At 44.0% G+C, this 72,089-nt stretch overlaps 1 protein-coding gene across 1 annotated transcript; it reads right to left on the bottom strand.

The window, feature by feature from the left end:
- Positions 1 to 37,974: 37,974 nt before the first annotated feature.
- On the bottom strand, positions 37,975 to 45,089 carry LOC146799168 (large ribosomal subunit protein uL1-like). Its single transcript, XM_085626590.1, has 6 exons — positions 44,519 to 45,089; positions 42,765 to 42,839; positions 42,045 to 42,125; positions 41,533 to 41,681; positions 39,001 to 39,173; positions 37,975 to 38,183 (listed from the first exon to the last, which is right to left on the bottom strand). Exons 1-6 carry the CDS (start codon positions 44,521 to 44,523, stop codon positions 38,013 to 38,015), a joined length of 654 nt encoding a protein of 217 aa, XP_085482716.1. The 5' UTR covers positions 44,524 to 45,089; the 3' UTR covers positions 37,975 to 38,012.
- Positions 45,090 to 72,089: the final 27,000 nt, after the last annotated feature.

The following is a 72,089-nucleotide window of genomic DNA, read 5'->3' as shown; positions in this document are numbered from 1 at the left end:
GGAGGAAGAGAATGATGGGGAAACAGTGACAATGGGAATACGCAGGAATGCAAAAGAACCGGCAAAATGGAGTTAAAAGACCAAGGCGTGTTTGAAGGAGAATGAGGTGGAATCAAGACTAGGTAGCATTAATATTCAGCAGCACTGGTGGCAGGCTACAAAAAAAAGTGTCAGGCACCAACACTCGGACCAGATTTATGAGATTGTCTCGCAGTGCAGCGCAGCAAGTCACCTTGCTGCACTGCACTGTGTGACAGAAACGGTGCATTCCTGCCTGTTTTCCTGCGCTGGTGCTGTTTTGGCTTCCTTGCACCAATGCAGGCACCGTTGCACTGTGATATAAGGGTGCCTGCGTTGTAAGGTGGATTGTCTTTGTGCAGAATGCAGCACACATCGAAAGAGGATAAAACGAGGAGAAATAAACACATTTCTCCTTGTTATGCCTCACCTGGTGGGGCAAAGGTTTTTGGCGGATTCCCAGGTCTGCCACTTTTGGTCAAACTGGGAATGCATCAAAATCCATGGATGTTGCATGGAAACACCAATGCAACACACATGGAATGTTTCCCTGGTGCAGGGTAAGGCAACGCAGCCATTTGCACAGCTCTACTTTACTCAAGATTTATGAGACCACTCAGGGCCACACAAGGTGCCTTGCGTGGCTTCAAAATCTCTTTTTTAAGTTGCACCATTCCTGCACCATGTTGCGTGGTGCAAGAGCAACACAAAGGGGCTGGTAAATATGCCCCTCATTTTATTACAAATTAACAATGAAAACTGGGAGAATTTCCTAAGACACCAGTGCTTCTAAGGTTATTACTGACTCCATCCTTGCCGTGTCCAGCTTTCAGAACAACAAGGCTATCTATGATTTACCCAAATTCCTCTGTTAACTAGTTTCAAATGTAGGTTGAAGGAATGCAGATATTTTGAAACTAGAGAGTGATTTTGAAAATCAAATTGGTTTATTGTATTTTCCCTATTGACTTTAACTGAATCAGAGGTCATTTAATTGCGGAGACTGCTAAAATAAAGTCCTTATTGGCTTCAACAATTGGGTGTCTTCTGTCTGGATCGGGTCTGTTGGCATGTATGTGGTAAGCCATTGATTGGTCTTGATGAGTAATGGATGACTTGTTAATGGAAAATAAGAATATTGAATATCTTGTTGCAACTGGGCAAACCAATGTAGATACGACATTTGGCGCAAAAAAAGTGCTTAGGGAAGAGGTCTGAACTATGGATGGTAGAGCTAGTGTACATTGCATAAGGGCCTCATTTAGAGGTGGGTTCTACAGGTGTCTCTAGCAAGGGCATTTCCCTGATGGTGTGGCTGGGCTGCTGTTCTGTCAGGAAAACATCCACACCACATACTGAATGAGGAGGGGAATGTGAGAGGTTGGCAGGTGGGAGACCCACAACTTTTTAGCTGACGTCCCTTTATGTTACACCTCTATATGGGGCCATAACACTATTCACCCACTGGAAGATGGACTTGATAGCCTTTTATATGAAACGGTCTAGGAGATACATAATGGGGAAGCTAAGGCCAAGCGAATACAGAGGATTGACCAAGCAATTATAGAGTAGCGTATGCACCTACCAAAATAGATTACTCCTTTGCCTACACTTCCCATAAGGATTTAAAGAGTATCCTCATTAAAGTGTAGAGTAGCCTATGGTTATGTCATAGATAGTGTTTTAAAAGGACACTGTGTACTCACTCACACAATAAGGCACACTTCCCTAATGTGTTCACTCTTCAATAATTGCATCACAAAATTAATCAGATTATCCTGTTTCAGAAATGACCCACACATCCCTGACCTAGTCCTTTCCTGGGTCTTAGGGTATGCATGCTCCACACAAAAGGTGCAGAATTGGGGAATACGACTATCTTGAAATGATACAACATCCTCATTGCATGCTGGGATAACATCTTAATTTGTCAGCCTTTTTTTGTGCCCCCAGCCTCTGCTGCAGACGCGAGGATGTTATGTCAGGTGAACAGTTTTGCAGGTTGAGAAAGAGTTGAGCAGCAAGGGAACACAGAATACACTTAAGAAAATAATATTGGTATTTAGTTGGGCTTTGAAATACGGATTAAACATTAATCATAAAAATGTTTTACAGTCCACTGAAACCATGCACGCTGTTGTCATCAATGATGTCACTTCAGATGTTGCAGTGATGTTATCAATGATTTCATAGAATATGTGAGGTCATAAGCAGAGCATAGCGAGGGCGCGATGTATAGTTACTACAGGGCTCGAATTATAATACTTCATTTAAATACGACTAGTCAACTTCAGTGTTTTTTAAGTTTAAAATGTTATGTTGCAACTGACATTGTCACCTAAACATAACGTCACTCTAACCTTTGTTTTTTTCCAATTATTTTTCTGAGGTTTTTTGAAATTCATAACTATAACTGTCACTTCAACCTTTGTTTTTTTTCAGTGAATTTCTATGTTTTTAATGTAAGTTACTGTTAAAAAGCAGGCCTATTAGTTTTGTGAAGGGATCATTGCATCGTCTATCAATAAATATTTTTAGAAAATCATTTGTAATTAAGACAGCATTAAACAGGGTGTTAGAGTCTTTCTTTTACACTGCTCAAGCCACATACACAGCTATAGAAGCAACCACAAGGAGTACCTGCAATACCAAGCTGAAGAGCGAAAGTCGCAGCTCTGGTATTTCTAGGGGGCTGCTGCATGGGGAGGCCCAATCCCCCGCGGACCCTGCGGGCTCCCCGGCCAGCACACATTCTGGGTGCCGCAGGAGCCAGCTCTTTCACTTTGCTACTGTCCAGAGGGTCAAGTATTTATTTCTGCACCCGTGGGCAGCAGCAACGCTGTTCCCTGCTCAGGAGAGTACGAGCAGGGAATCAGACTTATATTCCCTGCCCACACTCTTCCGGGTAGGGAACAAAACAGTGTCCCAAGGGACGGGGCCCTCAGGATACTGTCTGTATTTGGGCCCCGGAGATGCAGTAGTTCTATGGCTGGGGAAAGGGGACCAAATGCCCCCTCCCTATAAAAACACCAGCCCTGGGTGACGGGGTCCCTGGGACCTTCCAGATGCTCGGGAGGTAGTAACATGCCCTCCTCCCCAAAAACATTACTGGAATGGGAAAAACAAATGTATCCCAATGGATGGAGTTCAGAAGGCACTACAATGACTCATAAGGGGGGGAGGGGCTACACCCCCCTCTCCATAATAAAGAAAGCGGCCCTGGGAAATGGGGTCCCTTGGGCCTTAAACTGGCGCAGGAGGATGCACGCCACCCTCCCAAAAATCATAGTTGGCTGAGGCCCCAAACTCTGGGGACTTATATTTGAAAAGGGTGGATCCATGGTACTGTAAAGAAATATGCTTTTGCCCCCCTTGTACGTCTGGGACTCCTCCCCACCAGTCCTATGGGATCAGGGTATCCTAATGTGTATTTATCTTTTTTCAGGACTGGAGACTGAGTTCCCAAATCCTAAAATGGCTGCTGTAAGATCTTTGTTGATGTTGTGTCAGCCAATCAGATCTTATCATTTGATCTGTTGGGTCCACGGAGTAGCTGTGTTGCTATATATGCATACATTTTAATCCTTAATTTCTCAAAAATTACTGAATGGATTTACATTAAAAAAATCACACTTTCTGGATTAAGATCTAGCTTTCTGCCAAATTTGGTGTCATTCCGTTCTGCCTTTTTTGTGGTATTGCTATACAATTTTGCGATGAGAAATTGCATGTGGAAAAATGTTTTGACCCCCTTGGCCCTTGCTTGATGGATTACTCTGAGACTTTCCAGGAAATGTAAATATCCAGTATTTGTAAAGTGCGAACAATTACGTCGGGAAGATTAAGCGAGCTATTTCCCAGAGTCACATGATGCTGGGCTGATCTGCCGCCAGGGATCAAACCGTGAGTCTTCGGCTTCCAGAATCAGTCGCCCTGGCCGCTGCGCCACACCTCTTCCATGATATGCATGAGACTTTCTTTGGAAAGATTTATGAAGATTTGTAAAATGGTGCCAAAGTTATTGATAAACCAAAAAATCTATTTCCTATGGAAACACGTTCCTAACTATAACTATCCATATATATTTCAAACACAGTAAGTGCAGTAGTAGCACAAAACTTTTTTATACTGGCAATCTTTCAGTCATTCAATAACCTTTCTTAATGTAGTGAAAATAGTTTCTGCTCTTTTGGAGATACTAGGTAAAAATGTATAGCCAGTGCATCTGTCAAAGTATGTTTCATTTTCAAAACTTATTGGAATTGCACCTTGAATTGTGCAGACAATAGGAAACCAGGGTGCATACACAGCACTCTGTGTGTGATGTATTACTGGACATTCACAAGTGCTTTCCTCCAAATGTGTGCAAACATTGGGAAAACATAGGAAACATGCGTTGCAAAGCCAATAGTTCTGGTCTTGGAAAGCTGGTGCAATAAATGTTACTTTGAATTTTATTTAACGCTTAGGACACAAAAAAAAATTCAAACATGGCACCACCTAAATGTCATAGCCATTTGCTTCAATAAGGCTGTAAATTCAAAAAAATAACAATTCTATATAATTTCAATAGAACAGCATCGGTGTTTCCTAGTGGGCAGCTGCATGAAGAACCCTCTTTCATGTTAATGCACATTCCATGGTAATATCATTGGCACAAGCAAGTTGTGCTGTTTGCTTTGAAATACTGTAACCTGATGACATAGTTTCAACATAAGATAGCTAAAAAAAAATAAAAGGATACAGAATAAAAAGAAAAAGCATTGGCAAAGTAAAATATTTGTCCGCAAGCCAAGGCACTGAAGTACACTTCTTTTTATTCATATGTGCTACAGTAGGGTGACCAGGCATCCCGTTTTGTCAGGACGGTCCCAGTTTTTAACCAGCTGTCCCAGCAAATTTCAAGAAATGTAGCTCATGTCCCAGTTTTTAAAGAGGGTCGACTGAAAATGGTGGGAGGTGTTTTTTATGTTTTACAAAGCAGGGATAGTTAGCAGTTGTTTCAAGAAAGCAATTTAATTAACAGGCAAGCTACTGGCTTTAAAAATTGCTTTTTATGTATGTTCTTACTGCCTGTTCTGTAATTCTCTGCTCAGGAGCGCTCTCATTGCTTGAAGTAAAATTGTAGTCCTTCTTCTATTTTTGTGAAATGTCCCGGTTTTTGGCTTTAAAATTCTGGTCACCCTATGCTACAGTGATCACGAAAATGAGATCACACACAGTGCTAGAGATAATGGCTTCAGTGGTCTGGCCCATTGCCCATGCTGCATGCTGTAGTGAGTGGAAGCAAAATGTAATTGAAGTTTTTACAGACCAATCAGGCTGAAGAGAGCTGACCCAAAACCCCTGCAGGTATGTAAATAATGATTAATTTAGTATTATGGTTTCTTTTTTTATTTGCGGGGATAGATGCCAGAGCTAAAAAGGAAATTTAGAAAATATCTATTTTGGAGATCTGATGCTGTATTATTCATAAGTGTTTGGGTAACCTTACCCAATTGTGAATATCTTTCCCTGTCTGTTTCACAAGCCAGGGAAAGTAAAACATAAACTGACTTTTTCCCTAGCCTGGGCCGGGGGCTAATCGCCCAACTGCCCGCCATGTCAAAGGATCGAGTTACATTACTCCCTGCCTGGTCTTGCATATTGGAGAGAATGGCACAATGACATCCAGCCTTGCCAAGCTATGCCCCATCACCCTTTTGCCTTAGCAAAGGGCGAGGGTGCTTTTCATAAATCTCCCTTTGCCTTGCCCAAGGGTGAAAGAAAATAACATCCTCTCCCTCGCATTGCTGATGGGCGAAGGAGGCAACTAGATCACTTCCCACTCATCTTGCGCAAGCGACGAGGTCTGAAAAAATGGACACAAATTTGCTCGCCCTCCTCAAGGGCAGGTGGGAGGAAATGGCTGTCTCCTTCACCTAGGACAAGGGTGAAAGGGAAATGTCTTCAGTGCCCTCTATCACCTTTTCCATGGGTGTTGGGAAAGAAGCCCCTTCCCTCATTCCTTTGCACAAGGATGAGGAAATTCTACAAAAACGAATAATGGTGAACTGGCGATTTGCGTCTTTTTTCTAATTGAAGAAGAAGAACGCAGATCTCAGATGACCACTCCTCCATAACCTGCACAATGGAACGGACCACAGAGGAGGGGGTAATCTGCCACCCACCACTGTAACTTGCTCCCAGTTGACAAACAAGGCACAGGGCCAGGTGCCACCTGCATTATGTTCCTTATTTATTAAGAGGGTACGTTACCAGTGGCAGATGAACCACTTCTCCATAGCCTACAATATTTAGTGGGCCACGAAAGAGGTGGTCACCTGCCACTCAACCCAGTGCCCTATTCCCAGTTAGAAAGCAGAGGTATGGGGGGTTGGGAAGAGATCCATTCCTTGGGTGTCGGGTAATCTGCTCCTCTGTGACCTGCACAAGGTTGTGGACCATAGTGGAGTGGATCAGCTGGCACCCACACCTGCGCCCTGTTTCTCATTTATGAACCTCAGCTCACCTGCTCGCCAATCTTATATCAACATTTTGTGTAGCTGCCCCTCCACCCAGCTTTGAGAAAGGCGAGTTGTGTAGGGAGTAATTCTTCCTACTCACGCTTGAGAAAGGCAAGCAGGGTGGTTATTAAACCCTTCCTCGAAATTGCACAATGTGAGTAGGGAATGGTGACAAACCACACACACCCTTGGACAATGTGGGCACCGGAATTACTAATTCATCTCCTCATCCTTGTGCATGGTGGGCAGCAGTGGCCGGTGTGCTGGACAAGTGGCGGGATGGGCAGGGGGAGCGGTGGTATGGGGTAAAGGGGTCGCGGGTGTTGAAAATAAATACAAATAAAAAAACGTGCTTGCAGCCGCCCGCGTAGCGCCCTTCTGCTCCTCTTCTCCAGGTGACACAAGCTCCCAGAATGCCTGTCAGCCAATCCTGAAGCTACTCTCACGCATGAGAGCAGCTTCAGGATTGGCCAGAGTTCCCTCGATTTGCACTCCAGGACAGACTGGGAGTCTGTGCCTGCTCTATCCAACCCAGCTGCATTGCTGGTTTGGAGAGCGCTTTCACAGTGCATGATGGTTTGGCCGGCCTGAGACAGCTGGGCAAAACGTCATGCGCAGTGAAGGGAGTGCAATACCACCACCCCCAGTGCCTGTCATCCCCAAGGCCCTGCCCCTCAGATGCGACAGGGATGAAAAAAAAAACAAGTGTTTTGTTTATTATTGTTTTATTTTTCCTTTCCTGGCGTTTTTGGGGCGGTGAAGCCCCTCCGCCATAGCAGACGAGCCGCTGCTGATGGTGGGTGGCTGTAAACACCTTTGAAAGCCACACAACTCCTGGTAGGAAAGAACCTACTTCTGAAACAGTTTTATAAATAAAATCTCTTCCATTGTATCTGAACATTAGGAGAGGTTTTATGCATTAAGAAATTGAGCCTGGGATTAGCGTTTTGAAACGGTGTGCAAATAAGGAACATACTGGATGCCAAAAAACTGTTACCAAAAAAAGGTAATTTTATTTTTAGGTTAATTCCAAAACAGTTATCTGGTCATTACTTGTTGTCAATTATCAATAGGTTCATCAAAATTGTCCTTGTACACAGTCTGCAGTTATCGGCAACCCATGAAACAATTCAGTCTCACGGAAAGGTCTGGTCAGGATTGGGGTCCAAGTTTTCCTGTAGAAAAAAATAAGGGTCTGTTCGTCTTCTCATTTCCCAGCATCCATCTCTACATTAATTCATCTCTAGATTTCTCAGCACCAAGAGGAATTGACATTACTGGTTTCAAGCCAAAAAGCTTCATTTGAAGAAGAAGCCAGGCAAGCAGACTTAATTTCCGAGCATCAATCTCGATAAGAGGACATCTTTTCCAGCTTCCATCTCAACAAGAAGTCATATCACTACGTTTCCCAGCATCCATCTGTTCAAGAAGTGACACAACTGGTTTCCCACCAAAATCATCTTCAAAAGAAGAAGCCAGGCAAGTAGTCTTCATTTCCTGCATTTATATCAACAAAAAGACATCTTTGAATTTCCCAACACCCATCTTTACAGAAAGTGACATCACTGCATTTAACAACCCTCCACAGCCTTGAAAGAGTTTCCCCCGTCTGGACGTGTTTAGAACTGAAGAAACTAATCCAGAACCCTTGCTGTTAGAGTAATCCATTAACCATTATGTGTCTGTCTAACACAACTGCACACACCGGGGCTTATTTACAAGCCCCTTGCGCTACTTTTGCGCCACTTTTCCTATGTTAAAAATGACGCAAAAGTGGCGCAAGGGCCTTGTAAATCTGCCCCACCATTTTCACTCTGCAAAGGCTCTGCAAACATACTCACCATACTTACATATGTAAACTAGCAACCTCATCCACATGCCTTTAACTAAAATGCACACACCACTCAAATTACATTATCTTCAACTCATACTCCATCATGCACACTCAGAAGTATAGTCATCTGGTTTCAACAATCTTTAAGGTAAGTGCGTTGTCAGTGTTAACAGTGGGGCATATTATCAAGACAGGCGATAAAATATCGCCACTTTGGCGGCAGAAAACTGCAGTTAAAACGGCGATAATGGGCTTGATAATATGCTCTATGGAATTCCAATTGAAACCCATGTTAGATGTGAAGGACATCTAACCTGAGCTTCAATTCGAATTCCATAGAGCATATTATCAAGCCCATTATCGCCGTTTTAGCGGCAGTTTTCTGCCGCTAAAGCAGCAATAATTTTATCGCCTTTCTTGATAATATGCCCAAGTGTATTTTCAGGGGACAAGGAAAATCATTGAGACTTGCTCATTAGTTGAGCATTGTACATTCCTAATAGTGTATTTGTAGTGGACGTGATAAATTCTTGAAAATTACTCATTAGTTGTTTATAATAGATATGTATGATCCCCTAGGGATATTGTGTTACGCCCGAAGCAACATTCACTATCCTTGACTCTCGCAATAAGCACCAGAGGATTTCATCATTCAGACCAATGACTGATGTTTGTAATTGCTCCACGTGAAAGAGTTGTTCTTTGTTATTGTGACAGTCAGATGGAAAAGGCAGCCAACACCCAGCTACAGAGCACATCAGCAAGAATGACCTACTTCAAGATTATCAATGTGGGCTGAGACCATGCTGCAGTATTGAAACCCAAGCTCCAAGGAATTGACGAAGCCCCCATTCTTTAAAGACAACGACCCTTGTTCTTGGTCCTGCTCAACCTCTTGGCAGCTTTTAACACCGTTGACATTCAAGCATTAGCCCACATGCTGACAACTCGGGTGGGCTTCACTGGTACAGTGGGACAATAGTTTACATCCTACCTCACCAACCAACAGCAACACGTTCAGGTAGGAATTACCAGATCCCAGATTCTACCCATCACATGCAGTGCAACCCAGTGCTCTATCCTGTCACCTGTCATTTTCAGTCTTTATGTGGAACCCTTTGGAGCTATCTTTACAGAAACCAACATTGAGATCCACCAGTATCCTGATGACACCCAACCCCATCTCAAAATCTTTTTAAAAAACGACATGCAAAAAATAAAAGCCGACCTCAAACTCATCCAAACCTGGATTTCAACAAACTACCTAATGCTAAACTCTATGAAGACCAAATCCCTCAAGTTTGTTAACAGCATCAAGCATTCTTTGATTCAGTAATAGCATGCTAACTTACCTCAAGCTCAAAGAACACATTGCTAAGAAGATCAACAGCCTGGTTTCAACACTTTCCCCTGAAAACAGTGAAACCTCTTCTTCCAGGAGAAGTGGTCCCAACTAATCCTCTCCCACTTAGATGGAGACAACTACCTGCTCAAAGGAATGCCAGAGACCACCCTCACTGGCCTGACAGGCATCCCTAATGCAGCAGTTTGTTTTATCAAGGGAAATCTGACCACGCCACTGTCACTGGAAAGGATCTGCACTGGCTCCACTGTCAAGCCCTGATCATCTTCAGGATTAGCTGTATCACTTATAAGGCCCTCTACACCAAGACCCCTGTCTCCCTAGCTACCACACTAACAACATCTGGAGGTCAATGCAATACAAGGAGCTCCAAAATTATTCATACATAAGCACCAGCAAGTACTCACCACTCATGAGGGATCTAAAAAAGTCATTTTCCCACACATTGTCAGGGAGATCGAACATCATTAGTGGATGGTGAGTTGCCTTGGTTGACATGCAGCGGCACATATGATATGCCTTCAGTTCATTCTCCGCCATCTAACTCAATTTTGGGAACCTTACCAAACCCATTCACATACAGCTCATTTGGTGGCTGCTATACCCCTGTCTCCTTCATGAACAAACTCAATAGTCCCCAGTGTAAGGCTTTTGGGTATCATAATCCTGTGTCCTCACAGAGGATTCCTCTTGAGCCACTGCATGTTTATCACAAATGTGTTTTTTTTCCAAAAATGTTTTATTAGTTTTATGCAGAATAAACATCACCCATAACCACCCCCCCCCCCCACCACCCCATGATGCATACAGCATTTATGCAGGAAACAAAAAGCAGATCCGTTGCATTACAGTGTCTTCCTCAAACATCTGGCACAACACCAGTCCCGGCCCGGGGCACCCACTAATGTTCATCCTTTGTACACCACACAAGAAAAAAAAATCAAAACTTTCCCACCCAGGTAGGCACTCCATTCAATCAAGTCCAGAGACCCAGCCACCCCAGATTCTCTCATATTTTTATCACATCCCTGCCATGATAAATTTCCCATTCCATCAACCTACAGTGTAGACCGAACAATAGCCATTTTTAATAATCACCCCCCTTTTTTTGTTTTGTTTGAATGTAAATTGTAATGCATTTGTCTGACCAAATATGCAGTGACATAATATTTAGAACAGTAAATGTTTATAAAGAAAGACTTAGGGGAATGTACAGTGAAATAGTACAAGTTTTTGAAATATAAGAGTACTGACAATGAAATGATTTTCTATTTGCAAAAAAATAAAACAACAAGAAATAAAGAAATGAATAGAAATTAGGTCTTTCTGTGGTCATACATGGTCAATGGGGCTATAAAAAGTTTTTCGTATGTTTGTATATTACCTCACTTTTCTATGAATTGTTTCCTATATATTCATTCATAAAAACATGCCCTCTTGACCATGTCTCCTGAGACAATTGATATCTGCAGCCCTCCCAGACAATGAAGCAGTCAACGTGTGTAGTAGACTCTATGGAAGGTTTTAAATTGGATCAAACAGAGAGTCGCTGGGATGGCCATATCAGCCGGAAACATTAATGCCTCTCGGCAATTGTCCTCATTCAAGTCCCCACAGTCCTGTGACCATCTATCCCACAGACCGCTCAAGGGGGGTTATGTATTTCTTATCAGAGTCCCATGTTAGGGAAATCAACTTTTCCCCCACTGGCTCGTCCAGCGGCCTAATTTCCAGTGGTGAGTCTTCCTATGTCTCCTCATCTGGGGAGACATTGTGAATGAGAGCAGCCTGAAACTAAGGATATTTCAACCACTGTGCAGTGCACATCTGATATTTTGTCTGCAAATGAGCAAATGGGACCACCCAGACTTCTGCTAGGGTCGAAATGCCCTTTTGGTCTCAACTTTCCAACCCTGTCAAGGCTGCCACACGTGGAAACCTAGAGCCTTCCCACAGAGGTGTTCTCAGGTTCAACCTATTTCTCCACGCCATCTCTTTGGTTAGTTTTCTCCAAATCCTAACTACCGTTTCAGTAGCTGGACACCTAGTCTGATACAGTCTGCCACAGTACAACCAGTATAAGTAACTTCTGTCCCACATCATCACAAATGTTGCAGAACTTTTGTAGGTCATCTGTTCCTTTTGATGTTAGTGGTTAGTGTTTCCCCTGGTGAGTATCAAGCAGTAATTTAACTCTAGCCATGTCCTCCTCCAGGTAGGTGGTTGCGGCAACTTGATCTACAATAAGGAGTACCGAGCACTGGAGCACAGGAGCACAGGATGAAGTTGAGGGATTCTTCCGCCCAGTGCTTAATTTAAGCCTGTGGTTTCCTGTGCTCAGCACCAGCACTTATTCATCAACACCAGTTCTTTTCATGAGCACCAGTTAAGGACACATTCATTTATGGTAGGCACTGGGAGATTGAGTGATTTGCCCAGAAGCACAGGATTTTGAGCCAACTCCGAGGCTCGAACCTGTTTCCCTAGCTCCGAAGCTGGCAGCTCTGGACATGACGCCACACTCTCTCCCCCACTTTCATGGTTCTGTTTTAGGCGGTGCTAACAGGAGAAATGGGTTAGTGCAAGCGGTCTACTGATGAGAGCCCTGCCACTTATTTTTTACAAATAAACTACTGCTTCCGCCACTGATGATTTTGATATTGTCAGCTGCAGTAGTTCCCATGACAGTGAGTCAGCTGGGTTGTGCTCTTTACCCGGCTTATGGATAATCTCGTAGTCATACTCTTTCAATCTTAGTCCCCGGCGTTCAATCCAGGGAGACATCTTGGCTTTGGGGTTGCCAAAGATGTTTAGAAGTGCTTGATGGTTTGTTATAATGTAAATAACTTGCATACTGAAATACATGAAAGCGTTCACAGGCCCACACGACTGCCAAGCTTTCTTTTTCAGACTGTGAATATTCACGTTCAGTTTCAGTCAAAGCTTAACTTGCACATGCCACAAAATGTCTTTGTGCATTTGGATGCCAGCTATGCTGGGTAAGAATATCCTCTAGCCCTACTGGGCTTGCATCCACAGTGACTTCTGTCTGCAACTTAGTGTTGAAGTAACCATGATGATTGCCTTTTCAATAGCTATTTTAATCTCCAGGAAACTTTCTTCACAGGCGCTGACCACATAAAGTCTACATTCTTCTTGGTTAGGTCTCGCAGTGGGGCACCGATTATGGCATTGTTGCACATGTACCGGGCATAGTAGCTGGCCATGTCTAGAAAAGACCGTAGCATGCTCACATCAGGAGGAGGACAGGTTTCCACTGACACTTTCATCTTGTCTGAATCTGGTACCATTACCTCCTCCAAGAAGATGTGGCCAAAAACCTTGAGCTTGGATTTATGTAGTTCAAATTTATTGGCATTTAAAATCCAACCAGTATCCGTGAGAAACTTTAAGACTTCTTTATCATGTTCTCATTTGGCGCTCCCAAATATCAATATGTCCTCACTGTAATTGATGGCATTGAGCACGGGTTAAATGACTCGCCTGATGACATCCAGGAAAATTCAGCAGCCGAAGAGATGCCAAAACATAGGCTTTACGTACCTGAACAGACCTATGTGTGTTGAGAATGTAGTGATGTAAGGACACTTCTCTTCTAATTCCAACTGATTCCCTTGTTCAAATCAAGCTTCAGGAATACTTTTGCACTATTAAGTTGCATAATCATGTCAGCAATGTGCAGTCCTGGGTGTCTCTCTCGCTCAATCGCTTTATTTGGTTGGCGCATGTCAATTCAAATGCACACTTCTCTTTTTCTGTTCTTTTTTGATACTACAACTATCATGGAGACCCAGGGAGTGGGCCCATTGACTTTTCAATCATGGCAAGCTTCAGTAAGTTTGCTATTTCCTATTCAACAGCACTCTGCAGATGAAAATCAACTATCATGTTCCTTTGAGTCATTAGGCGAGTGTCTTCATTGATGTGCAGCTGCACTTTAATACCCGTTAACTTTCCTAAGCCGTGAAATAGTGATGGAAATTTGTGAGCAATCTCAAGTTCCATGTGTATATGATAATTGACTGAAATCAGCCCCATTTCAGCAGCCGTTGCAAAACTGAGAAGACATGCACTGGTCACACTTCCTGGCAACACAGGAATTGTTGATCGTAGGGACTTTGCCTTTTGTTGTACCGTTACCTTGGAAGACCCCTGGCTACGCATTGGCTTGAAAGCTTGAAAGCTGCCCACATGTACACTCTTGTGGCCAATGGCATCAGTGTGAGAGTAGGGTGTAGTTCATTGAATTTGTCCAATGGCATTATGTTGATAGAGGTACTGGTTCCGATGATTAAGGGCACCCGATGACCATTTAGCTGCAGTTGAACCGGGGAACATTTTCTCTCAGCTTTGGAGTGCTTCATCTCTCTTCCCTGGAACAGAGTGACTGGCATCCATCATCAGTATGTAACCTTCCTCTTCAATCTCACTTGACATGGTTACTGAGGACTCATTGTTCAAAGATGAAGAAGAGGAATGTGAATTGTGAGACAAGCCAACTTGCCATTTCATGGGGTTGTCAGTGCAAATTTTTCCGGTTAATGTTGGATCATTTCTTGTCTTTCTTTTATGCTCCACCTTCTTTTTCACCTTCTTTTTCTTACCACAGCCATTTCATGTTTTCAGGGCACTTGCCTTCATGCGGAAATGACAATCTGCATCAATATCATGATTTTATCACTTTAGTCGACCTTGACTTGCGTCTCTCTTACCTGGGTTTCGGCGACTCCTTACTGCTAGTGTTTACTCACTGTGGCTGGAGCCTGCTTCCATTGCTGCTGCCCGCCAGTCTGCTCTTTCATCCGCTTTCGCAGCCAGGAGCATCCGGACTAGACTGAGAGTTTCCCTCAGCATTCGCCTCTCAAATGAATCCGACAGACAGCCATCAATTATACTGAGGTGCGTGGCCTCTACATCAGTGAAATCACAAAATTCGCAATTTTTGATAAGAGTTTTCAGTCTCACCACAAACTCATCCAAGATTTTATATGCCTATTGTCATGTTTTGTTGAAAACGAAACTTTCATAGACGACATATGGCGCCAGATCAAACTTTTTTGCCCGAACGTCCTTTACCCTTTTGTGAAATGCCGCATCTTCCCCAGGGAGCTTCTTTGTTAGAGCCCGGACCCCCTAGGATGCTCCCAGCCACGCCACCATGAAAACTCCCCACAATCAATACTTGATACCAAGTTGTGGGTATAAACGGCCATGTTTAATTTTAACATCATCACTCATAAACATGACAAGCAATAATTACTTATTTACATATTGCACAAATCCATATTCACACATTTAATATTGGCAATCATAAACAATCATTTTCATGAACTATCTTCATTATTCATAATACATTCTATCACTCCAGCACCAGGGGGGCCCTCTGGCTCGCATCCCCAAACTGAGAACCACGCAAGACGCAACCCACCTGCGTCCTTGAGAGGTGAGCCCCCAGCCCTCTGGTCCTTGTCTGCCATTTTTGGGCCCACCTTTCTACCACCAGGCTGACAAGTAGGCTCTTAGGGAATAACCAGGGGCTGCTGCCCCATGCCCTAGTTTGTGACCTGGCGCCTTTGCCTCCCCAGCCGGTATCCCCCTTCTCTCTGCGGAGAGCTTACCGTCTCTCCCCCTCAGTGCTGGCCTAGGGAGTATGTAGGAGGGCTCCCGTTAACCATGTGGTTCAAACTTCTGTGGCCTCTTTACCGCCACAAGGGTGACCAGGGCCCACAGGTCTTTCGGTGGCGACGTGACTGGGGCCGGCGTGGGTTTGAGAGAGATCGGAGTCTGCAGTCCCACAGCCTAAATAGGCCTCCAGCTCCTCCCCTTCCCCCTGCCGGAACCAGCCGGAACTACGTCACCAAGGTGACCCGGAAGGACTTCCGCCATGCCGGTCGCCAATCGGGCTACCCCGGCATGCCTGGTGGGCGTGGCTGGAATCACAGGCCGCCGGGCCCTAATGGCGCGCTCCCCGATTGCTCGCGCTTTCCATACTTCTTTCACTCCCTCACCTGTGAGGTTTTTGAGATACTTAATGATCATCTTAACATCTTCTTCTTCAAGGACGTTAACAAAGTCATCAAATTTCTTGATCCACACGATCCCTAGTGCCCCAATGTTCTGTTTCCTCCCCATCTTGAAAGGGTTGTTGCCTCCTTGAATGCGGCCGTGTTGTATTTGGGCCCGCCATCTTGCGCCAAGTGTAGTTTAGATGGGAAAACCCTCTGTCCTCTTGTGGCAGTGGGCACAGCTTGAGGCGGGCCCTTGGTGTGGCAAAAGCGATGTTCAGGACACAAGCAGCGTGTTCTGCCAGTCAGGGGTAGCAAGTACCTGTCCTTAGATCAGGCTCCTCCATGTGGTGCCTCTGCCCATTCCTAAACACAGAAAACCACAGTACCCTCTTCAGGGCTTCCTTCCTGTGTAGTTGGTAGAGGCTGCTTCACTCACTGGGCATGGGCTGCAGGAAATGAGACACCCACTGATAATTGGCTGGAGGAACATACACAGCACTGTTAAATGTCCACTGGAGCAGGCCCGCCTCCCACGGCGGCAGCGAACAGCCTTGCATAGGGAACTTCAGACGTGCTGGAACGCGGTACACAGACGCGGGGGCTCACACATACATACAAACACCAGTGAGCATGCCAATGTAGAGTCCGCCTCCCCTCGTCACCAGCTGTAGAGTTGTAGGGGACTCTGCAAGAGACAATTAATTGAGGCAAATACAGTTTAACAGAGGGCCCGGATCTTTTCTTTATTCTTCCTCCTCTACCCCGGTTCTCCCACACTAACACCCCTAGACGTCACTTCCTTCTCCCTCTGACCCCACCCTTCATATGTAATCATCTCACTCTGGTCCTAGTGCCTGACCTTGCAGAGGAGAGGCAGTGGATGCACCTTGTATCCAGGACCATTATGACCCATTTGAAGGATGATGTAGAGAGGCCCTGAAGATCCAATGCCTGTGATGCATTTCTGAAGGGGGTGCTCGATAATGGGGCTGCCTTTGAATCCCTACAGGCTAAACTTCTTAAGAGACCTTTCCTAGGGTGACATAGCCACACCAGACACATATCTTGTTCTGATGCCCCTTCTGACTGGAGTCTCACGTTTTCTCTAAAAGTACAAAAAAATCTCTCTCATAGCATTTTAAGTTACAAGCCAGATCTATTTGCTTTGCTTAGGTTCTAGTCGGTGGAGCACACAAAGAGCTGGCAAGATTAGGGCAGCAAACACAGGGGTTGTAGAGTGGGCAGTAATAAAACAGATGGAAGGGGGGCACACCAATAGATTTCAGGGGCTGGGAAGGATGACACATAGATCCTGCAGGGGGTGCGTGCCGAGTCACACAAAAAGATAGCACAACACGGTGGCACTTAGGGAAGCGGAGCCTACAGAGGGGCTGATGGGACTAGGGACACATAGAGAGGGTGTAGGGGCACAGAGAGGGGCTGCAGGGCATTGAGGGGTTGTAGGCTCACAGAGAGGAGCGAGGTGAACACAGAGTGGTTGTAGTGCAGGTGAGAGGCACACAGATGTACTGCAGATAGGCGAGGGGCACGCAGGCACTCAGCAATGGCGAGGGCTGTAGGGGATCATGGGCACATGGGTCTAACCCCTTCCACGCGGGGGTAATTCTCCCGCGTGGAAGGGGGGGGCGGCGGCGGTGGCGCTGTGCTCGTGACGAGCCCAGCTCATCATGAGGCACAGTGGAGATGTGCTCATGACGAGCTGAGCTCGTCATGACCCCGCCCACTGATTGATTCTCCCGCACAGGCGGGGAATCAACCGCGGGTGGGTGGGCCGCGACGGTTATGACGAGCCCAGCTCGTCATGAGCACAGCTCCACTGTGCCTCATGACGAACTGGGCTCATCATGAGCGCCGAAGAGGTTAAAGGGTTGAGGGGAAATATAGAGTGATTGCCGGGGGTTGACAGAGGGACTACTGGGATGGTGGGTGCACAGGTAGGAAATAAGAGAGGAGGGAAACACAGTGGGCCAGCGCAGATGGGGTAACCGAGCACGCAGGGGCTTCTGGGGGGCATGGGGGTGTCAAGACATTAACAGGTACACAAAACAACAAGCATTTGCAATGTAATAGGTCTCGCATTGGTGAAAGTTAGAGCTATTGGTGGTGAAAATGCTAAGGTTTTTATCCAATCTGTCAAGAGGCTGAATCCAGAGTTTGCAGGGTAGGTAACTAACTGCGGCAACAGGCTGGAGGTGGAATGTTGGGGTGCATGTGTGGTTTACAACCCCATTAAATAATGTAAGGCAAAAAGGCTGCAACAAAAAGCGTCTGAATGTAGAAATATGGTGTAGGAATAGGAGTTAGGAATGCTGCAGTTGTGGTGCTTTTTAGGCTCTCGGTTTTCCGTTTCTACTGATTTTTACAGATAAATACAGACCGAAAACAATGTGTTTCTTGTCTGTATTTATTTTTAAAAGCGGAAAAATACAGAAAATTGTGGTTCTTGAGAGGGAATCTCCATGCTGCCTTTCATGAACTCCAAGCAAAAGCTGAGCAGACAGACAGACTGGGGAGTTGAAAAAAGAGGATGAGATTTCCTTAAATACAGGCCTATGTTGACAAATATTTGTAGTATAATGCTAATATGTACCTATGGGTGTAGTGTTTTGTTATATGGGGCTACATAATTTGCTTACACGCGACAGGCATCCACATATTAGTGCCCATCAAAGAGTTAAATAAATGTGGAAATATGCTGTTTTACAACTCCATTTAATCTCAAAACACAAAATAAATATAGATTAATACCAATAAGATGGCCCAACATAAATATGGATAAATACAGACGGAAATGTTAAAAAAATAAATACCATAAAACCGGGAGAGCTAAATATAATTGGCGCCTGTGCCGGGTGTTTAATGTGCAAGTGTAATGATGGCCTGGTTGTAATGAGGAGCTGGGGGTTTGTTTTGCAGGAGATGGGCGTTTGCGTTTACTTTGCTTGTGCCTTACCTATCTCCTGGGCATAGCAGACTGTAGTGTTTTGAAAATACTGTACAAAAGTTGTAAAAACTGAGTTTTGCGAGCCACGTACAAAAAAAATAATAAAGTTGTGGGAGCCGATGAGAACAAAAGAAAAAGTGTGCGTAAAATATTCTTCAATATTATTTGCGGTGTGCATGGACTTAATGTATTTTGGTGATCTGCGCACAACAAAATAACAATGCGCGGCCGCCACCCGGTCCACTTAAAGCCCTGCCCCCGCGCATACAACTCTCCCACTGCATTGTCATTTCCAATGCTACTCCCAGATTTTGACAGCTGTGTACCTCCGTCACACAAATAACACTAGCAGATATACGAGCATCGCCCTGCAGAGAGGCCATGGATTGAATGTGCATGTAGCCTTCACACCTTATGGCCTTGTCTTTTGGAAGGGAAAGAGTGTCCTTCATTCAGTGTGGGTGCTGTGTCCTTGCCTAGGTCTAGATGGGAGTACCCTTACATCTATGGGGAATAGCAATAATTTGTGGTGCCCTATGGGAGGAAGTGCTTGGCTGCAGTGTGGGGTAGAAGAAGGGAATAGGTGTGGTACATCGGCCAGGGCGGCTGACTCCGGAACACGGCAGCAGGTTAACCCAGCACCTTGTGACTCTGGGCAATAGCTCGCTTAATCTTCCCGATGGCCCCCAGCGCCGGGACACCTCTTTGGAGGTAGGTATGCGCTTTACAAATGCTGGTATTTCATTTCATTTATTTCATTTCATCCACATTTAAAATTGCCTGGGACTAAGTTGGAAAACTATGATGGCAGTGGCCTTGCACTGATGCTGGGTGGAGCTGGCCATGTGTGCTGAATGGGTGGCAGTGTCCTTGCATGCAAGTGGTTAGGACTGTCCTTCTAGGCAGAGTAGAAGGGATTACCTTTTTAGGCAGAACAGATAGCAGCGCCCTTGCATGGCTGGAGGAATACATTCACCCTCCTTCATGCCGGGTGAACATGCTTATTTAATTAAGGTTAATGTCATTGCCTTTGCATGTAGTTGCAATAACGTGTTGCTAGAGCATGGGTAGCAGTACACTTTCCTGCAGGGTGAATGTCAGCACACTCCCTTGTAAACTCAGTGTTCAGTCAGTCCTCCGTCTGTAGGGTGGGCATGTCACTAGCTGCTTAGTGGGTAGCAGTGTCTTAGTCAGCTGGTTCATACTGCTTTGGTCGAGTTTGAGGGTGCCATTGCTCTTGCATGCCTAGAGAGGCTGTACAAAGGACTACTGTCATCAGTGTAGGAGGAGGGGGGTTCCTGAAAGGTGGGTTGGAGTCACCTTGTATGTATTGTGGGTAGCAATGGTTTTTCCTACAGGGTGAAAGGCAATGACTTTGATTGCTTTATGTAAGAGCCCTATCATTCAGGGTGGTATAGCATCTTTGGGTGCACGGTGAGCAGAAGTGTCCTTGTATACGCTGTGGCAGTCAATGGTTCTCAGTGTAGTGTGGGTGACTGTGCTCTTCAATAAATGGTGCTTTTTATTGCAAGGTGGTTGGCAGCACCCTTGTGTACAGGGTGTAGGGGTATGGCTTACGAAAGGGTGGTTGCTAGAGCTTTCCCCTGCAGTTTGGGAGGCAGTGCTCTTTTCATCTGGATAGATGGAGGTGTTGTTAAATGCACTGTGGGTAGCAATGCTCCTTAGGGAATGGTGAATGGCTGTGCTTGTGAGCCCAGGGTGGGTGGCAGTTTACTTGAATGCAGGGTGAATACTATGGACTGTGTCTGCATGGCGGGTGGCGTGTCATTGCCTGTGTGTCCTATATGCCGGGGTTGTGGCATAACCTTTGCCGGTAGGTTGGGTGGCATTACCCCTCTTCCGGAGTGCTTGACAGGGTACTGTTGCCAGCAGGCTAAGCACAGTACTTTAGTTTACGTGATGAGTGACAGTCCTCTTTCCTGCAAGGTGGGTGTCATGTGCTTTCCTGCAATGCATGTCACATTGCACCTTGATCCAGGGTGATCATCTGTGTTCCCATTGGCTGGCCTTGCTCTTGCCCTTAAGTTGAATGGAGATATAGGAAGTCTTCAGTTGGGTGGCCCTTTCTATTGCCTTTGAGGTGGGTGGATGGTTGTGCTTTTGCCTGCAGGGTGACTAGCGCTACTTTGTCCAAGTGGGTGCTTATGGTTGTTCTTTCACTGTGGGTGATTGTCTATTGAACATCAGGGTCTGTGGCAGTGATTTTGAGCGGAGGGTGCGTGGCAGTTCCCTGAACCTTCAGGGTGGGTGGCAGTGCCCGCTTATTCAGGATGTGCCGCAGTGCCCATGTCTGGAGGATGGCAGGGACCTCGTCTCTTCATGCCCATGTCTGAAAGTCGCATGCGCCGGCCCTTCTTACTGCGCAGGGCTGAATGTCTACAATGGTTCCTCTTTGCTGTATTCGCGTTTATCATGGAGACAGTGCCACTCACCCTGAGATGTCTGGGGAAAGGCCGCCCCTGGCTGTGAGGAATGTCTGGTTACCTCACAGGTCAGTCTCCATATAAAGTCCCTGCCTACAGGACGGAGGAGAGGCAGGAAGCCGATGGGGCTCCGCTGGTGCACGGTCGGGGAATCCCTGGCTCCGGGCTGCGATGGGTCAGGTGGGTTCAGGGACGTCCCCCTGGCAGACAATGAGACACTTCATTCTGGGAGGAGGCTGACAGCCTGTCCCGAGCTCGGCACCAGCCTCGAGCTGCCGGGATTGATGGCCAGTACCAATGCTTCTGTCTGCCCGTGTCTGCGTCCGGACGTGCCTGGCAGGGCAATGCGCACTTGGCAGGACCAGCACAGTCTGACCAGGATGCAGTGCGCGCTGCAGCACTAACACAGTGTACAACAAAACAGAAAACACAATGATGAGGAAGACAGGAGCTGAAAAGTATAAAACTGACGGCATCGCAGATAAACACACAACTGCGGACGGAGACTGCGCAGCAGTTCCCTCAGACAGCTGTCTCCACCCTGCCAGCAGTATATACACAAGTAGAAAAAAAGCGGAATACACAATGCAGCACACACAAGCAATTGAAAAAATAATATGGGTTATTAATAAGTGGTGGATATGGTCCATGGGGCCGAAAATGGTCCGCACAGAGCATTCAAGAATGTATCAGTGTATACCTCAGGGAAGGTGGCACGTGTATTTTGGGTTGGCTTAACTTGGCTACATTCATTAGTTGGGGAAATAAGGCGGGAAGTGGGGCGCAGAGGAGGTACATCAATTGGGGGCGGTGGAGGTGAAAGGAGGGTGCATAGAGGTTAGAATGAATCTGTGTCAGGCAGATAGAAAGAGAAAAAGTTGCATTTGAATTATCTCCTCAGTTGCTGCAAAGAGGGAAAGCGTCTGAGATGGAGGGTTGTCTGTTCCAGATTCTGGGTGTGCATCTTAAGAAAGACTGACTACTTACGCTTTCTTTTTGGGCATTTGTAGATTTCCAGCCTTGCGAGTGAGGACCTGCTTGTGGTGCAGAACCACCAGAGATCGTGTGCCTGTCAGTGAGGGAGACTGTTTTTTTTTTTTAAATAGTGGATTGCCTTGTGCAATATCCAAGATAACTTGGGTTTGATGCAAGATGGTAGAATAAGTTAGTAGAGTAGTTTCATGGTTGGGGCAATATAGTCACATTTCTATGGTTTGGGATGCAGACATTAATTCAGCCAGGGGTGAGTCAAGCACACTTGAAAAACAAATGGCACTGAAAGCGAAAGCGATCGCTATTGTAAATAAAAAAACACATGCCCATGAGTGGTGTGCGCGCGCCACAGCGAAACATGTGTTTTCAATTATCGTGCCCATGTCTGGGCACGATAATTGAAACCCCATGGCCTTTGGTGCGCGTAATAGACACCAATAGGCCATGGGCGGAACAATGCGCCCGCCTTTGGCCTATTGCGTGCCAATATTCCAGGCTCCGTTTTCAAACCCAGGACAGAAGGACTCTCGCTGCGCAAGCAGTGCTACGCACTGCATCGCTCGGCGCGAGACCTAACAAGGTAGGGGTGTAGTCACAAGTGTTATTTGACCAGTTTAAGTACAATTGTATAGTGATGCTTGGAGCTAGTCCCAGAGCACGTCTGATCCTGTCGTGTTCTTCAATCAGGACTGACCACTTACTGCCAGTGCAGCTATTTCTTTCCCAGTCCCCACTTCTGACTGGTCAGCCTGAAGATCGATGCGGGAGGCCTCTCACTGTATTCTGTTGTGGCTATTCCTTGGCACATCCCCTCCTTTGAAACAAAACAACAAACTAAATGAAAAGAAAAAGGATGAAAAGAAGAGATGCAGAAATAGAGAGAGAGATAGAGCAGAGAAAGAAAGAATGAGATGAAAAGTGAGAGAGAGAGAGAGAGAGAGAGAGAGAGAGAGAGAGAGAGAGAGAGACGGGATAGGGTGACAACTAATTCCCTCATCAGTCACTAATTCAGTATTGTTTCACCCCAGATATTCCCGACGTGCGATTATATCACACAATCAAAATGAAAGGGCTCCCTTATTTAGTTTTAGTGTATTGGTGCCTTATTGCAGCAGGGAGTAAAATACTTTATTGATAATATAGGGGTGTCCATGGGAGACCTATTCTCAGTATGCTTCTAATTCTACCAACAAATGTAAGCACAATTACGAGACTCAGTAAGTTACTGTAAGTACTGGTGAGACATGGTAAACGTACCTCTTTCATGCAAATGGTTGTCTGCACACTGGCAGTGGCTGAAACAAGGGAGTGGCTTCAAAGGCGAACTTAAGGTTGTGCAGGAGTGTTGTCCCTTTGTGATCAAGAGGTTAGTTTTTCTGAAATCTAATGAAGTTTGAGTCAAGAACTAGACTCTGAGAAGGTCTGTCGAATCACCTTCTTTACTGCTTGAAGAAAGTAAGACTTCTATCAGTAGCCACAGTGCCACCCTGCTCTTGATAGCACATGTGAAAGGTGTCAATTGCAAGGCACCAACCTCCCCCTGGCGTCATAAGGCTGAAGAGCCAAGCAAAAATCCAGAGAAATTCAACCAAATATCCAGCTACAGATAATCAAAAAGCAAGAACAAAAATGGTAACAAATGGGCGATGGAGGTGACTAAAAATAATGGGAATAAATGTGTTGTGAAACATCAATTGTAGATGTCTCCTTAAAGTTCCCTGGATACAACACCCTCTTGCAAAGGACAAATTATAAGTCTGGTTCATGCCCCCTTCTTGGAACTCTTGGTATCAGATAGCCATGCAAAGAAGCCCAGGTTTGACATCATTCTTTCCATGTTGTATTCCACTGTTTCCACGCCACTGTTCCGCTGATCACAGCATCCAGCCACATGCTGCCCAGCTGTGCGAGAATCAGGCCACCTTTATACTGGTAACTTCTGATAAGATCTTAACAATCCAGGCAATCTCGCTAGAAATGAAACAGTCGGTCCCGAACAAGAGATTGATTTTGCATACACGAAATCAACCTTATTGATATCTTTCTTCATCTGAGAATGTATATGAAATAAGTAATTTCGAATATAGAGACAGAATATTTTAATAACATGAATTGTAAATACAGCTCTGTTGTATTGTAAAATGATGTTTTGCATTTAGTTCAACAAATTTAGATTTAGATGCAGGCAGAGGGTACCCCTTTTTGTTTAACAAACGAAGCGAGACAAATATCAAATGAATACCTGATAGATAAACTTAGAAGTAAGTATTAGAAAAATATTGTGAGGGTTCAATAGAGGTCAATAAAACATGAATAATTTGCTATTACCCTTGCTTTAATCTCCAAGGTATGGAAATAACGCGGAATTATATCCCGTTAGGGATATGACACTCTTAAATCAGCACAAACAACAGTTAAGTAAGTAGCGCTGAGGTTTTTAGTGTCTGAAATCTTCTTCTAGCAGTAAATGGAAATACAATATGGTTAGGGCTCCTATGTAATTTAGGAAACTGATTGAAATATCCAGATTAAAAAATGCATTTCCATAATATGAATATATAATATTTTGAATGTGACCACATCGCTTAATAGTTAGCTCCTCGTTTTTGAATAAGATAATTCTACCAATTGTATAATTCTGGTACTAGCAAGATGCTAGCAATTTACATACATTGTTTTTGTTGATGAACAAGCCCTACAAGGACAGTACAAGCTTAGAGCTGACTTGAAAACAAGCAGCCTAATTCTACTTTCAGGGTAATATTGAAAAGGGTATGCTTAGTGATAAATGTGTGAGGTGACATGTAAACGTGAAACTACAGTGGAGGGTGCAGGGACATTTTAAGGATTGTGGGTGCCCTGGGCCAAACACATTTTCGGGGCCCCTGACCAGAACAGTTTTGATTTTTTGATCCAATATCAGCTTTTTAATGCCCCTTTTTGGCCAGGTCACCGACAGTGCGCAGGCACACTGATCCAAATTCTAAATATGTTTACATCTAATACTCAGGGATAGTGGTGTGTGTTTGCAATAGTGTAACACAGCAGCAGCGCACTAATATTGCGGCAAATAATCTGTGACACCCTCTCATTTTTCATACAAGAGGTCCTGTTCTGATCAAAATTAACTTTTTATGGATGTTGCATGAAAAATAAACACATTTATCTGCAAAATGTCTGTAATAGACCTTAACACATCACCCACATTAAAAATAAATTAAAGTAAAATTACATTTTAAACAATGTGTCTAAAAACTATTCAACTTCATCGGGCAAGACTGTCTGCAGAGCAGAACTGGCTCTGGGAGGTTGTGAACAGTGAAATTATCGGAGTAATTGGGTGCAGTATTCCAGGTTCCATCAATTATTGCTTACGCCTCAGTGTATGCTTAGTTTATCGTTCATAATCTTGTGCTATGCTCACCTTCCTTCAGTATCTGCAACTCCTGTAGAAATGAGGCTCCTAAAGTCAGGGCCACAAACATGTTCTGGTCCAGTCAGTGATGCTGAGGCACAACACAGACAATGCTGCACCCAGCAGGGTATGTTCTTACCTGTTTTAGACCCTGAATCCGAGTTCTGTGGAACAGAGGTGCTATCTATCCCACATGATAAATAACAATACCCAGGGGTACATTATTAATCAGGTTCAATAAATAGCATCTAATCTGCTTTTTTAGGGACTTTCATGCTTAATGCACCGAAATCTGCATGGTTCGTTAAATATTGTACACTTTTCTCTGGTTACATTCTGTCAGGTTTGGCCTGCAAAGATTTAATGAAGGGTGGTGCATTTAAAGCACCTGGTAATTACCAGACATGGTAAAGAACACCCAACTCGGAGTTCTGACCCCTGGGAGAACAGGGATTGCTCAAGTGTCAGATAACACTGACTCACTCTTAATCAGTGCCTAAATGCATTTATTAAAGCTCTGTCCTTTAGCATATCACTGTCACCACAGCATGCAGTACTAGAAGGATCGTTCGAGTATTTTGAGAGGAAATGATGAGTGTTAAACCTCCGCAGACTGGGGACACAACAATGTACAATCAAAGGCAATGGTAAGAAAGCTCCTGCATAAATACACTGGCAGACCCTCTGAAGCTACTTACCATCAACGCTTGTTTGAATGAGGGGAGAAGTGAAAAAGAATAGTGAGCAAGACTGCAGTGCTTCACACGACATGGGCAGTGTGCCGACATCAGGGGTGCCTTTGACCTAGATCTGTGCCACGCACGTGCTCTTCGATGAGCAGGACGCTGGTGTTATTTCCAGGGTTCAGCCTGGAGGCATTGATCGGCAAGGCTAATAGCTACTCATTGGTGCAAAGCAGATGGCAGCCTCCCCGGGCAGGAGTCGCAGTGCTGCTACGAGCAGCAGGGAGTGCTGGTGAACTTATGCTCCGCCATGGGGGGCGCATACGTACAACAATCACGGGTGATTTGCTAACCTGAGAGGCCTTCGGCCAATCAATACCCAGGGCGCTTGCCTATTGACTGCCTCGTGCGCTTTTAATTGACCATCGGCTTCCTTAAAGAAAGCAGGGATGTTGACAGAAGAGGCTCGAAAATCGGCTAAAATGAAATCAATAAATTAGAAGGGACTGGAGAGACAGGTATGGCCGGAGCACGCATCACTCGGCCTCTGGCTGTGGAGAGATGAGTCAGATGCTGTCCGTCACGAAGCTCGCGACTGGGCTGTATATGTTCCTCTCTCTTCGCTGCTTCTCCGTCGGCAGGTTGGAAACATTTATGATAGCTTGATACTATATTGAGCACTGGCGGAGGCAGGGCCAGACGGGTCTTTTATTCCACTGGGCATTTCCCCGGTGGGCAGGAGCCCTTGGAGGCCGATTTTGAAAGCCCAGGGCGCTTCGGCTCCCCGAGGTTACTTATAGCAGACACAGTGAGGCTTCAAGAGAGGGAGGGAGGGAAAAGGCAGAGAGAGAGAGCAAGAAGTGAGGGAAAAAATAAAGAGGAGATATGGAGAGCGAGGGTGGATGGAAAGCGTGATTGTGTGAGAAGACAGAGGGAGCAAGGTTGGTTTGAGCATTTCTGCCGGGGACGCTCCTAGTGCTCCTGTCACCTTAATTGAAGGTAGGAGCGGATTCAGGAAAGAAAGAGGGGGGGAATCACAAGTTACTTTCTCTCAGAATACCGCCATCCAACCGTCCATAACCAGCCCGTGGGCCCCCGCTGCGTAAAAAACAGGTGATAGAAAAGGAGAACAAGGGGAAAACATAAGATCTTATAAATATTCAACATATCCAGGAAACAGTATGACCTTTAAGCAGACACCACACTGCTGTGCTTGGCCAGACCCCCCACTCTGACCCCGTTGCCCTCTCTGTGGCGGGCTAGGAGGGTGGGGCTTGAGCATCCTGTCTAAAGCCATGACAGAAGATTAGGCAGTAATATCCGTCATTAGCGAGGGCCGTTTTCAACTGAGATGTGGTGTTGGATAAAGCAGCAAATATTTGCATAGCTGCCAAGGTTTCAGACTGCTTATGTGTGACATTTTCATAATTTTAGTGTAATTATGAGTGACATTCAAGACTATAAGTGACACTGCCCAGCGAGCACAATGAAGGAATGAAGACAAGGGAACTATATAAATAACAGAAACGACATGCGTTTGAGCAACAAGAAACTCTAAGATCTTAAAATGGCTGCAAAGCACCTGATCATACTGCACAAAGTGATTCACTGCTACAAGATTGGTCTCTAGGAGAATTACGAAATAGTATCCTCCCGCTCTGTGGTGAGACTGTGGTTCCATTGAATAAAGGCACAATTTCTATATAATCGTTTCAATACAACTGGATACAAATCACCAAGAGCAGAAATCGGGACGTGATCGGATTGATGTCCGCATGGTCCGCGATATTTCCGCAGTTGCCAAGATAAATATGGGATGACTTTCAAATTTAGTTAAAGCAACACGCCCCATTGCCCGATCCTAAAGTAGATACAGACGAACTGATGATTTCAACTAACTTTTATCAGAATTTCGTGAATCTCCATGAATAAGAAGCCCTGATGATAGGCACAGTACTTTATGCCTGTGCTTTGAAACGCATTGGCATTCTGAAACAGTGAGGAACTGTTAAACACTATTCTTTTGCTGTTGAGGGAACCGGACTGAAAAATTAATTCCCTACCTATATGCAGAAAGTAGTTCCCTGTGTTAGGCATTTCCTTGAGTATGGTTTGATTGATAGCCCCAAGGTTTGCTGTGTGGTAAATGAAATGGTGTAAAAAAAAACAACGCCTTTTTGAATCTTTGTTCATAAGTGATGGCACATTTCAATGTTTTGTTTATGAATGTATTATGTGTTTCTTCTTTTCATACTTTGGAATTTCGCTAAAAAAAATATGAAAATTATCTCAAATGGAATGGTTTAATAACCCAATCAAACAAAAAAGGCAATGGTGTGATTGATGCTATAAAGAGATAAAGCAGAAGTACTGAAGGAGTCTGGTACCCCCTCTTGTATTTGATAACTTTTAGAAAGTTGGCATTTTCCTGCCTTTATCATTTCGTGCCTGCAGCCGGTCTCTGGGTCATATGACCTGGTGTAACTTACAGCTGGGCTGTGTGTATTTATCATAGTCACACACAATAGAGGGCTTAGGTGTGCCTGGATGGGCCATCACAGGCAGCATGTTGAGGGCAGAACTAGGCACAGCCCTACTTACACTTGAATAGGCCATGTCCTGCAGCCACACAAAGGGCTGCATACCTCCAGTAGTTAGCCTGGAGCAAAGGGGGGGGGGGGGGGGGGAATAGGGTTCCTATCTGGTGGATTCCTTGTAGGATGGTGTAGTGGGACAGTGTTGAAGGCTGAAGAGAGACCGAGGAGGATAAGGGTGGCGGTCTCACCTGCCTAGAAGAGTCCAGATGTCATAGCTGGCCACGATCAGGGCAGTTCTAAGCTGTGATTTGAGCAGAATCCAGATTGGAACAGGTCCAGGAGGTTGTTGGTTTCTAGGTGGTTGGTGAGTTATTGATTTATTGCTTTCTCCAGAACATTTGAGGAAAAAGGGAGCAGGGAGATTGACTAGTAGTTCTATAAAGTCTGCTGTGGTTTTTTTGATGAGTGGTATGACTTCCGTATGTTTCCAGCCCTCTGGGACGGAGGCAGAGATGGATAAGTTGAGGATTGTGCGGAGTTACTTGCTGATAGTGCTGATCCCATGGTTGAACATGTGGTGGGGGCAGGGATCTCTGGATGCTCCTGAGTGGAAGGTGTTCATGAAGGTGGCGGTGGTCTGTGTGGAGAGTGGTTCCCATGTAGTTTGAGTTGGTGAGGATGAGAAGTCTGTTAAAGGTGGCTACGGGTGGTTGGGGATCTTCAAGTTCATAGATGGTGGCAATTTTGCTGGAGAAGTCCATGAGTGTATTGCAGAGGGGGCGACTGTATTCTCGGTAGCTGTGGGGTTGGTGAATTCTTTGATGATGCAGAAAAGTTCTTCGCTATGGTTTGAACAGACTTAAAGGCAGGTGGTGAGGGAGCTCTTGTGGCTGCGATCCATAGCCAGGAAAAGCCACTAGACACCAGGGACTTTACATGAGGAGCACTTTGTCCGGTGGTAGCGAGGGAAGCAGAGGAGGTGGTCATGGGGGGGGGGGGGGGGGGGTTGACAAAACTGATTGTTGCACTGGGAGCCACCAGCGTTAAAGCCTGATGATCAGTATGTGGCAGTGAAGAAATACTGTGCCTTTTTTTTGTCTTTGGAGAACCTGCATATTGAGGAAAGACGGTAAGGTGACTTTGTCCTTATTTACTGCTGTACACACCTCCCACACACCAATTTAGAACAACAAATCTACCGTTTATGTAGGATAGCGTTTTAGAAGGACGGGTTTAGCCAGTAGCAGATATGGCACCTCTGTGGAAGACTGCTGCCCATAGCCCTAACTCGCTGAATGCAGAACAGCTCTGCAGCAGAGACTTAGACAGCATCTTAGGGAGAAGAAAATGGAGCAGAATCTCGAAGTGATATTTCAGTCCACAGAGTCCCATCCGGTGACTCATCTTCCAGCGATTCTGAGGGACACGATAATTCAGGATGTGAAAAGAATCATCATATAAGATTGTATCCTGTACCCTTTTTCAATAACATTGTGTATGATACTAATAGAGTTTTCACACAGAAAAGGTAGCAGTGTCAGTGAACATTTGCTTGGCTTATTACTTAAGGGAACTTGGGCAGTATTCCCCAGCATGTTTGCCTTGGTTTCAAAGGTAGATATGCGCACTCCGTTTGAGGAATGACATTTTGGAGGCAGACTTGGACACTCGTAACTTGCATTCACGAAATGGAACCAGCTGGATTTACCACAGTGAGTGCATTAAAGATACATGTAAGACGTGTTCCTGAGCCTCAAGTGGCTGCCATGGAAGCCATTAGTAAAGGTTCACTAGGCATGCATTCAGTAATGATCAGAAAGGAGTTGGTTACTTAACAGGTGGTATCTACGATGCAGCTGAGCTGTTGACTATGGATCCTTGGTTAACCTACAAACCCTTTATATGCCTACAACCAGAAGGGTCTAGCGGACATAATGGTATATAGCTTTTGTAAATCGCCCATCGTGACTAAAAGTTAAACACATGGTCATAAATGGCAAGCTAAGTGTTAAACACAGGTTAATTTGGGGTTTGCTTGCGTTTCACCCTGACAAGAACCGAGGCTGCTGCTTAAGTAGGGTTGTATCCAACTCAACCACTAACCCACTGTCCTACAGTTCAACTTTATATATTCATGGATTGCAGTGAAATCATGCACTGGAAAGTCAAAATCCATAACAAACCCAGAACGATTTTCTTCCCCAGATGCAAAGAAATGTGAATTAGACAGATAGTCAGTATCCCCAGCCCAACAAGCCCCTGTATAGAGCATGCATGATCAGAATTCATGAAAATGCCCACATTACTGAAATTTGAAGAAAAATGTAATACAATCCAGGGTATCGAACAACTCCATCAATTGTGAATGATTTTCCTGTTTTCTTCAGAAAGCAATTCCTAATGACAGTGGGAGGGGAAGCTTAATTGGAGCAGACCTGGAGAGAGACTAGTGACCCATATATTGGTGGTGAAATCAATGGGCACCCTGTTTTTTCTGGATAACGACCTACATACTCTATTGTGCATTCTGTGAAGGTCCTAAACCTAACCTTCTGTTATTACAGCATTCTGGCTGGCACACTGCACTTTCTTTCGATGGGTATAGCGCTATGCATTGTAAGGTTTTTTTCCACATGCCCGGTGACACGAAACCAAACGTGAATTGCAGAAAGTTCACCTTATGCATTGGTCTTTTACTACTGCAAGCTGGCAGGTACCTAACAGTGTGGCATGCAGACAGAGTCCCTGGCCATTGCACTGAAGCCACGGCAGGCTGACTGGTGTAGAACAGGGCACACATGAGGCGTGACACTGTGGCACTGCCTGCTTCTGCGTGGTGCAGCGAGGCCACATCAAGAAGCTCATATACTAGGAAGACTCTGCAGAATCAGATGTATGCCCGTGTTCTCTATGGCTGCCCCAACAGCCATGATTGGCAGGGCCAGGGGCGTGAAGATATGAAAACTATGCATGTCAGGACTGGGGTGCCTTACCAGAGCTGTGCAGTTGCCCCAAAGCTGCAGGCCAGGATTGAAGCACACCGGAAGGGCTGCGTGTGGATGCAGTGCTGGACTATCAGGGGCTGCTGCAAGGTGCGGCTGAGATGCAGTGACTAAGATGAGTGCACACAGTGTGCACGTGCTCTGGAATAGGAGGTGCTTCAAGTCTCGGCCCTGCAAACGGGGGGGGGGGGGGGGGGGGACACACGACTTCAGGCCAGACATAATCGCACTTTGACAGGTGCATACTGGCCCTCTGCTCCAAAACAGCAGGGGACGCTGCAGGTGAGAACTGAGGTGCGTGTCGATGGCAAGATGTTGGCATGGCAAGTCTCTGGTGTAGGGGGCTGGAGGCTGTCACTAAACCTGTAGGGTGTTAGTACAGCTGATGTCTGAGTGAGAATAAGTCAGTGATACAAATGTCAAAGGGTTTTGTGCTAAGCATAACAAATATGTTCCTCAGGAACGCTATAACTATTTCTATAGTTTTTTTGGGAGCTGGGGCTACAAATGTGACATTCTCTAGGTCAATATAAGCAATGAATGAAAATTTGAGTTATCAGCATAGTAGTTTTGCACATCAATGCTTAAAGAAAACATGGCTTAAATTACACTGTTTTAGGGACTAATGGCTTCATTATTATTATTAGAGTTTGAGGCTATGCGTTCAGAAACCTAAATGCTCTAGCACTCCAACAATTCAACTTCTAGTGTATCAGAGCTCAAAAGGAAAAGACCCACCAATGGATTGCTAGTTTTACAGGATAGGAGTCGAATGGCATTAAAGATGAAAACCATAGGATATTAGGCTGAGTAGTCTCAGTGCTATACATTTCATTTAGTTTCATACAGCACTGTGCGTGCCATCATGGCTAGTCCACAAGTTCAAAATTAGGGACTAGCAGGAATCTAAACATCTACAAGGCATGAGATATCTCGCTCATGACACCATGGAGTCTCAGTCCTAGTCAAAGGATAGTTTAGGTTTAGTAGTTTCCTGAAGCACAGTGATTTGTAAAGGGAATTTCCAAAAGCCAACCAAGATTGTTAAAAGACACGTTAACATCCATGTTTTGAGCAATTCGCGGAAAGCTGTGATTTGCAGACTCAATGATTGTGGCAGTGTTCCAAAACTTGGCTCCTAGATATGCAAATGCCCGACCACCATGACAGGTTCTGTTGATTTTGGGAATTATTGCCAGCTCCTGATGACCAGAGCTAAACAAGCGTTTAGGTGTATACTAAGGTTTCTGTCCTTGAGGCTCTTGGCTTTAGATTCATAGGATCAGACGAACTTGACCACATGGTCTCTCCAAGTGTATTGATTTAAAGAGCAAGTCACACTTTCCTAGGGCATTTTGGGGCTTAAATGGTCCAAAACCTCGAAGACCTCACTCAACATAGTTTGGTCGGTATGTCGGCTTAAAGGATCCAAAGTCTCAAAGCTCAAGTATTTCATTTCTCAGAAGCCCAATGGGTCTAGAGATACAAGGATCTAATAGTCTGAAAGCACATATGCCTAAAAAGCTCTGGTGATTCAGGACAGGATATTGCTGGTCTTATACCATGGAGTCTCAGAACTCGCTGTCGACTTTTATATAACAGACGATAGGCACTTGTTTTTATGGAACTTTAGTTTCACAGTTTTAACCTTAGTCAAAAGATTCTGGTTTTGAGTTCGAAGCTTCAAATGGGTTTAACATCACTATGACTCGGCAGGCCAACAGTTTTTAGAAACAATCTTAGGTCGAAACTGAAAACTTGGATGTCTCAATTTACATACTCCTGTCTCACTTAAGTTTCGGCTAGTGCTTTCAGAAGAAATTCAGAAGTGCAGCTACTCCATATTAAGTGAAGTGCCGATACTCTACAATTAGGTATACTGCAGCAGTGCTATTAAGTGCAGGTTCTCTCCCTTCTGAATTAAAAAAGTGCAGGTACTTTGTACCCGACAGGACCAGCCAATTTGAAACACTGTTTTAGGCACAAGATACATGATTGTAAGGCACAAAACATCCCATACCTACAGACTGGAGGTTCTTGGGAGCAAAAACCTGTGCTGGAGTCTTGGGCCTTAAGGCCTCCGGACTGTCAGTGCTCTATGTTCTGGGAGGGGGTATAGGGATGGATAAAATGTGTGGGGGTGAGGGTCACGGTGGCACGCAGGCCGCTCTCAATGGCTGTTTTTGCAGGATCTCACGGCCCAGACCGCTCGTGTAGTCGATTAGCTCCTCCAGGCTCCGCTCGCTGTGCTGTCCATAGCCCGAAAACTTGTGCAGCACCTTCTCCAGCTCCACTGTCACACACAGGTCCATGGCAGGCTCTGGCGGTGGGGGGAAACGGGGGTCAGTGACAGTGTGCCCAGGACCTGGGGGGGGGCCTCTCCCTGCGCCTCTATGGCTCATACCTGTCTAGGGCTTCTCTGTGGGGCACATGAGGAAGGAGTGCAGGGCCTGTGCCTTGTGCTCGCTCTGATAAACTCTTGTGGTTACAGTTTTCACGGACGAGACGTGGTGGAGTTCCAAGTTAACCTGCTTAGCTTAGGGTGACAGCAAATAGTAAACCATAAAGAACCCAGCAGTGTAAAACACCCACAGTTCGTTCTCTTCACGTAAGATACTGCACAGCGTGAAATAACACCCCTCCAGTTCCATTTCTGTGCCACTGACCATAAACTCCACCCCACGGTAGTTAGTCTATTGAAACAGTCCTCGTGAACTAAACCGGGCACCCACAGCTCAGCAGCAGGGAAATCTGCTGACCTCGTGGAGAAGCACAGCTGAGAACAAACCATATATCTGGGCACGCGCCAAAGCAAAATGGAAAAAAAGTGCTTACTGACTAAATGAAGGGGACAGTAGAATGCTGCAGTCCTGATGGGCGGCCCCAAAAGGAGACAGGGCGGTAACAAGGAGGGAATAAGAAGCCTTGTTATCAATCAGAAGCCAGCATTTACCATGGACGATGACGTCAGCCAATGAATAGGAGCCGGCTTCCACTCCACTTCTAAAAAAAAAAACCAAAACTCTAATGCAGCATGCCTCGCAAAGCGAGCAGCACATTGCGCTGCAATGCTATGCAAGACCTAAAAACTGCTGTTTACCCTCTTTACTGGCTTTGTGCTGCCACTGAGCCAGTAGAGGGTGAGCAACAGACCAGCATAAGTGTTAAATGACTGCTCCATGCCTTTGAAATGCAGCTACCCCCCTCCTGAGCAATTAGCCTGCCACCTCACACGTTTGTGCCCTCATGCAGACTAATCCCCAACCTCCTATGTCCTGTTTATTTCACCTACCCTCAACTTTCTCTGCGGCCACCCCTTCACGCATAAGTTGTCTAATGCCAAAAAGAACAGGTTTCATATTGTAACCCGCTCTCTTTGGTATCAGACACCCTCCGATTCCAGGCTCTGCACTTATGGAGACTCTGCAAAGTTATGGACTGACTTTGCAGTCTCCAGCAGTGACGGAGCACATGCCTTCGGTATTTAGTGGCAAGCATTCTTTGCCCACCACAAAAATACTGCGAAATTTGAGGTTGAGCCCCAAATTGCGCTTTTTTTTTGCTGCAAAATGCCACTCAAAGCCACAAAATCCTAGTGCAGGAATTAAGAAATAAAGTGATACCATGTTATCCAATGGTACAGAATCCAGCAGTAATCCTAGCCCAGATTCCATCAGATGCAGAATGTTAGTCATTGATTAATGCGAAGCATTTTGCCATGAAGACAGTCAATAACTTATTTGCGCTCCAATTTCAAAATCAATTCTCAGATCCCACAAGGGTGTACTTAGTCCTTCAATTTTTGTCAAATCCTGAAGTAATGCCTAGAAAATTTAAGGTTGCTCAGTAACTCAGTCACTGTGCAATATATTGATGATCTACTGGTCGCATCCAAGATGCAAGACTAAACTTTAGTTTCTCTGCTGCAATGATTTAGCAGACAATGGCCCCAAGGTTTCCTTTGTAAAAATGTAGTATTGTGAAAGGGAAATTACAACAACCAAAAAAGCGGTTCATCTGGTCATCACGTAGAAAAAGGAACAACGCAAGTCTCAAAAGAACAATTCTGTAAGTGAATCCTCCTACCACCCAGTCAGAGGATGTGCTTGGGGATTGTTGGCTACTGTCAGATTCCAAACTTTTCTTCCATTTCAAAACAGGTAGTAAGGGTACCCTCTAGTGACACCTAAGATCCAGTATTATTTGACTGATGTTTTCATGTTGAGTTTATGCAAATCACTATGAATGCCCAATTATAATTTTGGAGTTTTACCTTTTGTCATGGAAAAGGTGTGAACATGCAATGTTAACACAAAAAACATGGGGGAAATCACAAGGCCATCACCTATGTTGGGTCCAGTAGCTGTAAGTCTTAATGGCTGTTTGAAATCAATTGCAACAGTATCCATTGCAATTGAACAAAGTGAGGATATATACATGGATTGTGTTTATTTCACTTTGTTGAGATGTGCTAACTCTTACACAAACTCAGCACAACAGTCAATCGACTAGTAATGAGCAAGCCCATAATGCTGGAAAAGATATGGTCAGTTTTGGAAATAAATAGGATGATCAGGTGGCCAGATACTGTGCACTCGAGAACGAAACTGATTCCAGGAGAAGAATAAATGAGGCAAGAGAAAATTCCATGGCAAACACTAGATGTGTGTTTCCTATTAAATCCAGCCCATACTAAATGAACAGAGACCTCCAGGAGGAAGCTCCATAAGATGAGAAAATGGTAAGTTTTGGGTTAAGAAAAATTATCAGGATCTATACATCACTGCCAGACAAGCTTACATCCCATGGTCAGATATTTCTATAGGAACAGCAATGAGCAGAAGTGGAGAAGTTACATCTGTGTTGAATCACTCCAAATGCCAGCAGGAAATCAAGACTCAATCCACTTGGTACAATGAACTCCCTAAATCCACCCCGGGAAATGTTCTGTTGTAATATAGGACTAGTTTAACCCAATTGTATTTTAGTGGACATAGAATAATCTGGTTGGGGCATCCGGCATATAGTATGGTTGCTTTTGAAACAGATCTTCTCCGTGTATTACTGCCTTTTTTGGTACATTAATACCACAGTCCTGACAAACGCTATCTTATACAAGATGGAAGTCGCCAGTCAGTATGCCCCCACCTCCCACCTGCTCTACCCAAACTCTGCATCACTGTCAAACAGATGTATTCGCTTAATTACACTGTTTTATGCTCAATAAACAGTCACAATTCACAACATTTACCAAGGGCCTTCCGTTGGTTCACTGGCCATTCACTCATGCCATTGTCCATAGTTTTGTTCTACCATCTTTAGACATTAACAAAGGGGGCTGAATAATAATTCACTTAGTGGGTTAGTGCTTCGGAGTTTAAACAATGACTTGTTTTTCATGCTCATATTTGCGGACATGCTCATATTTGCCGATAGCAAGTATGCAATTTTAAATGCAAAAATAATGTATAAACACCTTTATGGACGCAGAGAACTCTCCAGTTCTACTAGAGATGGTCACTTCCGATTTTCCTACCCACTCAAGACCTAGACTAGTTTCAGATTTTAGCATTCTGGGTATAATTGTCATTGAGCACCTTTAAGACAGTGACCAACGCGTTATTTAAATTCTGAAGTAACACAAACTTTTCAGTTGATCTGTAACTCAGTTATTGAGTGAGCCGATTTATCAATTTGAAATTTATGGCATTGCCCGATTTTGGGTACCTTAAGCAGGAACAGGTTGCCTCATGAAATACGAAATGTGGAAACAATATACATTGAGTTGTCTATATTTCGGGATACCTTTCTGCTACCACAGTGCCTCGCTTCACCCATAAAACCTCAAAATACTTCAGGCAAAATGCTCCAGCATGACCCCACTCAAAATGAACTTGCCCGCCTCTGGGTCGGTTAAGGACATGCATGCAGGACTAGACTGACATTACCATGGCTGCAAAAGTTATCAGTGCAAGGTGAACCAGATACGGTCTTGTCTTCTCACCACATGTGGCAATACGAATGACGGAAAAGTATAAAAGTCACTCTTTTGGACAAATTTGGACATGAAGTATTGAGTGCACAGATAAGTAAGCAATACATCTGCATCCATTACCACTCTGACAGGCAGACCTTGAGAAACCATTACCTCAGACATATAATCATAAAGACCAAATTGAAAGACATTCAAGCTTTATAAAGATTTATTCTGTCAATGCAGGGCTTAATACAGGCGTTGGGGCTTCCCCATTGTGCTTTTGATGTACAGAGCCCGCACATTCTGCCAGTTCTTTTTCAGCAGTGAGACCAAGAAGTTCATGGCAAGATGGATGTTGTACACCAGCTCATCCTCTGTCATTTTAACATGGCCAACAGCAACTGCGAGGCAGAGGACCTAGATGGGAAAAAAAAGTTCAAAATAGCCAAAAATGTAACATAGCAAAGAATTTCTTTGGTGAAATAAAAAGGAATCCGATTTAGATACAAGCTAGGAAAAGGCAAAAGGGGAAAAATCCAAATCCCAACAACCCTGGCCTTTAGGGAAGACTAAAAAAAATAAATGCCACCAACGCTGAAAACAGTTTATGAAATAGGAAAAACCATGAGAGCCCAGTCTAGTGAAAGCTACTGTTTACATTTAGTGTACTTCCATGAAAGCAGGAGCATAGCGCCACCTTGTTCTGGGACCATGTTTTGCACTAGATGAAGGAAACCTCTGTGAAAAAGCTGACAGATCCCCCTGTAAGTGGTCAAACTAAGTCCCTACCTCAACCTTCTGACTGGGCCAGACAGCTAGGAAACTTCTTTCTTAAAATAAGGACCCTGGAGATGGACTGATCTTTTGTATGTCTGCCCACTACCCAAAATTCATGCAGCTAGCTCAAGATAAAGTGGATGAATGTGACCCAGTTTGTGGAATACCCATAACCCCAAACTCTGGATCTAAGCCAAACCATTAAATGATTCCAGAAATTTTTCAAAACCACTATTGTTAATCTTCGCAAAGGAATGGGGTAGCAATTAATTAGAAGAGCAGAATAGACTAACTATTTTTCCAACACTTCCAAATGTCTGAACAGCGTTCCAAGGTAACATCACTTTATGCAACTTTTAGATAAAGGACCCGTTGTAGTTTTCAGTAACTGCAATATTTTACAACAAACTACAATTTGCACGATCCACATTTGAATGACTCAATTTCGAAAGCTTACCTTCTTCATTTGAAACTTGATGGTGGATTTCACTTCATCAATCTTTGCCACCATGTTTTCATTGTGGGTCAAGAGCGAAGGGAATTTTCCAGCTTTGTTTAGACCAGGTCCCAGGATACGGGGTATCTGCTTAATCAGAGACTCTGATGCCAAGAAGGCATCATACTTCTTAGCTGAAATTAGAACAGGTGTAAACTCAGGCAGGGATGTGGAGTTCCTGTAGCCCAATGCCCAAGACATTGTTTGGGGTCAAGGGCAACAAGTTTCTGTATTTAGTCCTTGGGACAAGTAGTCTCAACCCCCTGCAGTACAAACCCTTTGGCTGCCAATTTACAGTACCACATTATGGATCAGGAAAGGGCACTGTCTGCAGTCAAGGTAATGTTTGTGTCCTTATGTTAATGCTGTTCAAACTTGTATTTATAGCTCATTAATTGAAAGCCTTTATTATTCGGGTGAGCACGCTTTCAAAGTTTAGCAATATGAAGCGATGTATAATGCTCCCAGAATGCTCTAATTCGAGGCAATTTGCAGAAGCTTGAAAACAAGACTGTTTTGCTTCCAAAATAAAATGTTCAAAAAAATTAAATCAGGAAAAGTTTGATAAACTACTGTAAAATGTCCAGTACCATTTCTTTGCAGCATCATTTAGTAACGTGTTGATGCATACTAGTAGTTCCCAAAAATATTCATAATGGAAAATCAGTGTACCACTTGCAATAAGATTATGGGAAACAAAAACAGGCATTGGCAAAGCCAACAGGTCTGAAATTGTTGTTCAGCTTTTTAGTGGTCAGTGTGAATTGTTTTGGCATGGTTTTTATAAAACCATATTGGTGTGGGAGCTGCCAGGCCCTCACCATTATAAACATTGGCAAAAGCAAAAATAGTTTTTGGTCTCAAAGGGCACAATGTTGCAGTAATTACTGGCACTGAACAATACTTTGTGCTGATATGCTCCTTGTGAAAGAGCAGAATGCGGTCACTCACTGAAGCCAGCCGATACAGCAAGAGAAACAGAATTTTAATAAACGCAAAAGGTAATGGCCAGACCAAATTAGGGGCCTAATTAAAGAAAGTCATAAAAGTGCACCAATGGTATAAGTCCTTGCACAGCGTTCGTGAATTCCCAAGAATTTACAGAAGTAGGACAAGAAATAGTACTCCTAGAAAATGTGTGAACTGCATTTTAGCATAAGCAAATAACCAGGTGTAGATTTGCTCAAGCGAAAATTTAAGTTAAGGTGACTTTTCCTCCAACCACTTTTTTCCCCCCTAACTCTGAGAAAAAGGTTACTTCTGCCATTGTCAGGAGTAACCCTGGGCAGATAGCTGCTCCGCCAGCAGTTTGCGGAGACTTGCCTACTCCGTGGCGAACGAAGAGTAGGCAAAAAACTCTGCATCCGTGGCAGAGCAGAGTTAGCCGCTCCTTCCCACCTACCAAAGTCTTTAAATATGTAAAAGTGGTTTTTTTTTTATTACAGAAGGGTACGCGAGGAGCAGGATGGAGAGCGGCCAGGCAGGGGAGGTGGCAAACAACCGGTAAGTGGCTTCTTTTACATTTTTAAAGACTTTGGGCGGAAGGGAGGGAGCGTAGCATATTTCCACATTTCTCAGTATGGGAAAAGATTAGTTGTTGAAAACCCTTAAAACATTCAAGTTTGCAGGCTCTAAAGGGCATTCTAACCCTGGAACTATTGCTTACCACTACCACCAGCCCCAGTATGTAGATCTGAGGAATGTGGGAACATAAGGGGATTGCAAGCATTCAAACACTACTATGGTATGAGCCCCTGGCATAATCAGAAGCCATAACGGAGCAGTCATAATTTGTCGCTGCACTACATGGCACCAAAGGGACAAGTGGATTTTGTTACAGGACAAGTAGATTTATGAAGCAACCTGCCCCATGGACAAGTAGATATTTAAATAAATTCCACACCAGTCAGGGCAAATTTTACTTAATGAGCATCAGCACAAATCAAGAACGCATTACAACCCCCAACGTCAAAAAGGATAGCCTAAAATGTACAGCCACAATGGACACCATGTCTCTAGAGAACCATTCAGCACACCCAACAGCACTTTAATACTAGCCAATATGCTGCAATTCATTCTGGAAAAACCTGCAAAGCAGTAACACCCCAGACATCCTGTTGTGCTAAAACTGCATGCTAACAAGCGCTACACAATATTTATAATTACTACCACAAGGCACTGCATTGAAGGTCTGCAGCTACTGTATGCTGAAGCTCAGTTCGAATGTACACCAGTCAGGGATTTGCAGTCTGATTTTACCTTTCAACTAAACGCAGATTGTACCACACTAAAGACCATACAACTTCCTAGAGTGAACTGGACTGCCTGTACAAGTATTAATGTGTAGGAAATCTAGTTTCTCACCAATGTCTGCAGCCTGATTCATGGCAGCTTACTCGTTAGTTTCGCTAGTTGCGCCCAATTAGACACTCACTGTCTAAAATGTCACTCTGCTGTAGTCTAAAGTGAACCATATGCCCTTGTTTCACTCACCCAGTTTTTTGACCAGCTTCTTGTTTTTATTGAGTTTCTTAAGTGTTTCTATGTCCATGTGGGGCATGTCAACAGCTTTGGCCTCATCACAATGTTGCTGGTCTCCCAGGATGCAAACTGAGAACTTGGGACAGGGGCAGGACTTCAGCCTGTTAAAAAGAGGAACATTACAAGCAGAAAACCACCAAGTCCAAGGCAAAGGAGTAATTTCAGAAAAGCCTTACCAGACTTACTAACATCTCTATCCTCCAGAAGGGCACAGTTTATATAAATGGTCGGTGAGGTTAGCAAAAGCCTCCCTTCACCTCCCCTCATGTTTTAAGACCCAGGGTGGAGGTCCGTCCAGCCATGCCCATTTTGTTGTGGGTGGACTGAACTACCCAGGTGGTTCTGCACTGCACCCCATTGGTTATACAAACAGTAACCATTTGAAACAAGATTGAAAGGGGTGGTATATGTGACAACATTTTGAAGTGCAGGCAGAAGGCTGGGTGAATCAGATTATGTCGAACCTGACTGTGCCTGAGAAACGCTTGTCCTTCTGAGGGTCATAGTTCTTCAGACTAATCTGCAGCTCCACAGTTTCCAAGAACCTAGAAAAAAAGATCAATGTAAAGAAGTCAAGGCCACAAAAAAGCTTGCAAGAAATGTATGCTTTTAGCAAATCTTTTCTGAACCATGTTGAACTCATTACCCCACCACCTTCCAAACCAACTGCCTTAAATCGCACACGTTGCCTCACCTGCTGCTAGACCAATCAGGCATCAAAATGTGTGTATTGTTCATCAAGAGCCAACATACACCTGAACATTACATATTAGACTGCATGGGAAGCCCAACATTTTCTATACACAGTAACCAGCAATTAAACACTAAACTTCCACCCACAAAACATTCTTCCAATTGCACTAACTAGTACTATAGTAAAGCCCACAACTGCACTACAAAAAAAAAAAAACTGTCTGGAAACCACGTAAAGGTAATTAAAAAAGGTGTCCTTGTCAAGAATATGTTGACAACAAAGTAATTGTAGAAGATACTATAACCAAAGGCATGCTTGAATAAACAGGTCACATCAAATGGTAAAAGACACTTAAAATTACAACACATTTGAAGAAGTCTAGTTCAAGAACATTCCCAAGATGTCCGATATGTGAAAGCCACAGAAACCTTTCCCACTTTAACATCTACTCATGACAACTCCCCCCTTCGAATAGTAAATATGGGCTTACTTGCGGGGTTTCTGCTGAGAATTCTGTAGAAGTTCTTTCACCCCTTCGTACAGGGTGTCACGGGAGACTTTGCTACTGAAGGGAGACAAGAAAAACTTTCAGGAAGGCATCGCATCAACAATGATTTTGCACGTACATTAAATCAAACATCACTACAGATCTACTACAGAAGCCACTGTACCCCCGCTTCCCCCATCACAGTTATTATAGATACGGTTCAAACAAAAAGACTGGGCGTTTCAAATGTCTGAATGCAGTAAGAGTAAATATAATTGAAACGTTTATGAACACAAAAAATGACTGGAAGCTTGCAAATAGACTAAACCACTGGCAATTGCTTCAGGCAGCCACACTATACAAGCCTGTTAACGCAACTTATATTGGGGTAAACTCAATCCCTACGGTTGTACCCGTGCAGCAACTGTGAATTAACATTCTTCCCACAAGCCTAGCCCGATGAAAATCAATGTGCCAACAATGAATGAACATTCTTCCCATAAATTATGGATCAAATATAGAATAAATTCGCGGAGAAACACGAGAACTGAAAACAAGAGTACTTGAAAGGGACCCGGGGAGAAGATTAATATGGAAGATAACTTAGAAATAAATAGCGAGCGGTGCGGGTTATAACGCAAGAAGAGCACCTAAATGTTGCTGCCTGACATGACAAATGGAGATTAGTAACACGGCTACAGGGAGTGACGTGTGTTTGAAGTATGGGGATACTCAAAAGAGCACGGGCTAAAGAGAATAAAAAACACCAATTTAAGTGATCAAAGACTAGTAAAGCTCGGTCAACGCTCGCAGTCTCACCGTAATATGATATTGCCTTTACGTGCAGTTTACAGTTTCGAAGCCGATTTAAGACGTTGAAAGACAGAATGAGTTGGAAACCCGTTTGCAATGTGGCTTTTAAATTGCTGTTCGAAGGACTCGAACTGCGGATTATGTCCGTGGAGCGTTTGCAGAGTTGTCAAGACCTTAGCAGGAAGGAGCCTCGGTAGCAGTTAGGGTGATCTTAGCAGTAAAACCCGCCCCTCATGCAAGTATTAAGTTTCCGCCCCTGTAACTCACCAGCTTCCTCACGTGCTAAATTGGCTTGCCGGGTCACTATAAGGAGAGGCAATACCTCGCCGCCCATCCATTTATATCTTCCCCATAAAGGTTGGCGAGGGCTTTGGACAGCGTTTATCGGACAGGGACGGAGGCTTAAGCGAGTATAGTGCAGGGCCGAAACCAAGGGGCATATTATCAAACCGGGCGATAAAATTATCTGCCGCTAAAACGGCGATTATGGACTTGATAATATGCTCTATGGAATTCCAATTGAAGCCCATGTTAGATGTGAAGGACATCTAACAAGGGCTTCAATTGGAATTCCATAGAGCACATTATCAAGCCCATTTTCACCGTTTTAGCGGCAGTTTTCTGAAGCGGCGATAATTTTATCGCCTGGCTTGAGAATATGCCCCCAAGTCAGTAATGCGACGCCAAATTACAGGAGTGAATAGGAGACCAGACATTTGTACAGTCACTCACATTGGTAGATTAGGGAGTATGGTGAGGTGACAACTCCGGTTGGAAGCCCACGTGTACTAATCCCACCCGTGGTCTTTTATTCCACCTACAAGCAAATTCACTCTAGTTCAGAGCGCGCGCACTTAAATCCGCATGGTCTCCGGCTATCCGCATGGATTATAAAGCATGCTACCTCCAGCCAAAGAAATTCATAAGAAAAAGACCTAACTCACCTCATGTTGACTCGGCGAATTAACAAAAAAAAGACTGCGTGAAACCGGCTTCGAGAATATGTAATTTTTTATTCTCGCGAGAGTACTGTAAGCACGCAAACGTCACCCAAGAAGTCACATCGGAAACATCGATGTAGTTCATCCGGTCCGGCTAACAAAGAACTGGAACGCTAACCGCTTTGAAGACTGCGGCGACACTGGTAGCCATACCTCTGAACAAAACAGCGAAACAATCCATCAGTTTCATTCTCTCTGACAGAGTAAATGTGGTGTCCTTTCTCTATTGTATGTGCTTCGCTGCTTTAAGATGTTCCGTTCTAAGATTAGTGACATCGTGTAGAATCAGTGATCGAAGTGGGCGGGATAGGCAGGGCACGGCGTACCCCTACTTCTTTGTTTAAAATATGTGTCACAGGACGGCTGAAATAGCCTACAGATACAGCTCGGCGTGCGGGGGCGGGTGAGCAGAGAAGGAAAAGGACTCTGGCTTTTCCTTCATGCCCAGAGAAGACGAGGACAATGTCCACTTCTGCTTTGCCGCTGTCAGCTACCTCGTATTCCCTCTCTTTCTGTATTGCTCCTCCTCACTTACTGAAAACCACAAGCCTCGGCTCTCACCCTCTATTTCCGCTGCTCTTTTATTTGTTCACCTGTAAAATGAATCCAAAAAAGAAAAACACTTTTGCTGGAAAGGTAATCTTTTTCTGACATTTTTCTATGCCATAGTGCAGCCTCTGGATGGAGAGAAATATAAGATTAAAAATCTGAAAAATAAATAAAGCAAGATGAAGTTCTTGCAAAGTGGCCAGATTGGTTTTCTTCTTTACACCTAAACACATTAGCGCCACTTTCCAGTTTGCCAGTGAAGCGCCACTTTCGTTTTCTCGTCTTTCTTTGAACAACATTTTCCCCAGGTGGGGAAGTGCACCATTCCTGGGGTCGCTACAGTTCATGGTTAATGTGTTCAGGGATGTGGTCTTTTTAAACCATACTGCTCAAGTTCTGTAAGGATAGAAGCAATGGGCATTAAAACGGGTTCCTTCCGGGCCCTGTAGTCACCTCCTTAACTTTTCAGACAAAATCACTAATTGATTCATGAATAATGAGTATATAAAAGCTTTAGGGTAAACATGTTGTTCCTGCTTACATAGCACATGCTTTACTTAATTTTGCATTCCATTGAGTGTTTGCTTTTTCCAGGATATTGTTACTTTATTTTTAGGCAGCATATTGCTCTTGTCTAGTGCGTAATTTGAATTGAGTCGCTTCCAGGCGTTTATACCGGGGCACAATTGGGATTTAGTTGACGGCAGTGCGAGTTTAACTCAGTGGGGCAGTATGGCGTTCGGTTGGTGGGGGGGGGGGGGGGGGGATGGGGTGGAGGATGTGACACTATGGTCAGAGCTGTCGAATTTGGAACCAGGTTCAGCCTCCATGACCAGTCCACCAGATCACTCTTCTGAGAGAGCTCATTCCCATGCTAGACCTTAGAAGGCCCGCAAGACTTTAGATGCCCAGGTGTCTTAGCACCAGCAGCTGGACCCTAACAGTGGCAAGTGTGGGTTAACCTTGAAGGCCTGTCCACCACAATCCATACTGAAGTTCACCTTCAGTCTTGTCGGCAGGCCTACGAAGTAGCACATCCTAGAGCAACAGTGACCCTGTCACTGAGGTCACAGGACCTTTGAGCAGGGCGGCACTAGGGCGGGGCGATCGCACCGGGCGCTGACTTCGGGTGGGGCCATCATGTTTGCAAGTGTATTATGGTTTTAAATGCACTTGCTGCCTCCTTCCTGGCCTCCAGAAATTTTCGGCAACAATAAAAATGCCATGATAACTCCGGTGATTAATGTTGTTCTAGAGGGAGGTCAGAGTTTTGTCTAGTCGAAGTTTTGTCTCGTGGAAAGGTAGCGCAGAGGCTTAATGTGCCTGCTGCAAAGGACATGTAACATTCAGATCACAAAGTGCACACAATGTAAATAGGTTTGTGGGTTACTGCTTTTGTCAGAGAGATCTTTTTGTTACTTGCAGTTTATAAGTTATAATCCTAACATAGAACAGTGAGCTATTAACTGTCATCTAAGAGCTGCATGCAAACTGCAAGGTATAAATTAGAGCGTTATGTTTTTCCCCCCAGTCTCTGATTATCCTAATGTTGCAGAAATAGGGTTTATTTGGATAGAAATCAACTGTGGTTATTAAAGAGAACCCCCAACCATGGTATTATGTTTTAAATTCTGAGTTTGTGTTTTTCCAGACCAATCACTATTAAACTTTACGGCAAACTAGTATGGTTGTCATGTGACTCCTACATCTTGCAGTCTTTAGTCTTATGTAACATTTTCTATACAGTGATTTACACAAGTATAATTGTCTCTAAGTAATGTGTTTAATTTAAAGTGCTCTGACACCCTACACTGGTATCAGTGGTTCTGTAAATCAAACTAAATGAATGTGAGAGAGAGTGTGGTAATGGAGACTTGAGGGGCATTGTTAAAGGATGGTAGTGAGGGAATCCATGGCAGTGGTGGTCATTGGGGGGCACCATCAAACATTGTTGCACAAGGGGCTGCCAGTGCTAAAGCCGGCCCTGCCCTTGAGGCCAGTCTGCCTCACCCATTGGTACCTACATTGGCCTTGTTTCAGCAGTAGAAGCTGCAAATTACCAGGGATCGACAATGTAGGATTTGCATACACACCAAACTAAGGGGCATATGTACAAGCCCCTATCGCCACCACAACGTCACTTTTTCTGACGTTGTGGTGGCGATAGGGGCTTCCCCTTATTTACAAGGCAGTGTTAAGCCACTTAATGTGGCTTAACGCTGCCTTGTAAATATGGCCCCCTTTTACGCTATGTTTAGCGTAAAAGGGGCGTGCAGTGGGTGTTGTGGTGGGCGTTCCACCGCAACACCCATTAATTTTGACCCTGCCCCCTATGTACAAGGCCAGCGTGCATAGGAGGCAGCGCCAAAATTAAGACCAGGGAAAACCTGGTCTTAACTTGACGAAACGAGGAGAAATGCTTTATTTCTCCTCATTTTTGTTTTTTCCATGTGTGCTGCACACATGGAAAAAACAAAATGCCATGGATTTTTTATGTACAGGAAGGTTCCCCCTTCCTGTACATAAAGAATCTGTAAAAAAAAATGCAATTTTGTGACTTTCATGTGGGCTGCATGAAGCAGCACACATTAAAGTGACAAAATGGCATTTTAGGATTGTTTATGTGCAGGAAGGGACACCTTCCTACACATAAACAATCCTCCCCTGCACATAGACACCCTTGCACTATGGTGCAAGGGTGCTTGCGTTGGCACTACACTGTTAAGTGTAGCGCCAGCGCAGGGGGAAACGCAAGGCTGCACCATATCGTTGTAAATATGGTGCAGCCTTGCGTTTCTGAAGTGGCGGAGTGAGGTGTTAAGCCATGACGGCTAACCCCCTCACTCCGCCACTTCACTTGTACATATCCCCCTAAGTTTGCAAATTTCACAGTCTGTCTACTTCATGCACAAGCACTTTTTAACGTGCTCCCTGCTTTGGGGCCATTGGAATTATGCAGCAATGGAGACCAAAATTATGCCGCAGCGTTGAGTAAATTATGCAGGAAAAAAAAGGCTGCAGCGTAATGCAATATATTTACTGACACTTTATTATTTTGACATTTTTACACATGCTAACAGTCTCTGGGAAAATGTTACCTCATTAGTACCAGTGAAACATACAAATGCAGCAGTGAGAGAGGTGATCATTCAACCTTTGCAAAGGGCCGTCCACTTTGCAGCAACATGTCACATTTTTTAGTAACTTTTGATCCGTTTCCGCTACAAACAAATTATTAGTTAAAATTGTCAGATTATGCAGCAGATGATGTATTATGTGTCAAATATGGCAGAGCCATAATTATATAGAAAACATTTGCAAACTAGGATATTTTGCCATTTATGCTTGAACTGCTCCAGCGGAAAAAAAGGGAGGAGAAGTGCTGATAACAGAAACGCCATGGCTCGGTGACAAATAGAGAGTTCCACACAAGTGGCGGTGGTGGAGAGCCGGTGTGAGCCGCGGGAAGACCCGGGCGATTAAGAAAAAGCCCTGAGCTCTGAGCCCCGACCCCCGAGCCCTGAACGGACGCGAATGAGCGAAACAAGCGGCGCAGGCGAGCCTCAGGAGACGCTGACGCTCCTGCTGTCGGTCTGTAGCTTGCTGGGGGCCAGTCTGTAGCTCACTGGGGGGGCCGAGCTTCGGATATCAGTGCCCAGCCCCGCTCCACTCGGCCCCGCAATTCACCCGCAATTTACTGCAATTTACCCGCAATTTACCGCAATTCACCTGAAGACCTACACAGCCTCCAACCGCCCGCCACCTGCTGTTAACGGGTCCAGGCAACGGGTATGCTGTAGGAGGATCTCCCTCGCTGGTGGTGCCAGTGACCTTGCTGTCTGCTGTCTGCTGTTTCTACCGCCGCCACCGCCTACTGCCATTCCCCAATTCGAGTTGCACAAGAGCAGCCAGGAGCAGCCAGCACAGGAGCAGCCTGACTTGGTTTCGGCGGTTGGCAGGCTGTAACACCGTGGACGAGGGAGCCCCCAAGCATCTCCCGACCGATAGAGATTGGACTGGGCCCTTTCTCTAACTTCTGAACCCTTCTAACTTGTAAGTTACTGTTCGAGTGGTTTGACTTGTTATCCACCATCCACTACTATAGACGTTCACTTTTACTCACACCCCGGGTCCATCTACTACGATGTCTACCCGAGGCACACGGAGCAAAACTGCAGCGGGGGGGTGGGGGGGGGGGGGAAACTCATAGGCCCAATAGACAATTTTATAACAAGGGCAAATTCCTTTATCGATCAAGAGATAACCCAGTTGGAACGAAGAGTCTCGCAAGAAGATCGTCCCTGGGTCTTATCTCAGCCGTAAAGACTCCTGATAAGGCTAAGGACAGAGCCCTCGTGCACGCTGAAATTTATAGCGTACCGACCGAGGTAGACTTATCGGTATCACAGTTTCTAACTGACTCACAGCTAAGCCTTGCCCTGGAAAAAACCCCGGACCTCAGCCTGAACCTATCTACTGAAAGTAACGTCACTAGACAGTCCAGGGGAAGGCGGGAGGGCGCTATACCAAAGAAAAAAACTAAAAAAAAGAAGAATATAGAAAAAGTTGGTGTTACGCATAAAATGTCAGATAACACTAGAGAGGAACCTGATCACATAGCACCTTCAGGTCAGTCACACCCTGAAATTAATCCGACAAACGGGGGTGTAAGGCCAATGAGCCCCGAGGCTTCTGCTATCCTTGTGGCCGACAGTGATACTGACGAAGTTGAGGGGCGACTTTTAATTAAAATAGATAATTTATTTAAATTCCATCTTTCCCCATTGGAGGTTAGATTGTCCCGTGTAGAGAATTTGCTATTTGAATTATCAGCTCTTATTAAAAATGGAACATCTAATACTGTATCTAAAAGAATGGTCGCTAAAGTAAATCAACCTCCCAAGCCACTGAGTAAAAATACGGGGGGGTCCCCTGCTAACACTAAAACTATACCTACTACTGAGTCGCAGCAAAAACCTAAGACCTCTGCGACTACAGATAACAATAAGGGAACTAGCTCCAAGAATACTACCAATCACCCCATCCAGGAAGTGAAAACAAATGGGCCCTTGCCTCCACTTCCAAATAAAGCTCGGTTTGGGGGAGGAGGCTTTGGTAGACCCATTGTAAACTTACCACCCGAGTCAGCCCCTTATGTGGGAGTGATGACAGGGGTCCCTGAGTTAAATGACCACAAGGAAGAACTGAATTGGTCATTGAATAATAAGGTCATACATTGGTTAAACGTCAACAGACCACCACCCCCAAATCACCCTAGTAGGATCTTAACGGTCCGTAGGGTACATTGGATAGGGAAGGAAATGAAAACAACCCAGGGTGATTGTATTGTGATAAATTTTGAGGATCCCTATATGGTCGATCACATATGTTCCTGGAATTTGCATGGAGGAAATGACGGGATTCAGACTAAACGTCTCTCTTTCTTCTACCCCCCCAGTTGGCGCCCTGGTTTTGACTATGATGCTTACGAGGGAAATTGGCGCAGAGTAGGCAGACGTGACTGGGGGAGCGATTGGGGGATTGGAATGGTAACTTTGGTTATAATGGAGAGCGAGCCTTTAGAGAACCTTGGAGAGGCATACAGACCACCAATAGATATGAGTGTTTGGAGATGGTGGATTGACTGGACCCGATCCCCGTGGGAAAGCTTACGGAACAAGTAGTACCCTCCAACCCTCTTTGCCCTATAGTAAACGAAAACCCATGGTTAAGCTTACAAGTTAAAACCTCAACCGAGCCGCCCAGGATAGATAGTCCAGCATGTAGTATGTATCCTGTTGAGATCATAAGGGATGATGAGATGACTTTGGCTCCTTTATTAAGCCCAGGTTATACTTCGAATCCCACCACGCTAGACATAGGATCATCACGACGTGCCCAAAAGACTAGGATGGGGTTATTATCATGGAACATAGCGGGCCTTTCAAACAAAATTAGGGACCCTATCTTTGTGGAACTTATAGATAGGTTTGAAGTAATTTGCCTGCAGGAATGTTGGGTGAAGGATGAGATACATATGGTGGGGTTTCGCACACATTTCCTTGCAGCGCAAACTAACCATAGAGGGAGGTGTTCTGGGGGGCTATGTACCTACATATCGAATAAAAGTAATATAACCAGTAAATGCTTACCCAACGGGGGATCTCAATACTATCAACTTCTCTCCCTAAGGTCAGGCGAAAACCACCCTATCCTCCTGATTAATTTTTCCAATAATATCCCAAAGGCCGCTTTACAAAGGACCTTAGAGGAATTAAATTATGCTATCCGTAAGGGATTGGGATCTGACCAAAAAGAACACTTTACCATTTTAACGGGGGATTTTAATTGCCATTTATTTATGCACAGTGATACGGAGATATGTGGCATGGTGAATCTTAGGGGTGATCCCTGTACTCATTTTGAGCATTCTGTACTCGGAAATTTACTAAACCATTTTCTATTGGAGTGGGACCTGGGCTACGTAAATGAACTTTGTGTTCCTCCGATCCATTTCGAACCCACCTTTTGTGGGCGGGGGTCCCGGACTATTATAGACTTTACATTGGTCTCTAATAATTATCACCGCAGTGTACTCTCGTTTAACTTAGAGCACATTGCACTTAGTGACCACTATCCAATTGGCTCTAGTTTTGAAATAGGGCAGAGAGGCAGTAAAGCCACCAATGTGGTGGAAAATATCTATTTACATGGGATTTCCTTGGCTAGAACCAATGGATACATTATTAAATGGAGTAAGGTAAATCCGACTAACTTCTTAGAGAACCTGGTAGTTGAACAGAAAAATGATTTTATGACCTGTTTAGAGGAGAACCCTAACCCCACCAAGGTCATTGCAGCTTTTGACAAGATTTCAGTCCACATTAGCAACAAATTAACTGGTACAGCACGAAAAGGGGGTCACAGTAGAATAGAGAGATGGTTTAATCAAGAGTGCACCAAAGCACATGCTCATTTGATCCAGACCTTAAAAAAACCCCCAAGAAACCAGCTAGATATTAGAGTAGCCAGAGCTTCCTATAAGGATGCCTTAAAAAAACGGAGGAAGGATTTGAAGCACTCTGCCTGGGAAGCCCTATTAAAAGCGAGTGCATTAAAAGATACGACTGCATTTTGGAATGCAGTCAGTGCCCCATTTTTTGTGGAGAGAAACTCTGACCAGGTAGAGATTGTCATTGAAGAAACGCTTTGGGTTAAACATTTCACCGAGTTATACAAACAAGAGACTCGTACTGGACTAATGAGTTCATTGGTGGGAGTTACGAGCACCATAGAACCTGATGCATTAGTCCTATTTCCCCTTAATGTAGTCTTCTCTTTAGACGAGGTGGAATTAGCATTGGCAGATAGTTCAAATAGTAAAGCCCCGGGACCAGACGGTATTCCACTTGACATCTATAAGGATAACGTCGCCCTGTGGGCACCGCTCCTGACCAACGTTTTAAACAGTTGTAACATCAAGGGTTTTACAACTACCTGACAGGAAGCTATTGTAGTCCGCATCTTTAAGAAGGGGGACAGAAACGATCCTAAATGCTATAGGCCAATCTCCCTCCTTGACTCGCTAATGAAGGTAGCGGGCCGAATTCTTTTAAATCGCCTCCAATCATGGGCTGAGGAGAAAACCGTTCTTTCGAAATTCCAGTACGGCTTTAGGTCAGGTCTTGGCACTGTCGAACAAGGCCTAAACTTGGCCTTAGTAATAGGTAAATATTCGGCATCAAAGAGGGGAAATTTATTTATGACCTTTGTAGACCTCAGCTCGGCCTTCGACTGCTTGAATCATGATATTTTGTGGGCTACCTTAGCAGATCTTGGTATTGATTTTAATATTCTTAATTTTTTGAAAGAGCTACATAGAGAAATAGGGGCTAACGTCCGCTATGGAAAACTGGGAGAATGCACACCCAAATTCCCAATTGAGAAAGGTGTTCGCCAGGGATGTATCCTGGCTCCTTTTCTTTTTAATATATACATAAATGGGGTGGCAGACCATTTATTAAAAACAGAGGCAGACTACCCGCAAATAGATTGTGAACGTGTCCCTATCTTTCTGTATGCCGATGACGCGGTCATTATGGCCCGAACACAAACCGGCCTCCAGAAGGCCTTAACCAGCTTCTCGGCATACATGGGAGATAGGGGCCTTAGGATTAATATTGGAAAGACCGTCACTATGTGCTCCTCGAACATGGTAAATATTACCTGTAATATTCACTTAGAAAAATCAAAGATTGGCTTAACCGATACCTTTTCCTATTTAGGAATTGTTTTTAACAAGAGGGGTACCTGGAGATCAGCGATCACGACTAGGAATTTAGCGTTCTCACGGGCTATTGGCGCTCTGAAGCAATTCGCAAATAAGTTAGGGGGCAGGCCAGTACGCATCCTGATTGACATATATAAGGCGAAATGTGTATCAACGGCTGTGTACGGAGCTGGTATATGGGGGGTTGCAGATTTCCATGAAATTCAAATAAAGGAAAATGGTTTTCTCTGCTACCTGCTCGCTGTTCCCCGCTCCACCTCTTCCTATGTTTGTCACAAAGAACTAGCCTTGTCTTTTATCTCGGATCTAATCAAAATCAGTCCTATCTTGTTGTGGCATAAGATCTGGACTACAGCAGAAACTGCTCTTAATAGGGCGATTATTGCTGATTGTATCAAACTTGAAGGCTCTAAAAAGATCCAGTGGCTCTCTTATGTTCAGGAATTTTTTAAGAATATCGGACGCCTTGAATTTTATGATTCCCCTAAGACAATGTCTTCGATCTCCAGACAGGCTCTGAAAGAAGTTTGCCTTGCCCATCTGGAAGATCGACGCTGGTGCCTCGAGGGAAAAAAGGCCTCTGTTGTTTATCATCAATTCCTGCTGCAAAATCCTGGGCTACCGCTTTATTTAACTCATAAACAACCTGAATTTATCAGGTAAAAGAACCTAACCTAAGAGAGAGAATGGTGTCAGAAATCTATTGGATTCTGAAGTCCACCAAAAAGAGAGAAAGAAAAAGATTTTTTCTTTCTTGAGTCCCCTCACTCACCAGGGTTTCCCCACGGTGACATGCTTCATCATTGGGGTCCTCTCAGTCCTCTACGGGCTGAGGCGTGCTGCGACTTGCGGATTACGTAGGAGGACTAAAAGGTACAGATTATGTGTAGTGCAAGTGAAAGTGCAGTGGAGTGGGATAAAGTGAATTAAAATAATCAGCTAGTGGGCCAAATACATTTTATTCTTGCTCCTAGCTAATTGGTTTAAAAACGGGGTGATATGCTAAAGGCCCTAACTATAATGGATAGGTGTACCTAGCATATAGTCAACTAGTTTCGAGCTTCCCCCAGCTCTTCTTCAGGACTACACCGGGCTGTATCAATACACAATATACTTTTGCCGTTGGAGCTACGGGGAAGGGGAGACATCTAAATCGCTTAATCTGGGGGGGGCACATATTTCACCTCGGTATAAATTCCAAGGGGTCCAAATCTTAGACCACTTCCGGGGGCAACCCCTCGCAATGTAAACAGATTTTTCTCGTTGCATGCACCAATCAAGGTCTTTTTTCCAGTCCGCAATTTTGGGTGCTTGTGAGGCCCCCCAGTGCTGTGCAATATTTCTTTTAGCCATCATACAAGCAAGTGTGACCCATTGTATGGCGTAGGTGTTTGAGGTCTGTGGGTTCCCAGATATTAAGGAGACATCTGGGAGCCTCTGGCCGGAGTTCAACCTCCAGGGCTTCACTCATAATCAAATGTACCTTCTGCCAGTACTCCTGAATTATCCCACAGTGCCATATGGTGTGTATGAAAATACCCGGTTGGGAACATCCCCGTCTGCAGGACGTATCAGTTTGTCTCCCCATGTGCACCAGTTGCGGCCCTGTTAGATATATACTGTGCAATATTTTGAGTTGCACTAGGCGGAGCCTTGCTGATATCGCGACTGTTTTAGGGGAGGAGATCGCCGTCTGCCACCCCTCATCATCTAGTTCTATACCGTCCCCCGTCCACGTCTCTCTCAGTAGGGTCAGGGGATCACGCATGTTATTGATTAGCTTCCTGTAAGTCAGAGATATGGCCCGCTCGGGCAGGTGTCCATCAAGAAGTCTATCCTCCAGGGGGGTGCTATCAGGTAGTGAGGCGTCTCCTGGCAGTGCGGTCCGCAGTGCATGCCGGACCTGAAGATATCTGAATAGCTCAGAGTCAGCAAGTGAGTATTGAGTCTGCAAAGCACTAAACAGTTTTATTCCCCCGCCTCCCAAAGATCACCAATAGTGGAAATACCGATCAAGTCCCACTTATCAAACCCCTTTGAATTTCCCAGGTACCCTAGTTTTTATGAGTCCCAAAGCGGGATAGCAAGCGTTAATCTGTTGGCCCAGCCCAGTGACTGTGTCGCAGTGTGCCATATCTTGATCGTGTGCTTGGTAGGCCCTGTCAGGGGGAACTTACCCGGAGTGGAGTACAGTGCTCGACCGTATGCCCCTCTAGGAAGGAGCCAGCGGTCCATACGGAATACCGGGGCATCGGGGGGGGGCCATAGGTGCCATGATTTATCGCGATTAGATGAGCTGCCCAATAGTATCTTTTAATGTCTGGCAGTCCAATTCCACCATCGTACCAGCCAAGCGTGAGCTTTGATAATGCTATGCGTGGCCTGCCGCCCCAGAGGAGAGTCCTCTGAAGGCTCTCTATTTCCCCAAAATACGAATTAGGAACAGGGTCAGCAGCATTTTGCAATGCATAGAGGAAGCGTGGCAAGGACAGCATTTTGAATAATGCCGCCCTTCCCAGTAAGGAGATAGGGAGCGATTTCCAGTGTAGAATGTCGCTTTTAAGGCGGTGCAGGGGTGGGGTCAATTTACGTGTATATCGGAGTGTCTGGTCCAGAGAGATAAATATGCCTAAATATTTGAATCCTTCAGTGGCGATCGATATTGGGCAGTTTTGGGGCAATTGCGGGGTGTTACCGCTTAGGACATATATAAGTGACTTCTGCCAATTGACTCGGAATCCAGAGTATCTCCCAAAGATGTCTAGGATGTCAAATAGGACAGTAAGGGATCTCTTAGGGGAAGGGGAGGTAGAGGAGAACATCGTCCGCATATAGGGATATTCGGTCCTCCCATCCCGGTGCCCATTGCAGCCCACGAATGGCCACATCGTTGCGGATCCACGCTGCAAGGGGTTCGAGGGCCATAGCGAACAGAAGGGGAGAGAGGGGGCAGCCCTGTCGGGTGCCACGACCAAGCGCGAAGGGGGTGGATTTTTTATTATTTACGACCACCTGCGCCATGGGTGCGGCATATAGGAGTTTCACCCAGCTGATAAAGACCGGACCAATGCCAAGTTTTGTTAGCACTGCAAATAGATAAGGCCATTCAAGGGTGTCAAATGCCATAGTGGCATCTAAGGACACTATGATCGTGTCCTCATGTATTGTGGGGGCCCTACCCAATACCCCGTGCACTCTGTGCAAGTTCAGGGCAGTATTCCGCCGAGGCATAAAGCCTGACTGGTCGGGATGGACCAGATCCCCCACAACCTTAATCAGTCTGTTAGCAAGTACCTTAGCTAGTATTTTGGGCTTGGCGTTTAGCAATGAAATAGGCCGATAGGAGGAGCAATCAGTTTTGGGCTTCCCCTCTTTATGTATGGAAACGATGGTGGCCAAGCGTTGGTCCAGAGGCAATATCCCCGTCTCCAGGCTACAGGTGTACATGGACCTGAGATAGTATCCTAATTTGTCAGGGCGAAGCTCGTACAGCTCGATAGGGATACCGTTGGGGCCAAGAGCCTTACCTGGACGCAGCGCTCGTATCGCTATTGCGATTTCCTCAGTGGAGAGAGAGCTATCTAAGAATTGGCGGTCCGCCTCCGAAAGGGTAGGAAGGGAGATGTCCCTTAGAAGATCTAGGGAGTCCTCAACCGTATGGGGGGCCACAGATTTGTATACTGTATAATAGTGGGCTGCAAATTGAGTGGCCTTATCTTGGGGGTCCGTTACGGGGTTTCCGTCCACTCCCATGAGCTCAGGGACTAAGCGGCTAGCACTCTCTCTCTTATCGAGCCAGGCAATCAGTTTCCCAGCTTTGTCTCCCCAATCGTATATACGGCCCAGTTTTTCTTGTCCCAGTGTTTTGGCGCGGTCAGTAACCAGGGCCCTGGTATTACGTTTTAAATACCGAGTTTGTGTTTTTCCAGACCAATCACAATTAAACTATACAGCCTACTAGTATAGCGTCATGTGACTCCTACACCTTGCAGTCCTTAGTCTTATGTAACATTTTCTATACAGTGATTTACACACATATTGATTGTCTCTGAGTAATGTGTGTGATGTAAAGTGCTCTGACAATCTACACTGGTATGAGTGGTGCTGTAAATCAAATTAAATGCATCTGAGAGTGTGGTTATGAGGACTTGAGGGGCAATGTTAAAGGGTGGTAGTGAGGGAATCCATGGCAGAGGTGGTCATTGGGGGGCAATAACAAACATTAATGCACAGGACACCACCAGTGCTAAGGCTGGCGCTGCCCTTGAGGCCAGTCTGCCTCACCCATAGGTACCTCCATTGGCCTTGTTTCAGAAGTAGTAGCTGCAACTCACCAGGGATTGGCAATGCAGAATTTGCTCGCACACCAAACTAAGTTCACAAACTTCACAGTCTCTCTGCTTCATTCACAAGCACTTTTAACATGTGTTGCTTGCTGTGGGGCCACTGGAATTAATTATGCAGCAAAGGAGACAAAAGTATGCCGCAGTGTTGACTAAATTATGCATTAAAAAATGGCTGCAGTACGTCTATCTTTTATGCCAATGTGATGTTTGTGTCTTGGTCTTGCCTTTTAAGATGTATTCCTAAATGGTGCTGTGTTCTTTGTTGCAACCGAAAATCAATAAAAATTGGTTATAAAAAAAAAAAATGGCTGCAGCGTAATGCAGTATATTTTCTGATATTTTATCATTTTGACATATGTACACATGCTAAGAGTCTCTGGAAAGATTTTGCTTTATTAGTACCATTGTAACATACAAATGCAACAATGAGAAAGGTGATCAGTCAACCTTTGCAATAGGCCATCCACTCTGCAGCAAAAAAGTCTAATTTTTTATTAACTTTTGATATGTTTGAGCTATAAACAATTTATTAGTTTAAATGGTCAGATCATGCAGCAAATCTTGCATTATGAGGCAAATATGGCAGAGCCATAATTATATAGAAAACATTTTCAAACTAGGATATTTTGGCATTCATGTTTGAACTGCTGTTGTGGAAAAAGGGAGAAGTGCTGATGACAAACTCCATGGCTCGGCGACAAATGGCTTGTGCTTCCACATTTCATCGTATTTGGGACATTCTGTGATTAGAAGCATATCCCACTTTGTGAATGTGTTTTAATGTCAACAACTCATTATAACCTTATATAATCATGTGTATCCATTGGTTGCCGCCCCGTAATTGCTGGTTCGCCCGAATGGTCGTATGGTCGGAAAACGCTTTATGCTAAAGAAACTTTAAAAAGAAGATGTCGAAATCTAGCGTTTGTAACCACTGCAATATAGCTCCTCGTTGAAAACCTGTTTTTGAAGCCGATTACCTGCTCAACCTAATAAAAGTGGCACAAGGAAGGGGATACCATATTGGCCTCTGGCTCTCCAGGATATACTCGGAGATTAATAGTCTACCGAGACTGTGATCTTAATACAAATTGTGGATTAATGAGGACGGGCAGTAAAACTGATTTTTAACAACAGAGAAGTTCGAAATTATTATAATCCAATACGGGATGGTTCATCCTTAACAGGAATTGTCTGACAAACAAGTATTCCCTGGGCTTTTTCGTTGTTGAACATATTCGTGGTCCTGATGAAGGTGGCACTTATGCCATCGAAACGCGTGGACCATTGACCATTGACACTACCATCCTGCTTTTGCAGTTGTCTTGCCAGTTAAAGGAGATCATTCTGTGTTCTTTGTCTCCAATGTTCACTATACGATAAATTCCTTTTTTTTCTTTTGTGTGAATTCCTTATCTGTATGTGAAAGGTGCATGAATGTGGAATGATTTGGTATGTATGCAGATGAGATTGTGGGATGATATAGTTTTTTTGTGATTTATTTTAGTGTGCCCTAGGGATTACTGTTTGATGTTAATTGATATGATGCATTATCACTGTAATGAATATAGTCAGTGATTGTTAAATGTAAAAAAAGGAAATGTAAAATAGAATAATTTTTTGATAAGAAATAGAATAATTTTTTGATAAGGAAAAGAAATGTTCTGAATCTTTTTAAGAATAATAAAAAAAAAGGTTAAATTGATGAAATAATAAAAAATAAAAAAGTAAAAATCATTATTCTTCGTGTAGTGCATCACTGTTTTTAGGCCCTTTTTCCCTTACCACAATTAAATTGTATTATCAAAAATAGAGGTCGTGAGGGAATTTTGATTATAGGATTGTCTTCATTTCCCCTTTTTTTCCCTGACCTTAAGTAATCGCTAAGGGGGTCCCATATTTTTTGCTGTCCATTGGTTGATTAAACTGGGCAGTGAAATGCCAAACAAATACAAAAAATTGGGATGTTTACGCATTCTGATCACACCTCTGGCTCCGCTCACTGATCCAATTCTTGAGTTATTCCCACCCTCTGATTCTCCGCCCACAGTTCCCCTACTTTTTGTCCCCCACTTCGACCACTGTGTAGAATGTTCATGTGTTGCTGGGTTTCTGGGGAATTGCATTCTGCGTCGTGTAAACTATGGACTGGGGCGGTTGGAGATTGAAGGAGATGCTACCTTGATGTTACCCTGCTGTGTAGCGATTTCTACAATTAAAAGCGACATGAACTTCCAGAGTGTTTTCGCGTAATTCACTACAAATATGGCGACGATCCCGCTACACAGCGACAACAAGAACCTTGCGTGCACCTTGTTTTGACGGGAAAAAAAGGACTGGTAAGACTGTTCTTATTTTTGCCATCCACCACACATCAAACAAACATCAAGGCGCATACAATCTATCTTTAAATATCATTGGAGTGCGCGTTGCCTTTACATTCATAATTGCTGACAGCGCATCCTAATGTATAACTTTATATCCAATCATTTCGCATCATCGCCCATGCCGTGTTGCAGTTAAAACAAGTGCAAGTTTATTTTTTGTGTTTAACAAAATTGAAGACATTTCATTTGCGAAACGCACTGCGTTAACTTTCCTCACCGTAGTTCTCTCGCCTACGATGTCTCCTTGATTATGATGACGCAGTCAAGCTTGAGCACGTTCCCACGTAAACTGACTTTTTTCCGTTGCTTAGTTCAAATCGCGCACGGAAGACACGACGCACGCAATGACGTAGAACAGTCTACGACACAGCAGGAAGCCATCTTACTTTTCGGCTTTACTGGGTTTCCATGGTTACGGACCCGGCGTCACTGAACGGATTCATCACGTAGTCTGTTAACAGGGAAAACTTCTCCATCACTGTCTCTCGTAAAAGTGGGCGAACGTCAACGGTGAGTGCAAGAAACAGATAACTTTTGGCTCAGTCCTCTGTTCAGCTGTTTTTCATGTCATCACGCTGACGCGTTCAGCTTCATTTGCGTGTCAACGTGTTATTTTCGCCTTTGCTTCGCGCTGATACACACAGCACATGTGTATCCATGAATAATCGCGCAGTACATGAGCATCTATTGACATAACGCTGACACGCTCAGCCCTATCTGCGTGTCTATGTATTTTGTTTTCTTCATTTCTTCACGCTGATACACACAGCACTTGTGTATCTGTGATTGACTGAGATACATCTTTCGTTGATGCACACAACATCATCCACAAGGTTATTTTTCTTTTTCTTTGGAATCAGCAAACTCCACTTCACACACTATTTTAACTTTAATTTTAAAATTGTACTCAAAGTGATTCTCTGTTTTTCATATTACAGACTCACTTACAACTTTATTTTTTTCTCTTTTCTGCTGTTTATCTCTTTCCTTTATATTTATTTTTCTTCACTCCTTTTCCTCATCAAAAAAGTCATGCAATCTGTAACACCTCCTCCCTCTTTTTTGGAATCTCCTGGTGAACCTCCTGTTCAATGGGAGATATGGTTTGACGCTTTCCAAACTTATCTTGGTGCCATTGGTGCTTCCAGATTCAGCAGTGAGCGCAAGAAATTCTCCTTCTGCATTCTTTAGGTTTCGAGGGAATATCGATTTTTAAGCATCTTCCAGAAATCAATCATCCCCCAGATGATGATATTGATGTGTATGATGACGCCATCTCCAAACTTAAAACTAGGTTTGACAAACAGCCTAGTTTGATGGTCTCCGTCACAAGTTTCTAAAGAGACATCAATCTGAAAACGAGGATGTTGATACTTACATCTCTGCTCTACGCAGGTTAGCTTCAGCCTGTCAATTTGAAATGTCCACGGAACAACTGATCAGAGATCAGTTTGTTTGCCAATCGCAGAGACAAACACATTCATCAGAAATTGTTGTCTTTAGCCAATCCCTCTCTGGAAGAATCAATCAAAATTGCGAAGAGTATTGAGACTTCACAAGTAGAACTGAAAGAACTTGAAGTCAAACCTGCTGAATTTGTCAATGCGGTTACTGAAAACTGTAAAAGCAAATGTCCTCCTTCTCATCAAGGGCCTTTGAAATTCAACCCTTCGAAGAATTTTTCCACTGTTAAAAATAATTCCTCATTCAAATCTAATATGGAAAATTTCAAACATATATGTTATCGATGTGGAAACCCTCCTCATCAAAAAGGGGGAAGGTGCCCTGGGGCCAATGCTGTTTGTAACTACTGCAAAAAAACTGGGCATTTTGAGAAAGTGTGTTTAAAAAAAAATGAACCGTAGGAGAACTGTAGCATGTGTTGCAGAATCAGATCATGAATCTGATTCAGATGTAATCTCTGTTGTTAATGATAACCATGATGTCATCTCCTCTATTCAAGATTCTGCAGAGTGCGTCGACCCTATTGTTGAGATTGTTATAGGGGGTAAACCTCTAAATCTTCTTGTTGATTCTGGAGCTAGGATCACTATGTTGACACAGAGACTGTTCTACGAGACTTGGGGTGACAGGATTCTTCAACCCCCTGATTGCTCTCGTGTATCTTATGAGGGTCGTAAAATCGATATTCAAGGTTTCTTTGAGGATGAACTGGTTTTGAAGGGGAGAAAGATTTGGAGGAAGATTTATGTTGCGATCAAAGGCCTGAACATTTTGGGATGGTATCATCAAGGTTTGTTTAAAATGATCCTCAAACCTGGTGCGTCTGAGCAAGTTCTAGTAGTCTCAGATGATCAGGATTTAAGAGGTTGGAAGGAACGTTATCCAACTGTTTTTTCAAGAAATCTTGGTACCATACAACGTTTCAGGCACAAGATCATCGTCAAGGATGGAGCTGTTCCTGTAAGGCATAAATTGAGGGGTGTTCCTTTTAGCGTAAGGGATGACCTTGAGTCCAAACTTAAATCTCTCTGTGACCAAGGGGTCATTGAGCCTACGGAATCATCACTCTGGCTTTCACCCTTGGTCGTCGCACGCAAAGCATGCGGAAAATTGCATGTATGTGTGGACTTGAGGTCCCTCAACAGAGAGATTTGGATCGACTCTCACCTGTTACCCAAAATTGATGATCTTTTTTTGAGTGTCAGGGGTTCACGCTTTTTCTCAAAGCTGGATCTAGCCAGTGCGTACCATCAGATTGAGTTAGATCCAGAATAACGCTCCCTCACAGCATTTGTTTCGCCATTAGGTACTTTCCAATACAAACTTAGGCCTTTCGGTCTCGCCTCCGCTGCATCCGTCTTCCAACGTGTGATGCAAAATATGCTGGGAGACATTGATGGTGTACTAGTCTTTCAAGACGACGTGTTAATACATTCTAAGGATGTTAACACGCAAGAGTCTATACTAAAAAAGGTTTTTGATGTATTCAAATGTCGTGGTGTAGTGGTCAAATCAGAGAAGTGTACGTTTTTGTGCAGTGAAATTGAATACCTAGGTCATCTTATGACAAGACAGGGGTCAAGTCTTTGCTTGGACTTTTAGAGTACTACTCTAAATTTATTCCGAACTATGCTACAATGGTTCGTTCTATGAGTTCCCTTCTCAGAAAAGGAGTTACTTTTGACTGGAGCAATGATTGTGCCTCTGCTTTATGCTCAGTTAAGGAGAGTTTAAAAAATAGCTCTGCTCTCAAGCCGTATAACCCGGGTATACCATCTTGTCTTGCAGATGATGCGAGTCAAGTAGGGTTAGGGGTTGTACTTACTTAAAATGATCACACGACTGAGCACACGGTTGCATTTGCCTCTAGAGTATTGAGAGATAGTGAACGTCATTACTCAGTTATTGAGAAGGAACTGTTGTCTTGTGTGTGGGCTATAGAAAAATTCAGTCCTTATGTTTGGGGTAGGCGTGTTCTGTTGAGAACTGATCATAGACCTTTGATCAATATTCTTAGTGATGGTTCCAGTAAAAGCTGTTCTCCAAGAATTCTTAGGATGGTGTCACGGCTCATGCAATATCAATTTGATGTTGTTCATATCTCAGGAGGGAGGAATGTCAGGGCAGACTTTTTGTCTCGTTTTCCTTTTGATGAAGGTGATAAAAACTATGACTGTGGAGATGAGGATTCAGATGACTGTTTTATAGCATCCATTGAGTTATGTGGGCAGGGCATTGGTACAGAGGATAACTGGGTGGAAGCTCTTTCTGACGATGCCGTTCTGCAGCAGGTCATTGAATTTGTAAAATCAGGGTGGCCCAGAGAGCGTGTTCTTCCTCAAAATTTACAACCATTCTGGAAAATAGAGTCGGAAATTTCTTTGGAAGGCGGGATTCTACTTCGTGGGGACAAACTCATTCCCCCACAAATTCTCAGAACTAGTATTATCACAAATGCCCATGAAGGACACTTAGGGTCCACGCTCACTAGGAGACGTATTAAGGAATGTTACTGGTGGCCCTCTATGGACAGTGATATCAGTGAGTTAGTCGACATGTGCCTTATTTGTCGGTCAGCTGACAAAGGTCTAAAGGTAGTCACACTGCCTCTTATTCCCATTGAATGTCCTTCCGGACCTTGGTCCAATGTGGGTTTGGATGTTATCGGACCGCTTGATATATTACCTGGTGGGTGTCGTTTTGTTCTTGTCCTCATCGATTATGCTTCAAAATGGCGAGAGGTTAAATTGGTCAGGGAAGTCTCCACCAGTAGTATTATTGCTTTTCTTAAGGAAGTGTTCATGCGTGAAGGGTTTCCAGAGGAGATTGTAACAGATAACGGTACGCAGTTCACCAGTCTAAATTTTAGAAATGTTCTACAATCTTGTTGCATCAAACACATTAAATCTTCACTTTATCATCCACAGTCCAATGGTCTTGTGGAGCGGATGAACAGAGTGGTGGGTGATTGCATGAAATGGGCCAAGTCTAGTAATTGTGACATTTCTAATTCGCTTGCTACCATGTTATGGTTTTATAGAACAACTCCCCATTCCTCAACAAAAGTTTCTCCTTTTGAACTTTTAAGAGGAAGAAAAGCAAATACTAATTTTAAACCTGCTTGCATGAACAAGTGGATCAAGGGTGTACCTGATATAGAGTCTCTTATGGTGTTAGTAAACGACAATGTTTTGTGTGCACAACACAAACAAAAGTCATTCTTTGATAAAAAGAAAAGTGCGAAAGTAGTCCAAGTTGGAGTTGGAGATATGGTACGCATAAAATCTCCTCTTTATGTTAAGAAGGGCGAAAACGTGTTTGGTCCTCCTGTCTCTGTCATTAAGGTGGGTAGGGATGCTGTCCAAGTTGAAGGGGGGAAATGGTGGTATGTGTGCAGAATTGTAAAAGCAAATGTTTCCTCTTGTTCTTCATCAACTACTTGTGGTCCTATGATCAATGGACCTTCTGAACTTTTACGTAGGAAAAGTGGTAGAACAATTATTACTCCCAAAAGATACAGGTTGTGAAAAACCTATTTATTATCTGTTTGCATGCCTAAGTACAGTTTCTATTTTACATGTTTTTTTTTCTACTGTATCCTCTATATTGTTTTAGTTTTTTTTAATTTTGTTTTTTTAGAAGAAAGGAGGATATGTGGTATCCTTTCTCTATTTTATGTGCTTCGCTGCTTTAAGATGTTCCGTTCTAAGATTAGTGACATCGTGTAGAATGTTCATGTGTTGCTGGGTTTCTGGGGAATTGCATTCTGCATCGTGTAAACTGTGGACTGGGGCGGTTGGAGATTGAAGGAGATGCTACCTTGATGTTACCCTGCTGTGTAGCGATTTCTACAATTAAATGCGACATGAACTTCCAGAGTGTTTTCACGTAATTCACTACAGTAACTCTAGTTAAAATATATGGGCAAATGGACGGGCACCTTTTCTCCTCATCAACTTTACACTATAACTAGGTGCAGAACCTCCCACGAGTTAATCAGAATGTCTGGTCTTGCAGATAACTGAGGCATAAATAATACTCCCATAACATCGCATTCGTTATAACAATTTTATTGCAAGGCCCGGAGGCCAATATTATGCATCATAATCCTTTATTGCAACCCACAGCAGCAACAAGAAACAGCTAGAATAGAATCATCCAAATGAATCTAGAACGTTGAACATGCATAATACTCCAACACTGGCAGCCATCTTCCTTCTTTTGTTGCTGCTCACCGACAGTTAAGTACCTTTTGTAATGTCCTTAAAAAATAGTTATTGATAATAGGACTGTTTAGATGTTTATGGTTGATAAGGATTAATATAAGTATTTAAGACTGTTGTAAATTAATTTGCGGCAGAAGAAATGGCTATAGGTTTGTTTCGTATTTGTAAGTGATTTATTCTAATCATAAATTGGAGGAAAGTTATATTGAAATGGTATGCTCAATTTTAGATTGGTAAGGTAATTTTTAAATAATCGGGAAAATGATTTTGAAGAGAGATTAAAGTATGAAGGATTTGGTACCGTTGACAGTTGAGGAGGATCGTCTTTGATGAGCTCGTGCAGGGTTTCGTATCACGCGCGGAGCTGGTAGGATTGTTTATGCTCGCGTGAAGGCTTTGTTGTGATGGCTGGAAAAGGAGGAATTCCGGTCGCGTGAAGAGTCTTTGACTCGCGCCAGAATTCAAAATGCGAGCGGATTGGAAGTGCGCACTTTACTTCATGCGCAGGTAATATCATTATTGGTGCATAGCGGCCGCCGTACGTTTTAAGTAGCGTGCGGCGGCCATTTTAGAGAGTTGGGCAAAAGGTGATTGAAGTCTATTCAAAGAGAGGTAGACATATTTTGGGAACAACGGAAGGGTCTTTTAGCGTTCGACGGGTGCGAGTTAATATCTAGTCAGGAAGGACACGGAAGGATGGTTAGGAATATTGTAGAATTAGTGTGAGGAAAAAAGTTAATTAATTATGTATTAATTGGTGAATTGGAATTTTTGGATTGTGATTTGAGAGAAATTAAATTATTAGGAATAAAAATGGAACAAGGTGAGGGTTTAGGATTTGAGGAAAGTCCTATATGGACAAAATGTTTGGAGAACTATCTGTCTCTCTGGATAAGAAAATAGAGAGTACAGTTGAAAGGAGAATAAATGAGCAGGGAAATAAGAGAAGGAATAATGAGGAGGAAGTTTTCTGGTCTACTGAGGAGCAGGAAGTAGTGGCAGGAACATCAAGAGAGAACAATGTGAAAAGTAAGGAAAAGGAAAATGAAAAAGAGAAGTTAATGAGAAAAAAGGGTCATGAACATAAGGTTCATGAGAATGAGAGGGCTATAAAGGCCAAGGATAATGCTATAAAGGCAAAGAAAAGGAGGCATAATGCAGTGGCGTGTGATTCCACATCTTCAAGTGGAGATGTAGAAATTTCATGTTCCTCAAGTTTTGAGGATAGTGATGTGGAGGAGGTTTTGCCTAAAAAAAGAAAAAATGAGGATAAAAAGGTTAAAGTTGAATTAGGGGATTTTGTAGATCCTTTGGGTGAAGAAATGTTCGACCCTCTACTAATTCAACACCCCTTATCGCCTCAATGGATGCCTGCAGATCATGTGGCTAAATACATTTCATACTGGATTAGGAAAGAAATTCCTAAGGAGGTTCGGACAAGACTAAGATCAGAATGTCCGAGGCCATGGCTCGAAAATAAAGTGGCGTATACGCCTGAACTGGATTAAAAAATGATAAGTTTCCTGAATAAGTCAGGAAGAGACCCTAGATAATGGTTAGATAAAGGGCTCAAAGGGTGTCAGGATAGATTATTGGATATTTTGGGTCTTTTAACGAAGGTGTTTGATATGTGCGAAAAAGCACATATAAATAATACTGGTGTGGATGTTTCTGAGTTGCGACAATGGGTGCAACGCGCCATTTGCCTTTTGGGAAACACCAATGCTGCTTTATGCATTGAAAGGAGAAAAAGTATTCTTATGAAAATCGATCCGAAATTGGCTGATTTGGCTGGAAAGGATCCAGGTGAGACTAGCGAAGGAATGCTCTTCGGGGAAGAGTTTATAAAAGAGATGGCGAGATATGTAGGAACATTCAATTCTTTACAAAAAGTACAAAAAGATATTAAAAAGGTTTTTGGCACGGTCGGGAAGATGCGGGATCGATTCCCTGGCCGTGGGCAAGGTATTACTCGAGGGTCATTTTCGAGGGGATACAGACCCTACAATTACGGATTTGGATTGGGCTCAAGGTTTGAGCAGACAGGATTTTATCCGCCAAGGCAGAGATCCAGAGGAAGAGGAACAAGATGTGAGAGGAGAGGAAGAGCTTCCTCAGGTAAGAGTAGACAAAGACCCTATTTCTACCCTTGTATAAGTGGACAGCAGACTAGCCCTTTTTGCTATGAGGTGGAAAGAGATTACTCAGGATTCATGGGTTGAGCAAACGGTTCAGGGTTATCGGATAGATTTCGTTGCTATCCCGGTTCAAATAAGTAGACCGAGTTTGATGAGATTTACAAAAGATCAGGAGATATTAGTGTCAAAGGAAGTAGAAGCTTTGAGAATGAAAGGAGCAATAGAGATGGCAGAAGAAGTGAGAGGATGTTTTGTAAGCAATATTTTTTTGGTGGTGAAAAAAGACAATTAAATGAGACCAGTAATAAATTGAAGAGAATTGAACAATTGGGTGTGTTACAACCATTTCAAAATGGAAGGAGTAAACATGTTGAGGGACATTTTAAGAGAGGGAGATTGGTTAACATGTCTAGATCTCAAAGATGCTTATCTAACAATTCCAATGTGTGTGGAACAGAGAGATTATCTGCAGTTCAGATGGAAAGGGAAGAGGTGGAGGTTCAAATGTCTCCCATTTGGTCTGACGTCAGCTCCGTGGTGTTTTACGAAGGTGATGAGGCCAGTTGTGGGTTGGTTGAGATCAAGAGGAATTCGGCTGATTGTATATTTAGACGACATTTTGATAATGTCAGAGACGAGGATTTTGGCAATAGATCAGACAGAGTTTGCAGTGAGAGTGTTGGAGGATCTGGGTTTTGTAGTGAACAGAGAGAAATCGTGTGTAGTTCCGTCTCAGGAGATACAATTTTTAGGTTTCAAGATTCAGACCTTGGAATGTGTATTGAAATTACCGATGGACAAGGTGAAGAAGATTCGGAAAGAAGTGATGAGAGTGATAAAGGCGGACTGGATTACTCTGCGTCAGTTAGCAAGGTTGTTAGGTCTGCTATCTGCGTCTATTCAAGCGATATTTTCAGCGCCTCTTCATTACAGGGCGCTTCAGAGGTTAAAGGCATATCATTTGAGACAGAGAGCAAAGTATTCTCAGAGAGTGAAAATGAATCAGGAAACTCGCGAGGAGTTGGAGTGGTGGTTGATGAATTTGGAGGCTTGGAACGGGAGAGTGATTTTTGGAGGGAAACCGGAGAGGGTTTAGAGTCGGATGCGAGTATGCATGGTTGGGGTGCAAGATGCGGGAAAGTAGAGACTGGGGGACTTTGGTCGATGGAAGAAAAGAAACTTCATATACATTGTCTGGAACTTCTGGCAGGGTTTTTTGCAGGGCCAAGTGAAATGTTGCATTCTACTAAGGATGGACAGTATTTCGGCTGTTCAGTATGTGAAAAAATTGGGGGGTCCTTGCTCACGGAATCTAGCGGAATTAGCGAAGGAATTTTGGAAGTATTGCATGGAAAGAGAGATTATGGTTCAGGCACAGTATATTCCAGGAAAGAACAATGTAGAGGCAGATTGGTATTCGACGTATCTGAGGGATGCGAGCAATTGGAGATTGAACAGGGGGATTTTCGAGAATCTTCAGGAGAGATGGGGGCCTTTGCCGGTGAATTTGTTTGCAGACAGGTTAAATACGCAATTGAAGGAGTTTTACAGTTGAAGACCAGACCCGGAAGCAAAAGGAATAGATGCATTCCTTCAGGAGTGGGGTTCAGGAAGGATGTATGCTTTCCCTCCTTTCTTGATGATTCAAAGAGTGTTGTTGAAGGTGAGGAGAGAAAAGGTGTCTTTAGTATTGATCGTTCCTTTTTGGCAGACACAAGTTTAGTTTCCGGATGTAGTGAATCTTCTAGTACAGGACCCTGGGTTGATCCCCACATTCACATTCACACATCCATGCAACAATAACTTCACAGTTGGACTATGGCAATGTTCTCTATCTTGGAACTACCAAGGGAGGACTTGCCAAACTACAGAGGGCACAGAACGCTGCTGCTCGATTGGTACTTGGCTTACCCAGAAGAGCTAACGCAGAGAATGCACTGAAGAAACTCCACTGGTTGCTAGTAGGAAAGAGGGTCATATTCAAGGCGTTATGCTATGGGCACCGCATCCTCGTGAAATCCGGCCCAAAGTATCTGCACTCACTCCTTGAGGAATACAAACCTGACAGAACTTTACGATCATCGGACAAGGCATTGGCTAAAATACCCAGGATACACAGAGCCAGGCAGGGAGCACGGTTCTTCAGGTATCTAGCAGCAAAGACCTGGAACACTCTTCCAATAACCTTAAGAACAGAGACGTCTGAAATACGTTTCCGCAAACAACTCAAAACATGGCTCTATGGAAAAAAGAACTATTAGAGTTCTTATTAACATCTCCTCACTGCTATTTTCTTTCTCCTGTGTCATAGCGCGGGGACACACCGTTTGTGGTGTAACCAGGCGCTCTATAAATGTGTTATAAATAAAAATAAAATTTCCGGAAGTTTTGTTGGATGCTCAGGGGAATGTTCACGGTCTGGTAATTTCAGGGTAGTTGAGACTTCTGGCGTGTCTGATTTCAGGAGAGTGTGGGAAGTGTCAGGACTATCTGTTGAAGCTTCCGAACTTATCTGTGGGTCTTGGGCACAGGGAACAACTAAGACTTACAGATCAGATTGGAGAAGGTGGTGCAATTGGTGGCTTGAGAGGAATTTGGATCCCGTTACAGTCGCTGTTGTGGAAGTTGTAAATTACTTATCTAGTTTATTTAGGAGAGGTTTTGCTTACAGTTCGGTGAATTTAAGCAGGTCTGCTATTTCGGCGGGTCATGTGCTCATTGGTGGGTTGCCAGTGGGGCAACATGCCTTGGTTAAAAGAGTTTTGAGGAGTATACGTTTTAAATTGCCCCCTAGTGCGAAATATAGTTTTCTATGGGATGTTTCGCTCGTGTTAAAGGAAATAGAAAGTTGGGGTGAGAATGCTGGTTTGTGTTTAAAAAAGTTGTCTTGGAAGCTGGCTTTGCTTTTATGTTTGGTTTCTTTTAGGAGAGTATCAGATATTAGGGCATTGGAGGTTACTTCTCGGAGTTTTCAACCGGAAGGTGTGTGCTTCGAGTTGAGGAAAAGAACTAAGACTATGACAAGGACAATATTTTATCCTAGTTTGGAGGAGCATAGTAGTCTGTGTGTGGTTAATTGCTTGAAAGATTATGAAAGAAGAACATTGGGTTTGATAGACTGTGGTTGTTCACAATTGTTGATTTCATTCAAAAAGTCGTATAAGGCGGTTTCAAATCCTACTTTAGCTTGATGGATTAAGGAGGTAATGAAACTAGCAGGGGTGGATGTGAGCATTTTTGGAGCGCACTCGGCTAGAGGTGCGATGGCAAGTAAATCCTTCTTGAGAGGTTCAAGTCTGAGTAGTATTTTAAAAGCGGCAGATTGGAGTACAGATACAACATTTAAAAGGTTCTACTTTAAACCTGTGGAAAATGTTTTACAAAGAGTTTTGGATTGACTTTGAACATGCATAATATTGGCCTTGCATAAAATGCAGATTTTCCACAGTTTTAATGGGTAGAAAATCATAATTTTATTAAAGGCACGGAGGCTAATATTATCCCTCCCTTGTTTCTTTCCCTTCCCTATTGACACAATGTTGTTTTTTAATGTCTTTTTGTTTAGGTCAGAACTGAAGACGTGGATTTCTGGTTCTTTGGAGTTCGGGGAGATTCAAAGTTATTAATGGGATTGTCTCGTTCGCATTGGATAAAAGAAGGAAGATGGCTGCCAGTGTTGGAGTATTATGCATGTTCAACGTTCTAGATTTATTTGGATGATTCTATTCTAGCTGTTTCTTGTTGCTGCTGTGAGTTGCAATAAAGGATTATGATGCATAATATTAGCCTCCGTGCCTTTAATAAAATTATGATTTTCTACCCATTAAAACTGTGGAAAATCTGCATTATACGAGTTCTAATGACAAACAGAATTTTAAGCACGGACGGGAAGCTATTGGATACACACTTGTAAAGGCGGCAGAATCCAGGTTGAAGAGAAACGCTTTTGTTCACAATCAGGCCCGGCTCCCGGAACTTTTGTTTGGGTGGGCCAAGGGTACATTCGGGTGGGCCACTGCTGGCCCGATTTATCGCTTATATATCTAGCCAGGCCTGCTTCTGGGCCCTCCTTTTATTTCTCCTTAGCCTTACAAGGTACAGTAAAACACACTCT

Source organism: Triturus cristatus, chromosome 9 (genome assembly GCF_964204655.1).
Source record: "Triturus cristatus chromosome 9, aTriCri1.1, whole genome shotgun sequence".
NCBI lineage: Eukaryota > Metazoa > Chordata > Amphibia > Caudata > Salamandridae > Triturus > Triturus cristatus.
The sequence above is the reverse complement of the archived record's forward strand: the minus strand, read 5'-3'. Positions and strand labels throughout refer to the sequence as shown.

Coding starts and splice junctions, on each gene's coding strand:
- LOC146799168 (XM_085626590.1), bottom strand. Junction 41,682..42,044: donor CGTTTCTCAGGCACAGTCAG/GTTCGACATAAT, acceptor TCTTTTTAACAG/GCTGAAGTCCTGCCCCTGTC. Junction 38,184..39,000: donor TCAAGTTTCAAATGAAGAAG/GTAAGCTTTCGA, acceptor TTTCCCATCTAG/GTCCTCTGCCTCGCAGTTGC.